Below are 71343 nucleotides of genomic sequence, written 5' to 3' on the forward strand. Positions count from 1 at the left end.
CCTTCTCTGTCTTTCCAACCTGGGACCAGAATACGCCACCCTGCAATCCATCAACATCCTAGACTGGATAGTTAGAAAGAACCCTCTCTTTACCCTTTCTGTCTGCAATGGAGTTCCAGTGATAGACGAACCCATGCTTCCCCCGCCCCCCCCCCCCTAAAGCTTAACCAGGCTCCATGTGAGGGTTTGCTTCTCTCCATGCACTCGCCCTGCAACACAGGCTTTGGTGCACCTACAGTGCAATCCTAACAGAGTTGTTCCAGTCTAAGTCCATCGATTTCAATAGACTTACGCTGGAGTAACTCTTCTTAGGATTGCACTGTTAACCTGCTAACAGTCCTTAATTCCTAAGCGGAATTATCATGGGAGATCTATGATCAGAACTTCCCAACATTATAATGTAGTATGCGTGATTCCGTAAGTGGATTTATTTGCTTGTTTGTTTCATTTATACCCCACCTTTCTCCACAAAGGGGACTTAAAGCAGCTTACCTCATTCTCCTCTCCTCGATTTTATCCTCACAAGAACTTTGTGAGGTAGATTTGGCTGGGAGTGTGGGCCTGGCCCAAGGTCGCCCCATGAGCTTCCATGGCAGAATGGGGATTCGAACCTGGATCCCCCATATTCTAGTCTAATGCTGTTAACTGCTATACTACGCTGCCTGTCAGGCGTATGCATCCTTGTATCCCAAAACTGCTCCTGTTGCCATCAGGGAGGCAGCTGTCCCTCATCCTGCACCTCCAAGGAAGAAGCTGAACTCTGGCTGTTGATGGGGCAGGTCTAGGTGATGACAGAGCCCCATTGCCTCTCCCTCCATGCAACCCAGATGTGCCTGGAGTGATAAAACATCTTAAGCTGTCCATGATGGCTGATTCAGCAAACTTGTGTCAATATCAGACTGCAAAAAAGGGTCAGATGACTTCTAATTAAAAAAAAAAACCTCCCTACAATTAGAAAACTATATGCTAGTGTAGCCGCCTCCCAGACAGGTTAGATTTCTACATGCAAGGCCTTTTTATTATTTAGTATGTGGGAACATTTAATAATCTGTCCCATGGGCAGAGTGGAATAGTCCTGATTTACCACCTTAGTCAGAATTAGATCTCAGATCCAATGCCAGACTTCCCATTTGCCCACCAGAGTCCAACAAACCTCAGCCCTGATTCCTTGCTCTCAAGAAATTGAGGAATGGGAGAAAAAATGGCTGGAAAAAACAGGCCCTGTAGTGATGCTATAGGAATTTCCCCAAGTCTCTATTGTCTTTACCATAGAGATTAGGGGAAATCCTCAGAGCACCACCTTCGAGTGCCATCACATCCACTTCCTCCCCTCCGCCCTCCAAATCTTTTGGCTTTTGCTGGGACAGTGTTGGTGGTGAGCCCAAACAGGCTAGGCCTGCACCACAACCCAGACTACCTCCCAGAATCCATGGATTCCATGGAAGGGGTTCAGAGGTCCTTTGGTAGACATAACGGTGCAATCCTAAGAAGAGTTATTCCAGTCGAAGCTTGTTGAAATCAGTGGGCTTAGACTGGAGTAACCCTTCTTAGGACTGCACTGAAAATGATGGGGAAAGCAATGCTGGAAAGTAGAAAGTTTGAAAATCACTACCGTAGACAATGCAACATTACAGATTGAAAACCTGCCTCGGTTCTCTGTGGTTATGAAACTTCTTTCCATCGATATTAGAAAGAAAAAGCAAGCGAGAGGACAGGGTGCTGACAGAATACCCCGTGATCTAATTCCAGAGCTTCAATTAGCTATTTCATCAAATGTCAGCATCTCAGTTTTAGCAGAAGGTTTGTATTCCTTGTTCAGAGTTATGGAAATATTATTCATGTAACATTCTACACTCTTATCCTTCTGTTATTCTTGCTTTTATTTACATCTCATTATAATTCCCTCTTAGACTAAAATTAGATTTTTTAAAAAACATCTTATTTCAACTCTGAATACCATCGTTTAGTGCAGGGGTCCCTCGTTTTGTTGAGCTTTTCATGATTTTTGAGGATGGGGAGATGCCATGGGACAAAATGGATGCATGGGACAAAATGGATGCCATGGGACACTGGGACCCATCGCATGGTGTTCAGTGGCACCTCCTGCTCCAATCAGATAGCAGGAAGCCAGGCGTGGCTCTTTGGTTTGGGGAAAGATGCTTTGGAGAAGAAACAAGTGGGTAGAAGGAAACCCACAGATGCTGCGCTCATTTAGAGTAATAAATGTCTAGGGTTTTTTTTAGATCTCACATTTCTTTATGGTTCAGTTCTCTGACAAATTGTCTTGTGGCCCCCTAGAGATTAACGCATATGCTGTGTTTCTTAGAAGGAAAGGAAGGAAGGAAGGAAGGAAGGAAGGAAGGAAGGAAGGAAGGAAGGAAGGAAGGAAGGAAGGAAGGAAGGAAGGAAGGAAGGAAGGAAGGAAGGAAAGAAGAGTAGCAGGGGTATCTATTCAGAACAGAAAAGATCCAGTCAATGGAAGATGTGAACACCGATCAGAAGGAATGAACAAAACTGACCCAAACGCAGAGCTTGACTGACGCCAGTGCTCAAAATGGGTGGGGAGACAGCATGCTTTCCCAGGTGGACCAAACATAATCTTACTTCTTTTTCAATGGATGAATCCTGGAGATGCAGAAGGATCACTTCTAGGTGTTGTTTCTGTCTTCAGTTGTAGCGGCACTATTCCTGGTGACGACTGATGATTTCTAAGCCTGCACAACTAATACGAGCCTATTAGAAAACGGTTTAAGCAGTCGTTCGGTACCTAATGATGGTGAACGAATCACAGGCTAAACTGAGTCTGGCCCTGTTTAAAAGGAAACCAACCCTCTACTTTCCCTTTCAGCGCTCACACATACATACACACGCTCCAGTATGAGGTAATCCTATGCTACAGCGAGCAGGCCTCTCTTTTCAACATGTTGGTTTCCAGGAATACAAAGCAATTGGGCCAATTCACAGGCGACAGAATATTTTACTTGGTTCCCCAGAACAGCCGCAACAGTGTGCGCTACCTGTGTGACAGCTATGCAGTGGGTTTGTCAGTGAACTCAACCATTCAAGGGTCTGTATCGATCAGGTTGCCTGCCTCGTTGCCCATCCAACAGAAATCGTTTCTGATTTAGAAAAGGCCGCCTCCTTTGAGAGCAAGTCAGAGCCTTCATTTACGAAGTCCTTAAATGGTTTCATGGAGCCTCGGCGTTCTGCCTTAGACAAAGATCCTGGCCTTCTCGGCCAGCCAAAGGCATCACTTGAGGCAATTAGACCTTCAGGTGGATTGATTTGTCTAAAAAAATATATATCTTAGGGCTCACTGCTCACTTTCTTGCTTGCTCGGGTGAGAATCAGATGCATTCTAGAAGCAGTCAGAGAAGGAAGCCGCTACTTCCTAACATAGGGCCAAGCTACAAGTGACGAATGACACTTGAACGGCAAGTGAATTTCTCTCTGTTCACTTGCCTTCCACTCAATCCACTTGCCGTTCAAGTGTCATTCGTCACTTGTAGCTTGGCCCATAGATGCTCTTATCATGGCATGGAATATTCTGGCCTAGCATTTCAGATTGAAAGCCATTCTAATTATTTTATTTGGAAAATTGCTATGCCGCCGCTCCAAGGGCCTGCCTGAGGCAGCTTACAAAATAAAACACCATAAAAACATAAAAACATCATAAAAGGTATTAAAACCCAACATTCAAATACGCAGTAGGAGAATCAAACACGGAGAAGCTTAAAATGAATCTTAATAACAACAACATTCGATTTATATACCACCCTTCAGGATGACTTAAGACCTAGTCAGTGCAGTTTACAAAGTATGTCATTATTATCCCCACAACAATAATCACCCTGTGAGGTGGGTGGGGCTGAGAGAGCTCCAGAGAGCTGTGACTGACCCAGGGTCACCCAGCTGGCTTCAAGCAGAGGAGTGAGGAATCATTTCTCAGGCCAAAACAGATGATCAGTGTGGCCCTATACGGAGTTACTCCAGTCTACACTCATTGGTTTCAATGGGTTTAGACTGGAATAACTCTGCTTAAGGTTCTCTGTGAGACTGGAGTAACTCTACATAGAATTGCACTGTATAATTCTTTATATTCCATGCGTATTGACGCTTTCTTGTGCTCTTTTAGGTGATACACCAGTAATATGGCCATTATTAGACACACACTGGCTGTGTGATCTACAGAAATGCCACAGCCCCCCAAATAAATTATTCTTAAGCGCTGGAAGTCTACTGTACATGAGATTAGCGGCTGCAGGGTGGTGACTAACAGTGCCATCTTAAACACTGGTTAGGATTTCACTGTTTTTCTTCCACATCTGCCAGTGGAAAACTCTTTCATTTGCATGAGGGAAGACAATAACAAGCCCGGCCTTAGGATGGCTCCTTCTACTTTCTGAAAAGCCCAGTGAGTGTCAAGGGAATTACTGCAAAGCCTACAGGCACCACATTGGGGCACCCTGCTGTAGGTAGTAGGCCTCCACTCGGGGCTCAGTGCCCACCTTATTGTCTTTGGGGGACCAGGCTCAAGCTTTTCTTAACCCAGATTTGAATATGAAGGCTTCTGTTGTCGTTCTTTTGGTTTTATGGTACTGGTGGGCTGCCTTGAACAATCCTACGGAGAGGTGGCATATAAAGCTTCTAAATAAATGGTAAATCAATTGTATAAAGTGGCAGTTCCTTGACTGTTTTGGGGATGCAATGCAGGCATATTTGGCCTTTAAAAAAAAAGTAGTTGCAAGTGTCTATAATTTTCCCATTTAAATCACAGTACGGCTTGTTGCACACTGCAAAGTATGAAGGCTTAAGCAGAATTATGCCTAGAACTTTACCTCCAGACAAGGAAGGAAACTCCAAGAAAGCAACTTTTTGGTAGGGGTGTGCAAGCCAAAAATTTTCGGCTATAGCCGAAAGTAGAAAGCCGAAAGAAGATTCTCTATCGTTAAAGCCGAAAGCCGAAACAAGAATCTCTTTCGGCTTTCGACTTTCGGGATTCTTTCGGCATTATTTCGGCATTCTTTCGGCTTTTTTCTATGGGAAAATGCCTCCGTCTTCCAGGACGCCTGGAGGAGGCATTTTCCCACCAAATAAGCCCAAAATTGGTGGGGACCTTCCTCTAACCCTTCTCTAACAACCACCCAAGTTTCAGACAGATTGGACTTTGGGGGGCCATGTTATGGCCCCCCAAAGCAGGTCCCCCATCCTCCCATAAGAAAGCGAAGGAGCAGCATATTGTTAGCATGCTGCTGCTGATCTTTCTTCATTATTGCCTATGGGGAAAAAATGAAGAGGCAGGCTTCCTTTGCCAGGGGTGGCATTTTGCATGCAAAATGCCCCCCAGCCCTCAGGGGCCCTTCTCCCACCCCTCCTCCCACCCCCCACCAAGGCTCAGCCTGCTCCCACTTGGGGAGGGCATTTCATGGCCTCCCCAAGTAGGTGCTCTAATCTCTACCACTGACAGCTGGGGGAGGCTTGTGTTGCCAGGGGTGGCATTTTGCATGCAAAATGCCCCCCAACCCTCTGGGGCCCTTCTCCCACCCCTCCTCCCACCCCCCACCAAGGCTCAGCCTGCTCCCACTTGGGGGGGCATTTCATGGCCTCCCCAAGTAGGTGCTCTGCTCTCATCTCTACCACTGACAGCTGGGGGAGGCTTGTGTTGCCAGGGGTGGCATTTTGCATGCAAAATGCCCCCCAGCCCTCTGGGGCCCTTCTCCCACCCCTCCTCCCACGCCCCACCAAGGCTCAGCCTGCTCCCACTTGGGGGGGCATTTCATGGCCTCCCCAAGTAGGTGCTCTGCTCTCATCTCTACCACTGACAGCTGGGGGAGGCTTGTGTTGCCAGGGGTGGCATTTTGCATGCAAAATGCCCCCCAGCCCTCTGGGGCCCTTCTCCCACCCTTCCTCCCACCCCCCACCCAGGCTCAGACTGCTCCCACTTGGGGGGGCCATTTCATGGCATCCCCAAGTAGGTGCTCTGCTCTCATCTCTACCACTGACAGCTGGGGAAGGCTTGTCTTGCCAGGGGTGGCATTTTGCATGCAAAATGCCCCCCAGCCCTCTGGGGCCCTTCTTCCACCCTTCCTCCCACCCCCCACCAAGGCTCAGCCTGCTCCCACTTGGGGGGGGCATTTCATGGCCTCCCCAAGTAGGTCCACTCAGCCCCTAAAGTCCACCCCTTACAGCCCCACACAAACCCAATTCCCCCCCAGCTGCCACACACAGACCCAAATCCCCACATTAGCCCCTCACAGACCCAAATCCACCCCCAGCAGCCCCACACCCATAACCCCAGGAACAGGCTGGCAAAGGCCAGCCCTCTCCCTTTGTTCCCTATGCTGGGAACTTCTAAACTCTCTTTCCCTGGGCAATTCTGCACAGCCCAGGGGTGCCACAATGGTGGGCACACTTCTGAGTGCCAGCTGGTCCCTGTGAAAGAGCACCTGAACCACAGACACCCTCCCTCAAATTCCCCCACCACCTACAGAGATGGCTGGCCAGCCAGCCCCATTGTTCCCTATGATGGGAACCAACTGCACAACAAAGAATAAAACAAGAACAACACAAAATAAAGTTTTTAAAAAATTATTTTCTCCCTTCCAAAGTACAAGTAGGCAAAGCATTATGACACATTACACCAGCAGTCCCCCACACAGAAAAATTAAAACAAAACTCACTTAACATCAGAGAATCACAAAGCATGATTCCTGTCAAAAACACTTTATTTCTTGAACAGCTTTAGGTTACACAGCAGGGGGGAACACCAAAGGGCATGGCAGCACTATCTTACACAAAAATAACACAACTCACTTAACATCAGAGAATCACAAAGCATGATTCCTGTCAAAAACACTTTATTTCTTGAACAGCTTTAGGTTACACAGCAGGGGGGAACACCAAAGGGCATGGCAGCACTATCTTACACAAAAATAACACAACTCACTTAACATCAGAGAATCACAAAACACAATTCCTGTCAAAAACACTTTATTTCTTGAACAGCTTTAGGTTACACAGCAGGGGGGAACACCAAAGGGCATGGCAGCACTATCTTACACAAAAATAACACAACTCACTTAACATCAGAGAATCACAAAAACACAATTCCTGGCAAAAACACTTTATTTCTTGAACAGCTTTAGGTTACACAGTAGGAGGGCACAACAGGGCATGATAGCAATGTACTACAAAAAATAATACAACCCACTTCACCGTTTTTGACAGCAATTGTGTTTGTGTGATTCTCTGATGTGAAGTGAGTTGTGTTATTTTTGCGTAGTACACTGCTTTCCTGCTCTGTGGTGCCTTCCTACTGTGTAACCTAAAGCAGTTACAGAAATAAAGTGCTTTTGACAGCTATTTTTGGGGTGATTCTTTAATGTGAAGTGAGTTGTGTTATTTTTGTGTAAGATACTGCTTCCATGCCCTTTGGTGTCCCCCCCCCTGCTGTGTAGCCTAAAGCTGTTCAAGAAATAAAGTGTTTTTGACAGGAATTGTGCTTTTGTGATTCTCTGATGTTAAGTGAGTTGTGTTATTTTTGTGTAAGATAGTGCTGCCATGCCCTTTGGTGTCCCCCCCTGCTGTGTAACCTAAAGCTGTTCAAGAAATAAAGTGTTTTTGACAGGAATTGTGTTTTTGTGATTCTCTGATGTTAAGTGAGTTGTGTTATTTTTGTGTAAGATAGTGCTGCCATGCCCTTTGGTGTTCCCCCCTGCTGTGTAACCTAAAGCTGTTCAAGAAATAAAGTGTTTTTGACAGGAATCATGCTTTGTGATTCTCTGATGTTAAGTGAGTTGTGTTATTTTTGTGTAAGATAGTGCTGCCATGCCCTTTGGTGTTCCCCCCTGCTGTGTAACCTAAAGCTGTTCAAGAAATAAAGTGTTTTTGACAGGTATCATGCTTTGTGATTCTCTGATATTAAGTGAGTTGTGTTATTTTTCTGTGTGGGGGACTGCTGGTGTAATGTGTCATAATGCTTTGCCTACTTGTACTTTGGAAGGGAGAAAAAAAAATTTAAAACTTTATTTTGTGTTGTTCTTGTTTTATTCTTTGTTGTGCAGTTGGTTCCCATCATAGGGAACAATGGGGCTGGCTGGCCAGCCATCTCTGTAGGTGGTGGGGGAATTTGAGGGAGGGTGTCTGTGGTTCAGGTGCTCTTTCACAGGGACCAGCTGGCACTCAGAAGTGTGCCCACCATTGTGGCACCCCTGGGCTGTGCAGAATTGCCTAGGGAAAGAGAGTTTAGAAGTTCCCAGCATAGGGAACAAAGGGAGAGGGCTGGCCTTTGCCAGCCTGTTCCTGGGGTTATGGGTGTGGGGCAGGTGGGGGTGGATTTGGGTCTGTGAGGGGCTAATGTGGGGATTTGGGTCTGTGTGTGGCAGCTGGGGGGGAATTGGGTTTGTGTGGGGCTGTAAGGGGTGGACTTTAGGGGCTGAGAGGACCTACTTGGGGATGCCATGAAATGGCCCCCCCAAGTGGGAGCAGTCTGAGCCTTGGTGGGGGGTGGGAGGAAGGGTGGTAGAAGGGCCCCAGAGGGCTGGGGGGCATTTTGCATGCAAAATGCCACCCCTGGCAACACAAGCCTCCCCCAGCTGTCAGTGGTAGAGATGAGAGCAGAGCACCTACTTGGGGAGGCCCTGAAATGCCCCCCCAAGTGGGAGCAGGCTGAGCCTTGGTGGGGGGTGGGAGGAGGGGTGGGAGAAGGGCCCCAGAGGGTTGGGGGGCATTTTGCATGCAAAATGCCACCCCTGGCAACACAAGCCTCCCCCAGCTGTCAGTGGTAGAGATTAGAGCACCTACTTGGGGAGGCCATGAAATGGCCCCCCCCAAGTGGGAGCAGGCTGAGCCTTGGTGGGGGGTGGGAGGAGGGGTGGGAGAAGGGCCCCTGAGGGCTGGGGGGCATTTTGCATGCAAAATGCCACCCCTGGCAAAGGAAGCCTGCCTCTTCATTTTTTCCCCATAGGAAATAATGAAGAAAGATCAGCAGCAGCATGCTAACAATATGCTGCTCCTTCGCTTTCTTATGGGAGGATGGGGGGACCTGCTTTGGGGGGCCATAACATGGCCCCCCAAAGTCCAATCTGTCTGAAACTTGGGTGGTTGTTAGAGAACGGTTAGAGGAAGGTCCCCACCAATTTTGGGCTTATTCGGTGGGAAAATGCCTCCTCCAGGCGTCCTGGAAGACGGAGGCATTTTCCCATAGAAAAGCCGAAAGAAAGCCGAAAGAATCCCGAAACGTTTCGGCTTTTTTCTTTCGGCTACCCGAAACGTTTCGGCATTCCCCGAAACGTTTCGGCATTCCCCGAAAGAAGCCGAAACACTTTTGTTTCGGCATTCTTTCGGCATTCTGAATGCCGAAACGCACATCCCTACTTTTTGGTGTCCTCTTCTGCCACCTGCTGACAAGTAAACGAATCAGTCCGATAATTACAATAGGAATGGCTCCTTCTTTAGGTGTCTTTTCAAGGTTAGGGCCCCTGTTCCCCTTACCCATTTGACCATGTTCATATTACTTTTTGAACATTATTTCAGTATTTTGGTGAGAAAGCCCAGCAGGTTAAGTCTTGAGAGGTATTGACTTTCCTATGATCACCTTATTCTTTGTTTTCTAACGTGAAACCCATTTTCTTCACCAAAGGAAAGAGTTAGACCAGTCTTTGTACCTCTTGAGTGATTCGGAAGAGCTCAGGAGGCAGCACCTTTTGGTCTGCACACATGCACAAAGGCACAAAGCTGCCTTACACTGAATCAGTTCATTGGTGCAACAAGGTCAGCATTGTCTACTCTGACCTGGCAGCAGTTCCCCGTGGTCTCACGGACAGGTCTAGCTGGAGATACTGAGGATTGAACCTGGGGTCTTCTGAAAGCAAAGCACATACTCTACTGCTAGGGTTGCCACGTGCCTGCTGAGGAAAGGAAATATCTTGGTCCCAGTGGGCCTTGCCCACCAGTACTCAAGCAAGCAACTGAAGAATATTTTTTAAAAAAATTATATCACACCTCTCTAGGAATCAGCATAAACTCTATGGTAAAACCTATGGCAATTCCTAAAAAGAACTGATTGAACTTCCAAGGAAAACCTGGTTTTACTATAGAGCGTATGGTCATTCCTAGAGAGGTGTGACATAATTTCCGGGTTATCATCCTCCATCACAGGATGATACTTGGCTTGGAAACTCCTGACATGTTGAGATTGATCCTTAACCCTTCTGGCAGATACTTTGAGTTGGAGCCCCACTGCCTGTCCAATAATACCCACTGACTTAACTAGACCGGGGCAGGACCATGAATTGATCAGCTCATGGTGAGGGGAGATTAGAGCCAGGAGTGTCTGGTTGATAGCTCCCATTGGGCCATCAAGCTCAGTTTTATCTATTCTGATTGGTTACAGCTCTGGGTTCTCAGTCAAAGAAAGTTCTTTCCTGTGATCCTTTAACTGGCCTCACCAGGGACCAAGCCTGAGCCCTTCTGCAGCCAAAGCTTGTGATCGACCGTAATGAGTATCAGGATCTTAGGCACCCCGTTCCTTTCCTTTGCATGCCAATCTAATCTTGTGAACTTGGAACAGGCAAGGGGGTGGGGGAGTGCATGGTTTTAGCACTGGCAATTCAGAAGGCTACGCAGTAAAAGCGCACCAATAATCTGTAATAATGATCTCATTTTGATTTTATATTTGCAATGGTTGTTCGGCATATGACCCAGCAGTGCCATCTGCTGGTACATGAAGGAATTGTTTAGAGAAAAGAAACAGATGTTGACAGCTGTGGTCAAGGACTTTTTTTTCCTGAATGGGAGCATTCATGCATCAGAAGAATTGCCATAGGGAGGCCTTGCAGTTCCCAAACCAAAGGCTCCAGGTTCAAGCCCCGTCATCTCCATTTAAAGGATCTCAGGTACTGAGAAAGAAGTTTCTCTGCCAGAGTCAGTGAAGAGCTACTGACCGTCAGAGTAGGCAATTTGGTACTGAATCAGTGGACAAACGGTTGGACTCAGTGAATGGCAGCATCATGTGCTCCAAGTGGACCAGTCAGTAAGCCATCCTGCCATGATGCTGCCACAACAAGCAGGGTAGGAGGGCTCTTGGTGGTTTTTGTGGGTGGCAGAGGGAAACGACCCTAGGGAACCAATAGGCCTGTCAAATTCCTATAGTCAGACTGGAGAGGCAGTGTGGTATAGCAGTTATGGTGTTGGATTAGGAATTAGGAGACGTAGGTTCAAATATCCAGTTTTCCATGATGCTTACTAGATTACTTTTGGGATGCTCTGGGATACTCTCATCCTACCTTACAGGGTTGTTGTTAAACAGAAATGTGTAAAAGGGAACAGTTATGCCACCCTGAGCACCCAGGAGGAACAGCAGGATAAAATTGTGATTGCTGGAGAGGGCAGGCATCCAATTTACCTGCACAGAGCAAGGAATTACCAGCCCCCAGCCCCTATTTCAAGGCTCCTGAGAAAATGGCAGTAAAGACCATAGAAACCTTGCAAGTTGCCTGGAAATGACATCATATCTTCCCCAAACTCCACCCTCCCCAAGCACTGCCCTCCAAATTTTCCAACATCGGCCAAGGCAGTGCTAGGAATCCTAAAGAGGCCTGTATGACTTGTGACCAAATGCTGCCTAAGGACCGTGCTCAGTAATCCTGCCCGGTGTTTAGGACAACCTTTAGCCTGCAACAACTACAGGAGCCATCGTACTTGGCTAAAATGTGGCTGGATAGGTGGCTAGGTACACAGTCCTGGCCTTATCTTCCCTTCAAAAGCTATGTAAGATATCAGTGCAGGCAGAAATAAATGTACAGATGCAAAATTGAGTGTGTTTGCTGAATAGAACAGAAACATGATCCTTGTTTGTTTTTAGGTCCAGAATTCCATTCTATTGAAAGCTCATTGGCTTTTGGCTGGGTTTTTACTGAGCTCCCAGTTCTACACTTACAGAAATGTAATAGTCTATAAAAGGCTGAACGTTTTTGCCCCTTCTCTCCCCTTTCATAGCGATATCTTAGCCATGTAAATATCATTAAAGAAGATGGCAGCAGCCCACAACATCCATACTCATTCCATAAAGCCTTTTTGGCTTTTAAACTATTAAACTCCTGCTTTTTCACCCAAGATTAAAAAAAAATAGTGGGCAGGTCACAAATGCAACTTATAGCGGGAGCTTCTACCATGGATGCCTGTGGAGAAACCTCAGGGCACGAGTACAAATCTTCTGAGCAAATAATCTCAAAATCTACAGCGGCAACTAGGAACACAAGAAGTAACCAGGCCGCTGACCCATCCAGTTCAGTGTGGTCTATTCTGACCAACAGCAGAACTTGAGGGCCTCTGGTACAGAGGGGTAGTCCCCACCAGCTGCTACCTGAAAAACCTTTAGCTAGAGATGGTAGCGACTGAACCTGTAGCCAGTTTGGTGTAATGGTTAAGATCAGCAGGACTCTAATCTGGAGAGCCGGGTTTGATTCCCCACTCCTCCGCTTGAAGCCAGCTAGGTGACCTTGGGTCATCCACAGCTCTTTCAGAGCTCGCTCAGCCTCTATGGTAAAGACCATAGAGACTTGGGTGATTGTCATGAGGATAATAATAACACACCTTGTAAACTGCTCTGAGTGAGTGTTAAGTTGTCATGATGAGCAGTATATAGATGGAATCTTATTATTAATGTTATTATTACAATTATTACTCCTTCTCCCCAACTACATCCCCCGTGGGCAGATCTAGCTTTGGAGCTCCAGTGTTGAACCCATAAAGCTGTCGTATATCGAGTCAGATCTTTGGTCTATCAAGGTCAGCACTGTTTACAGTGACTACGGTTCTCCAGGATCTCACGTGGAGGTCTTTCACATTACCGCCAACTTGATCCTTTAAACTGGAGATGATGGAGATCGAACCAGGGACCTTCTACCTGCAAAGCAGGTGCTCAACCCCTGACCACGGCTCCTCCTCAATGCTATCTTGCCTCTTCTGCTCCATTCCCAATCCAAAGACAATACAAAAATATCAATTAAAAATGTTAGCTGGTCATTTTAGAGGTTGTTTACTGAATTGCTGGCCAACCTTCCTTGATTCGCCTCTCCAAATAGCCCCATGGGGGAAAAAGAGTTGCTGGCCGGAGACCTGCTGTTTGAAACCAACATACCAGATCGATGTTTTAGTGTGAATCACTCTACAAATAAATGTGTCATGTCCTTTGAAGTCAGGTATACACACTCTTCAATGTCACCAGGAACATTGTAAGTGGCAGTCATTCCATTTATCAGCTTGTCAAAGGCGTTCAGAGAGCCACCAGCTGAGTCACAAAGGACAGTAAAATCGGGGTTAACGAGCAATCATTCTTCCAAGGAGGGCATCTTTAACATCCTCATGAAGACGGAGACATCTAATGGGCTTTAACCGATCAAAATGTTCCTTAGATGGGGACTAATAACTCATATTACAATGAAAGAAACTGCCCAGCTGATATTGCCTAAAGCCACAAGGAATGCATATAGAGACTCTATAACCCCCACGGATTCTGAAACCTCACCTGCATTATAACGCACAGGAAGACTGAAATGCTATTGCAAGTCAAACTTTCTGCATGTTTGTCGGTGCAGAATCCAGATCCAAGGGCACTGAAAAGAAGGCATGAATGCACCTTTTTAATTTCTTTTTAAAAATATTTTCCTTTGGCCTTGCAGTTTCCCGTCCCCTCCCCCCTTGTTTGCTGACGTTCCTGATTTGTTTCCCTCTTTTTACCTGACACAAAAGCAAGCACCCATTGTAATGGGAATGTATCAGGGTTGCTCTATGGTTTCCTGCAAAGTAATTTTTTTCCTTACATAAAACTATTCAGAATTTAAAATCTATTGTATTTTTATCCCATCCTTCCTCCAAGGGAGCCCAGAATAGTGTACAGGAATCTCTTTTCCTGTTTTAGGCTCACAGCAATCCTGTGTTAGGGTTACTAACTCTAGGTAGGAAATTCCTGGAGATTTTGTAGGTGGAGCCTAGGAAAGGTATATTTGGGGGAGGGCAGGGAGATCAGTGGAGCATAATGTCATCGAGTCCATACTCCAAAGTAGAAATGGGCACAAACCTGAAAAAAAAAACCAAACCGTGCGGTTCGTGGTTTGTTGCATTTCACGAACCATGAACCACGAACTTTCACAAACCTGCCCCAGTTCATGAACCGATTCGTTTGGTTTGTGAAAACGTCACATCCAGGTCAGCAAATTGCCACTTCCAGGTCAGCAGAAAGTCACTTCTGGGCCAGCAGAAGTTCACTTCCAGGTCAGCAGAAGGTCTGCAGGAAGTCCATCCCCTGTTGCCTAGGAAACTGATTGATCGGCACCAGGCTGTCTGCAGTGATGAACCCCCAAAAAACCCCAAACCAAACGAACCAGCCTAAAGTTTGTGGCGGTTAGTCAGAAATGGGCTCTGACAAACCGCTGGTTCGCGAACCACGAACCAGCCTGGTTCGTCACAAACTTTGGTTCATATTTTGGTTCGTGCCCATCTCTACTCCAAAGCAGCCATTTTCTCTGTTGTTTGGAGATCAGTTGGAATTCCAAGAAATCTCCAGGCCCCATCTGGAGGTTGCAAGTATTAAGGAGAATCACAGAACCTTACAGGCTGATTGAACCTATTGTTTAAAAATATTTTTCTTGTATACACATGGCTTACCTTCAGTCACACAGTGGATATTCTTGTGCTGTAGCGACAGCCAATTAGATCTCCAGTGGCCAATCAGAAGTCCTGTTGGGTGAAAGTCCTGAGAAATGTTGCTAACCCAAGGGCCAAAAAAGGCATGAAAGATGCAGAGTTGTTTCCCCCAATGGGGCAAGTAACAGTATTGGAGCGTTCAGATGGTTTATGACGGGGACAGAGTAAAGAAGCCCCTTTCCCTCGCTGCTGCGGGCCCCTGTGCTATCCGTGCCCTTCGTGGATGCTTTTGAAAGAGATTTCCGACCAGCGGATTTTAAGCCCTTTCCAAACAATAAAGAAGAAAGATGTAGGGATGAGAGATCCAATCGCACCTATTAGGTGCACGTGTATTCTTAGGAGAGCACTGCTGCCACCTACTGGGAGATGGTGAACATTGGCACTCTCGTGCTTAAAACAAGCCGTTCTCAGAAGTGCAGCTCAAGACCCAGATGTGAGCTGTGACTTTCTTGCAGGCAGGAGCGGTCTTAGCCAGTGGGAAACAGAGGCAGCTTCAATGGGCCCCATGCTGGTGGGGGTGTGGCCGCCAATGGGCCCGCCTTCCAGCAGAGATGTGGGAAGGGACGGGCTGTGGCTGCCCCCTTCTCCCCAGCCTGTTTGGTGTTCAGGTTACCCTCTAACAGTGACAGCCACTTACAACTGCTCCATCTGGGCTTCTGGTAATGGCGCACACCTGCCTAGGAATTTCAACACTGACTTGGTAAATGCTGGGAGATTTCAGGAGCGGTGCCTGGAGAGGGTGGAGATTAGCCAAGGCTGTGATGTCATTTCTGGGTAATGCACTAGGCTTCCTCCCCTAGTCTCTATGGTCTTTACCATAGAGGCGAGGGGAAATTCCCAAAGCTTCATTATGTGGAGGTGATTTTTTTCCTCCTAATTCTCATTTTCTCTAGGGTGGGTAATTGGGGCTGGGGGTGGGTGCCCTGGACAGGTATACGGGAGGCCTACATCTCTCCTAAGATCTGGGGAGACCTCGGTCCACATCCCTTCTCAAGCATGAAACTCACAGGGTTACTGTTATGTACTGGGCTGAGTCAGGGCTTCGCAAGGCCCCTAACGTCTGTTCGTTCGTTGAGTGTTTGCACTGTGTAGAGCTTCAGTCTAGGCTCCTAAAGCTCTCATTGCTATTGGCTGTTTTTCTGCTGGCTGCATCCAATCCGATATGTACAATAAAGTCCAATCACAGTTCTGCAAATATGTTACTTTGTATATAGTTCAAGCAAAACACGGATTCTAATTTCAAGTGCCTATTGGTTGTAGGGTATTATCGGGGCAGGGTTTGTGTGTGTATACATTTGGCTCACGTTGAGCTTGTGTAGTCTGTCCATCTGTTCTGGCCTTCAATAAACACGTTGTTCTGAGCTGAACTCATTACTAGCTGAAATCACTATGAGCAAAAAGCTCAATACCTAATAGTTACCTTAAGCTAGGGTTGGCAGGTCTCCCTGGAAACCTGTGGGAAGGGGTGAATTCTCAGCGGTGCGTGATGACATCACTTCTGGAAGTGATGTCATTGTGCTCCCGTTTGTCTCATAGGGCCAATTGTGGCCCCAAACAAGCCGATTTGTAAAGAATTGGACCTGTGCAAAGCTCGAGATTAATCCCATGGCCAGCAGGACGATGTCACTTCCAGAAGTTATGTCATTGCACACCAGCTGGGAGCACGTGCACTACCTGTTTGCCCAGGTTGCCTGCTGGTGGTGGGCAATCACTGGGTGGCTTGCCACTTCCCGCCGATTGCCGGCTACTTGGACATGCTAGTTGTCAGAGAAGCTTGTTATTTCTAAGCATGTTCATTTCTGATCTTCTCCCTGGGGGTCTCCTGAGTAGCTTCCAAAGAACAACAGGGTTTCTCGGATCACAGTTTGAAATCTGCTGTTCTAAATTTGTCGCTGGTGTGTTCAGCTTTGCAAAACTGGGGCAAAGCTTTTGACAGGAAAGCATTTGCACTGACCCAAGAGCTGGCGCACAGCATGTTTGATTCCACCAAGACTTTTGCGAGCTAATTATGCCGCGGCTATTGTCTTGCTGACAATGCATCGTCCTGAGCATGAAATAATATCTGGGAGCAGCTGCGTCTTGGTGGTAGAGCATCTGCTTGGCACACGAAGGCCCCAACTTCATTCCCTGGCATCTCCAATTAAAAGATCTAGCAGAAGGAGATATAAAAAGAAACCCCTCTACCTGAGATCCTGGAGAGTCACTCCCAGTCTGCACAGAAAATACTGATCTTGTACTCATGTGTGCAATTTAACAAATTCATCAGTAACAACAACACCAAAAGGAGATGTTTACATTTCCAAGCAAAGGAATGTTTTGATTGCCTCCACGCTAATTGCATTCTGTCTCTTTGTGATATATGTCCCCTTCTTTCCTCTCTCTCTCTCTTCTCCCCTCCTCTTCTGTATCTGCCCAGTTTTGATCAGGCATCTGATGAAGATAACTTGATTCTCGAAAGCTTATGCTACAATAAAATTGGTTAGTCTTAAAGGTGTTACTGGACTCTTTTTGATTTAACAACAACAAAAACTCCTTTCACAGCCCTGAGCCCCCTACCCCTGGGGAAGGAGAGGTGGAGCAGGGGTGCAGCCCAGGAAAAGACAGCAGTTCCGTCGCAGAGCCAAGGAGAGAGCTAGTCAGGGTGGCAAGGGCGAGCGAGGAGCAGGCAGGAGGAAGGCCAGCCAGTCCTAGCTCCCTCCTCAAGAGAAAGAGCCTGTTCAGAATTAGAAGCAAGGAAGCAAGAACTGGGTGAGGCTGGGAATAGGATTCCAAGTTGCTTGCTGATGGCAGGCAATCTCCCGGTGGTTTGCCCATTTGGGGCCAAAATTGACCTCCGTGAAGCGTGAGAGCATGCCTGTGGCTGGCACGACAATGTCACTTCAGGAAGTGACACTGTCACACCCCACCAGTAGAGCACCTGAGGCGCACTTTCCGGGGCTGCCTGCTGGTGGAGGGCGATCTCCAGGGGACTTTCCACCTCCTGCCAATTGCCAACGATCGGCAGACACCCCCCCCCCCCCAGATTGGTGAGAAGCCTAAGCTTAACTGCTACAGCTGGCACTGTAAACGTGCAAAGTATTTAGGTATTTAAAGTGCAATGGTTGCAGTTCTGGCGTATTGCCTTGTCTTTGTGTACCATAGGAAGAAGATGCCATCTTTACAAAAGGATGTGGCTCCTGACCCTGGGGGCATCACACACACACACACACACACACACACACACACACACACACACACACACACACACAAGGAAAAGCAAGGAAGCTTTGGACTGTTCATGTGTTCATTGCTTGTTCTCAATTTTTATTTTTAAAAATCAGGAGACTAACACGTAAATACGTGTGCTTGTGTGGGGGTGTTTAAAACTAAAACAAGATCCCTAAATCACACCTGCACTATAAAGGGCCAGGCAGGAAGACTGGGTTGTGATTATAAATCAACCTGCCTGAATGACTCGTGAATGGATTCAGGAACCAGATTATGAGGGGTACTTGTGTTTTTCATACTCCATATCCCAATACATCAGAACTGCCCTTCTGGGTTAGGAGTGGAAAAGTGCATTAAGATGCAGGTACATATTTTCTGTTCCAGTTTGGTACCAAATATATCCTCTGAAGAGCCTGCACAGGGCTTTCCCCCTTGCTTTGAAAAATTAGCTGTATAACAGCACATCGTGTGAGCTTATTCTTTTCTGTCGAATTCCAGGAGGCTTCCCCCCACCACCCCGATTATGCACTCATTATATAGATCTGTATTTTCTACTCATGATGGAGGCATTTTCTTCAGGCATTAAAACTGAAAGCACCACTTTACTCTTATGCTTCATAGGAAGTGTAAAATACCAGTATCGACCAGCTTTTTGAGATTGCTCCTGCTTTGTACTACGCTCAGAGCTAGGTGTCACTGATTTCCATGCGCAGCGGGAAGTTGGGAAATTGCTGGAAATGTGGGGGGCTGGAGCCTGGACAGGGCTGGATTTGGGGTGGAATGCGATCTCAGTCGGATATAATGCCAGAGAGTCCATCCTCCAAGGCAGCCATATTCTCCAGGGGAATTGATCTCTACATGGCCTGGAGAGCAATTGTAATTCCTGGAGAGCTCCAGGAAGGTTGGTAAGCCCACCTCTAACCGTGCAGCCTTTCGCTGCGTACAGTCAGAAATAAATTCCATACCTCTCATTACGACTCGTTCCCAAAAAAGAGCGCGTGCCCCACTGCAACTCCTACCAACGCAACCCTATACCGGGAAGGCGCAATTTTCAGCGCAACCGCAGTCTGGGAATCCTGGCAGCAAACCTGTCTAAGCTGCATCACGCGGCCCCTTTAAATCCTTCCCATCTCCCCTTTGCGCTTGCTTCGCTTCGTAACTCTAGAGTGCGCATGTGCCGGACTTCTTCCGGGGGGGAGGGGGTCTCTTTCCTCCCTTTCGATCGGCTCCAGAGCGCCTGCGCGTTGGGCTTCCCTCCCGGGCGCGAAGTTTCGCGAATGTTCCCGAAGGCCCCTCTCGCTTCGGCCTTTTCCGGAGGGGGGCGGGGGCGGAGCGGAGACGGTTTCCGCGCTTCCTTCCCGTCGAGAAGCGGCTCCTCGGCCGGCTCGCCTCGCTCTTCCTCCGGCTCCCTCGGCGTGCGGCCGGCCTCGGACTGCTTCTCTTCGGCCATGGCCCTGCTCTGTTACAACCGGGGGTGCGGGCAGCGCTTCGACCCCGAGAGCAACACGGACGGTGAGGCTGAGGGGAGGCGAATGGGGGAGGGGCGCTGAGGAGAGGAGCTGGTGGGGGAGGGGCGTGTCCGTTGAGGGGGGGGAGGGTGTAGCTCAGCGGCGATGGGGGGAGGAGGGTCCAGGCGCATCTTTACATAACTATCAGCACCAACATCATCATCATTATTACTTTTTACTATTATTGCTATTGCTATTATTATGTAGCTATTATTTTTATTATTATCATCATTGTTACCATTTTCCACAGGCCACCAGATAGTTGGGCTGGAATAAGAATAATATTAGGGGGGGAGGGTCCAGGCGCATCTTTATGTAACTATCAGCACCAACATCATTATTTTTACTACTATTGCTATTATGTAGCTATTATTATTATCATCATTATCATATTTTCCACAGGCCGCCAGACATTTGGGCTGGAATAAGAATAATATTAGTAATACTTTCTATTTTCCATAGGCCACCAGTTGTTTGGGCTGGAATAATAATAATAATAACTTTATTTTCCACAGCCCTTCAGATGTTGGGGTTGGAATTAGTAGTACTAGTATGATCATCATCCCTTATTTTCCACAGACTGCTAGATGTTTGGGCTAGAACAATAATAATAGTTATAATAATAATAGTTATAATAATTATTGTAATCTCTATTTTCCACAGTTCACCAGATGTTTGGGCTGGAATTATTATTGCTGTTCTTATTAGTATTATAGTCTCTATCTTCCACAGCCCACCAGATGTTGGGTCTGTAATGATTATGATGATAATTCTATTTTCCACAGTCCTGATGTTTGGGCTGGAACTATTATTAACATTTAATAATGACAATATTTTCTTCTCCTAAAAAAACCCATTCTAATAATCTCTTTTTTGGAAAATGATTCTCCTTTCAGAGCATTTATTAAACTTTGGTTTAGGGGGACTTAGGTTGTCTCACCATATCTTTTGAGCCCTGTGATTGGTGTTTAGGTTGTGATTATATAAACTACCTGGGAAAACACATTTTTTTTAAAAAAAATGTTGTACTTAAAACAACTGTAGCACATGAGTTGTATGCAGTGGTGATTGTTGTGGCAGGTGCATTAATAATATGTAGTTATTAATGGAAGCATGATTCCTGTCTTAATGGTAATAGACAGTGATTATAATGCTGGCAGGGGTTGTAATGCGCTCTTGTCAGTGATACAATAAGTATGGCAGGCTGTCCATAAATTAAATGGTTGTTATGAAACTTCCTATAATAATAGCGACAAATGCATATTATTAATTGCCCAGTGTTTAGCTTCTGACCCAGCAGGAATTCCAGTGATGGGGGAGGGAGGGAACAGCAGAATGCCCTTATTCTATGCACCTACATATACACATGGCATTTTAATTTGTAGTGTTATATTTACAGCTTTCTCTCTTCCTCATTCCGCCTCACTACTTTCTAGATTAGGAGCAGGTGACAGCTTTAAATCCCACAAAAGCTCATATTGGAATAAATGTTGTTAGTTTTTACGGTACCATTGGACTTGTGCCTTGTTACAGATCCCTCCCATCTGTTCTGAATCTGACCGTGGATACTGATAGTGGGGTAGAAAAGCTGTCTATACAAGGACTAATTTTTTTGAATTTTAAAAACCAGTGCTGATTTTCAGTCTAACCATCAGTCAAGGCTGCTTACCTTTCCCAAATGAACCGCTCGCCAGCCACCTACCCTTTCATTCCTTGTTGGCAAAGGGGGCAACTTTTGTATCCATTTTCTAAGTTGTAGCTCTCCTGAGAATGGTGGGGGAACACTTCCTCTCCCCCCCCCATCAGCCCTTAAATTTGTTTTTATCAGCCTCTCATGACTCTTATCTTTTTGATTCCGTTTCCTGGGACTTTGTCTGTTTGTAAATAATGATGGAGAAAACTCTGTATAGATACTTGATTCTCCTCATGACCCCGATAACGTTGCGGGCTTGTTTTGGCAACTTTGTTGTCCTCCATCAAGGTAACTGTGGTTTTGAGTTACAAACAGCTTTAAGCTATCTTTGGAGATGAGCTTTAGCACCACTTGTGATGCTCAGACAGATTTTTGTTGGTAGATGACATTTTCTAACACTTCAGTGGGCTGTTGATGTAACTGTTGCTTTACCAAAGAGAATTCCAGTGCGGTTATTTTCTCTCAGTGTTGTTCCTGTACATTGTCATTGATATCAATAGGATTATAATGTGGCATCATAGCAAATAAACCAGAACACAGCCCATTGTCCTGACAAGTGTAAAATGTAAATTTAGATTAGTGAAGGGAGGGGATAGCTGGGTGGGAGAGCATCTGCGTAGCACACATAAGGTTCCTGGTTCAGTCCCTGGTATTTCCATTTAAAAGGTCAGGTAAGGTGATGGTGTGAAAGACCTGCATCTGAGACACTGGTGAGCTGCTGGTGGTTTGATTAGACTGTGCAGACCTTAATAGACCAATAGTCTGCCTCAGGGTAATCCAGGTTCACATGACAAGCGAAGGAAGAGGACGGCAGAAGCACGGATAGAATGAGTGGAAATCCTGCTATATGTTAGGCTTCGTTTCAGTTGAGAACGAAAGAGTCAAGTGGGAAGACCTCATGGAGTAGGTAGCTTTGAAAGGGAAGAGAGGTGGCACCATACAGGTGCCCCTTCAGGTAGGGTTTGCTAGATAGCATGAGGAGCTGCTGTTCAAGAAACGTGAGCACAGAGCTCCCTTTAGCATTCAGAACTAGTTCCTTCATTGAATCCCAGCCTTGGTTTTTTTTTTTTTCTGGAGAGAACTTGTGACGCAAGCAAGGTTGTAGTGAGTAGATGGGCGGAGCTGAGCATAGTTGATGGCAATCATGCTGTCTACCGAGATAAAAGTAAAAGGAGTGAATTCCTGCCTTTGTTTGTTTGAAGACCGTCTTTCCAAGCGACCTTGGGGGAAAGTAGCTAATGAAATTGAACTTGTTTCTCTTTTGACTTCTCAAAAACATTTACTTTTGAGCTGTTAAATCCAGGGATGTCAAGGCTGAAACCTTACTTCAAAAGATGTTTAGAGAGTAACTTTTCTTTGATTATCTTCACCACAGTTCTGGTGTGGTATTATGGACAGGCTTTTCTAGTGTACTGTTCCTACTATTACCACTTTAATGGGGTTTTTGGTGAGGCAGCGTATACATTAAAAACGTTCTTTTACATTAAAGATTCTAGTGTGTAGCTGGATATTTCTGGCTTTGTAAAAGACTTGCCAATATTTGAGCACAGTCAAATAAGAATAAATGAGTAAAAAAATCTGAGTAAATGGCTAATCTGAATATAGATTATAAAGCACGGATGTTGTCCACTGAGATTTTCAATTAATCCTTTTTTCCCCCCTTTCCCTTTTTAGAGTCATGCACATATCATCCAGGAGTGCCCGTCTTTCATGATGCTCTTAAAGTAGGTGTGCAAGCACAATTATCTGAAGCCTTTCCATCAGAATTAGTTGCAAGTTTGTAATGTTCCTTGTTGCTTGCATATTACAGGGCTGGTCATGTTGTAAGAGGAGAACCACAGACTTTTCTGATTTCTTGAGCATTGCGGTATGTATGAATGACTTTGTAGTTATTACAACATTAACCTGATCCCTGTGAGCCAGTCCTGATCTCCGTGCTAAGATGACCTGATGCAGATCCTGTGTCTTCTCATGGTTGTCAGCAGATGCAGTTTTTCTTCTGCTTGCATCATAAGTGCATTGTTAAGATTTTCAGCTGTGGGAAACCCTGCTTGCGTCCAAGAACACTATTCTAACACTGAGAACTGGGGTAATTTTGACTTTGAGTATTGAGTGAAATGCACGTTTTGGGTATAGTGTAGGCGAAACTCTAAGGATGAGCGTGCAGTCTCTAAGGGTGAGCATGCAGTTACTCCATGACAACTTCTCCTTTTCCTACAGACATGATTCTTGAGTTATTCACCTTCAATTCTTGTGTTATTCACCTTTAAAATCAATCATATCTTTAAAAAGTGATTCAGAACATTTATCTAAAATAGTTCTATATCAGCCTTTCCCCCCAAGAACCACAGGACTCAAGGAGGGGTCTATCCATGCAAGAAGTGCCTTTGTAAATAGGCCAAACTGTAAGAAAACTGTACTAGAATCAACATCCTTCACAAAGGAAAATATAAACCTTATTTTCACTCAGCATGCTGTGGTTAAAAAAATCTTACATTGATTTATTAACTTTAAAAATGTCTACATTTAGCAACAGTTCAGTTAAAGTATCTCTTGAGACCCAGAGTTGCTTGTCTGATATCCACTATATCATGTTCCTTTCCCATTCTTTCTGGAACAGGCTTTCTTACAAGGTTAAAAGGCATGTCTTTTTTTGGAAAGTTTTTAGAAAGAGATGTAAGCCTGTACTTACATTTGTGAGAGTATTTAGTAGGACTTGAGCTGCAAAGGGGAAGACAAGATATAAATGTTTTAATAAATCAAAGTTATTTACAGCCCAATAAATAAAAGCTACTACCCCTAGTTAGGAGAAGAGACATGTTTTAATTTTATTTCAGCAAATAACAAGTAAAAGGAACCAACTGCCCCTTTAATCAATACAGCTTTTAAAAGCTGAAGGCCAATGAGGCTGAAAATTAAACTACCTATTAACTTTTCCTCCCTCAAAAGATAGCAGTCCTTTTTCTTAGAAACATATCAGAGGAAAATTATCCCCTTTTTGCCCAGATGCAACAGCAGCCAGGATTTAGGTACATGCATTTGCACATAATCTGACCCTTTGACATTGTGAAACTTCTGAGGATTGTTTACTGATTTTAACAGCCTTTCGGACAATTTATTTATTTTAAGAGGCGGTTATATTACTTCCAGATATTTTCATTATATGACGGGCTGTGATCCTTCCCACCACAGCATGGAGGGCTCTTTCCCAAGTGCATTGAAATGTTGAAAGGCATGTGTGTCTGGATGCTTGTGTATGAGAAATGGATGTGGAAGGAGTCAGTTTAAATTTACTGCTAGCCACGGTATTTGCTGACAGAGATGAAACACCAGGATTACTTAAAAAAAAATACATTGCTGAAGCTGAATAGCACAATAGCTGATGGTTCAAGCATGTGTTTCCTACAACAGGGTTGTACGAAGGGCTTCCATAACAGCGAGAAGCCACCTCAGCCAGTCAAGCCCGAAGTTAAAACTACTTCTGAGCGAAAAGAGCTAGCTGACCTGAAACCTAAATTTCAAGAACACATCATTCAGGCCCCAAAGCCGGTGGAAGCAATTCAGAGGCCCAGGTAATGTCCTGAAACTGTGCATTAGTGACAAATATCCTTCCAGTGATCAAATATCCATTGTTTTTCTCTCAGTCATGTGCGTTTGAAGGCTGATTTAATAGTTATGTAGTCATAATGTTAAAATTAGTGATGAGAAGCAACCATCCAAACTATCAGAAACTATCATCTAACCATTTACAAGCTTTCACACTGTCTTGATGTTCGCCTGGGATAGCACCATTATACTGATAAAGGGGCTTTTTAAAAATCTCATTCTGCCAATAACTAGTCCAAAAAGAAAAACAAAACCATCCCACTTATTTTTGGAATCTCAAAAGATTTTTAGTTCATAGTATCATTATATGGGAGCAAAATATCCCACAACCTTCCCTAGGATTCTTTATCCAATCCATTTGAAAGCTATCTCCATTCATTGTATCATCACAGAAAACTTCCTCAAGTTGGCAGAAATCTCAATCCTTGGGAATGCTGTATTGTGACGCTTTGATACTGCTTAGGTTTTTAACAACTCAAGGAAGATGAAAATGAGAGGCCACATCTTGGAGATAAAACACATGCTTGGCTAGCTAAAGGATCTCCGATTACATTATTGGGAGAACTTGTCTGAGCCTTTGGAGATGTATTGCCAGTCAGAGTACATAGGATTGGAGTAGATCATTCATCTTCACCTTTTTCAGGTCTGGGGCTCCTCTTTAATTGTGGGACACACTTTTTATAATATATATCCCTTGTCCCTTCCATCTTTCACCTTAGAAAATCCCCCAGGAAGCAAGTAGTGTTTCCACTGATGTCTTGCAGATCAAGGTGTGACTCGCTTGTAGGTTCCTATGTATCATTTGAAAACTAGTTTCCTGGATATATTAGTGATCTAACAGGCTATGTTTGTATGTTCACATGAAAGAACTTGGGCTGTTATAGAAGCATATTAAAGCTATTTAGTTTTAGTAAGAAGAGCTTTTTGTCTTTCTTTTAGCCCAGATGAGCCAATGACTTACTTGCCACTGAAGGTATCAGCTTCCTTGAAGCAAGCATTAGACAAGCTAAAACTGTCATCGGAGAATGAAATTAAAAAAGGTAGGCAGTTTGGCATGAGAGAGTGTGTTGTGTGTGTGGGCCTGCTTCACTGAACTTAGTACCACCATTGGTATTATGTAGGTGAAGGCCCTATGCATGGGGCTGTCTCATTCTAATTGTTTCTCTTGCTGTTAAGACAAAAAACATGCTGGGGTAGATCCATATTTTCCATCGGTAAAGGGGAACTTTGCTGCCTCTCTCCTCCCATTGATATCCGCAAAACGCTGAGCCTGGGGGAGAGGGGGCCCTGAGGAATGACGTGAGGGGAGGGGGAATGGAGAGTTGGTGGAAATTGCCAGTTCAGCCTGTCTGTTTTGCACCCGTCATGAGTGTTTGTTTAACTTCTGAAAATGAATCCTCCTTCCATGTTCTTCTCTTGCAGAAGAGGATAGTGAAGAGATAAAGATTGGGACATCTTGTAAAAATGGGGGCTGTACAAAGGCAAGTATTTTGGTTTTGTACACACGTTATGTCAGACGTCTTCAGCTTGCTGCCTTCTTTTTTCTGCAGTTCACAGGCCCCACTCAAAAGTGTCGTGACTCCTTATTCATAGCTTATTAACAGCTGTAACGTTTGGTTCTGCTTATTACACATGACCCTCTTTATGGGTGGATGTTGCAGAGTGATGTGAGAATGCCTGTCAAAAGTACTTTTCTTCCATCGATCCGTGATTGCTTGGAGCTGTTGGCAGATGCTGTCGTCCAGTTCAATAGCTATCAAATTATTGGTTTTGGTCTTAATGTTTCCTACAGACCTTTGAAGGACCAGACAGCATGGAAGAAGAATGCACATACCACGCAGGTGTGCCTATATTTCACGAAGGGTCAGTATCAAGTACCAGCAACATGGATTCCTTAAATTCTGTATAAATCTTAGGTTTTTCTAAAACGATTAGCTTGATATTAGCGGAACAATGGAAGTTGGGACAAGGGCTGCTATGGACATATAATTTCTTTACATTTCATTACACAGGATGAAGTACTGGAGTTGTTGCAAGAGGAAAACATCAGACTTCAATACTTTCTTGTCTCAAGAAGGCTGTACAACAGGAACACATCTATGGATTAAGAAGGATGCTGTAAGTAGTCTGACCAATGTTACAGGCCCTTGGCTATGTTATTAGGATTTGCATTGAAAATATAAACTTGCTAGGGTATACACCTAAGTTTTACTGGTATTAGTTCATTAATATTCTGTTTCTATTGGCTTCAGTGGGACACGCCTCTCTGACTGTATCTCTTTTAGGCTTCCACCTAATTGGAATGGAATCCTGAGACGTTGTACCTTTTGCCCAAAGAATCATGCCCTCTGTACTTTGTTTAGATAGAGAAAGGGTCTTCATTTTAGAAGCAGTTAACATTTTACAGAGCAGGCACAGGAAGGCATTTGAATACTCCAGGTAAGGAAAGTGCTAAGTTGTGCACTTGCGCACAGTTAAGCAAAATTAGCGCAGAGAGAAATGTAGTCTTTCAGAGAAAGTACTTGGGAAAGTCAGAGAAATGGAAGTGCTTTCCTCATCCCCAAAAGCATTTCCCAGTGTTGCAATGATTAGGGGATTCTTCTTTGGCAAAGTAAGTTACAGTCTTCTGGGTCATCAAGTGTGCCTCTCCATCGCTTTATATTGTCTACTGACTTACTCTCTCCCCATATTTCATCAAACTGAAACAGCCACAGTTCAGAGGATTCTTGTTATTAGGTGTAATTAAAGTCTCAATTCAGATTACAGTTACTTATTAAAAAGTAGGGAGCATTTGGCTTTTTTCCTGATTCCTGTGTGGCTGAATGGATAGCCCCTCATACTTGGTTAGATTGACTTGTGGGGATAACAGTTGTTTCAGATACTGCTGCTACTAGACTTGTATCTTATCTGTCAGTGTTAATACTGAATTGTGTCCACAATGAACCTTTGTTCACACAGATGAACCTTTCCCTGTCTTCCTTTTCTCCTGCACCCCCTGGGAATCCTCTTCTGAGGCTCTGGGATTCTTGTAAATAAAATACAGTATGGCATGGGGAGATGGGAGTGTGGAGCAAAGTGAAGCAAATTGATGAAATCACCTTCCTCCTTTTTGTGCAAGCAGACTGTAGGGTACGATCCACAGAGTTATTCAAAGGAGGGAGGGAGTGTGTACCGATTTAAAGTATCAAGTTCAGAGAGTTCATTTATGCTGAGAAGCAGTCAGAATTTGGGTGTGTGCGCGCGCTCGTGTGTTTAAAATCTATTAAACAGCTTGATTCTACAAAATGTCAGTTTGGGGCTCTTCTAGGATTCTTCTTTAGCCTGCTGTCTTATTGCAAAGTACAATTGTAGGAAATGGTATGGGGGGTGGTTTCCTTATTCAGCCTATTAAAGTGGAGTGGGGAACCCCTAAAGATTCTTTAATAAGAACTAGGCTGAAGGATGCTGGTCCAGAATTTGTAGCCCTTGGGTTGAGTCACGTGGCCATTCCTTCCTGCAGATTCCCCAGGCCTGTATCTGAAGTATGTCTGTCTCAAAAACCTTTTAAGTCCACTCCTCCCCTTTTAACTTGTCACTTCAGTACAGAATCCAGCCTCTGTTGTAACTGTACCTGCTTATTACATGCAAGGAATAACTTTGGCCAAGAATCTCTTCTGTCTTGGGGGAGCAGAGACAGGAATGGACCAATCTTGCATCTGTCAGCTCATTGTATTCCATATGTTACCACGTATGGCAGCTTTATGGTAATGGAACTCCAGCAGTCCTCCTCTTCTGAAAAATGTAGGCAGTGTTTATAAATAGGTCACAGCCAAGTTGTATGTTTCTTCCCAACTCCATCTGTAGGGAAAAAAGATGGTTCCATGCAGACATGATTGGCATCAGACAGGAGGTGAAGTGACCATTTCAATATATGCTAAGAACTCGGTTCCTGAACTCAGCCGCGTAGAAGCAAATAGCACACTGGTGAGTTACTACTGTTGCGTCTTTCCTGTTTTTCTCTATTTCTAAAGATTCTTATCGTCTAAAACTAATGACTGATCTAATTATGAAGAAAGAGTGGGGTACCACTTTATAATGCAGAGAAAATTAGTTTTTAAATATGGCTCACCAGTAAAAAAAAAATACTTCCTGCTTGTGGAAATCTAGCATAGGGAAGAGGTCTAGCTACCAAGGCTCTTAAACCTGTCGTGCTATCGGGTTTTTTTGTAGCATTTAGTGCAGCTCTGCCCACTGGTTTCTACATGTATTAGAACACAGTGTGCCACAAGCCGGAAACAGAAGTTACAGAAGGAACTTGCTGAGCATTTAGTTCCAAATGACTTCAACAAGTGATCCCAGCCACACCCAAGAGGGAAAGAGAAGGTTGCCTGCTTAATCAGATTTACAGAAGTTCTTTCCTGTCCCTAGGTTAGTCGAATATTGTTAGAGCAAACCCCTTCTGAAGGTCTCTCTAACACAGGTTCCCCCACTATCCTCTCCTCTCTCTGTTTATGGTAGTTTGCTTGGGGGGGGGGCGGATCCACAGCTTCTTGCTCCTACTGGTCTCAGGTGTACTGGACTTACAGTGGGTCATGTAAAACTATCTAGCTTGATGATGCTCGACCATTCAATAATCTTGGTAAAATGAGATCATAAACATACTGAGAATTTTAGTCTCAGCAATTCTTTTGGTTCATTTATGGTTGAGGTTTTAATGCTGCATCTGAATAGAAGTGCTACACCCATGTGTGCTTTAGAATTGCAGACGTCTGTCAGAATGAAGCTTGAGCCTAAGGATATTTGCTTTTAAGGAGGTTCAGGTGAATGCAGTGAGGCTTATTTCCTAGTGAGCATGCTTGAGATTGCAGCCTTAATTGAATAGAGAAGCACATACTGGAGTTAGAAGTACTGCGTGTTTAGTTGTTGTTGCATAAATCTTTCCTTTTTTGCAGTTAAATATCCATATTGTCTTTGAAGGTGATAAGGAGTTTAATCAGAATCTGAATTTATGGGGCGTAAGTATATGTGCAGTTTTCATTCGAGAAAATTTCAGACAATTTTGTAACTTGTCTAGATAGCACCCCATCCCCCTTTTTAATGGTTTTGAGAGCTTGACATTCATGACTTCCAAAGTGACAGGATTGAGGGCATCAGGAAATTTCTGATGCCAAAGGGCAGATGACATTTGCATGTAACTGGTATATCTGTATTTATGTCATGACACGATTGTGTAAAGATGCTGCTATGTGCCTCTGTCGCCCTGTTTTGATACGCAGTTTAATACACAGCATAATATCAGCGCTTTCCATTCTTCTTGTGTGAATTCCAATTTATTGCAAGCCTGAGGCGTTGGGAGAATAGTCATCTGGGTGTATAAAGCATTTTCTTGGCCTTAGGCATTTGAGCAGGGTGTGGGGTATTAAATATGCTGCTTTTCTGTCTGCGTATCTCACTTGCCTTCATTTCGAAAGCATAATTTTCTGCTTTCCTTTTTGAGGGCATTAGTAAGGAGTTGATGATCTCTAACCCTTGAACAATTTGATCTCTTGAAAGTGTGTATGAGATGGGCGGGGTGTGTATGAGATGGGCGGGGGGACAGCGTGTAGTCTGAACTGGGCTGCTCTGTGGCACGTTCCCCACTTCGGTAGAGCTTGCTTGGAGAAGTAGATAGGCCTCCCCAGCCCTGTCCTTGTGCATAACAGCTGTGTTGGTCTGCGGGAGAACAGCAGGATTTGAGTCCTGTTCCACCTTAGAGACCAACAAGATTTTCTGGATGTAATCTTTTGAGAATTAAAGCTCTCTTCTTCAGATGCAGGGAGGAGTAGAGATCCTTGAGCCTTTGTATCCCAGTCAGGAGGTGGGTGGGGTGAAGCAAGGAAGGGAGTCTGGATGTAAAGGTACAATGTGCCTCCTGATTGTGGTCGAAAGGCTTGGAGATCTCCACTCCTCCCTGTATCTGAAGAAGGGGAGCTTTTACTCTTAAAAACTTACTCAAAATCCTGTTGGTTTCTAAGGTGCCACTGGACTCAGATCCATGATAATTATGGTTTATGTAGCTTACCTTTACAAAACTTTTGTTTGGAACAGTTTGTTAAGAATTCCATTTTCGTGGTGCTTGTCAGACACACAGACAACAGCTTAGTACGTAAACTGAGATGTTCATGTTCTCTTCCAGGTGATTGACGTGAAAAGGAGCTACGTAACTATGACTGCTACAAAGATTGAGCTCATTATGAGGAAAGCTGAGCCCATGTTATGGGCAGGCTTAGAACTCCCAGCATCTAAACTACAACCAAAAAACCAGCAAGATATAGCGGAACAAGCCTGAAGTCTGACAGAGGCCCTCGATTACCCATAGTGGAGTGGTGACTTGCTGTTGTAACAGGATTTTATACACAACCGTTTTTTAAAAAAGAAAACCATCACAAACCTTGCATTCCATCTCAGGCACAATGCTTAGGTTTTTCAAGAAATTGCAGTTTTATTTCCCTGTCTTGAACTTCATCTATACAGCTGAGGTTGGTGCTGAGGGCAATCTTGTAAATATGTTTGTTGCAAGGTTTGGGGCGCCCTTGAAAGTAGTTATTGTGAGAGATCCTGTAGAGGTGGTTTGAACAGCAGCTCACTCCTGCTTTGAGCTTGTTTTTTTTCCCCTTATGTCTCATATTCCCCCAAATCTTTACTACAAAAGGACTAGTTCCTGTTTAGGTAGAAAATGTCTTGTCTGGGCTGTACCACTTCAGACTGTAGATGGGGCTCCCCCATTCCCCTTTTCTCCATATAGAACATACGATGTTAGGGAGAAGGTATGCTAGCTTTCCATGTAGAAAAGATCTCTCTATCTCTCTCCCCCCGCCCCCCCCCCCATGGCAAAACATTCAGTCATGCGAGTTCAAAGCTTCTGCTGTGAAGCTGTGGGTGACTGCATTCCTAAATGCACTCATTCCTGTCCAATTTTTACTTGGATGCATTTTAATATTAAATTTGTGAATCTGAGTTTGTATTTGACAGAGAAGGCATTTGTGAAGCTAAGAACTAGAACTGGGTGCAAGAGCTTGAAAACAGGCAAGAGCTTAACAAGTGGGAAGGTAGCGCAGGGAGTGGACCAAATATGCGGTTGTTTGATGTGGTAAAAGGCTCTTCCTATTCGTCCTTGCTTACCCAATTGTAAATACAGGGAAGGAATAAAATTCTGCCCACCGGGATGGACGCTGCAAACAGTTGGCTGCCCTGCCCCTTTTAGCTTTTTGCTCATTGCAGGGCCGGTCTACATTTTTTACTAGCCTAAGCAAATACTGACTTTTTCTTGTGATTTGTACTGGGCAGCATAACAGCTTGTGGTAAAATAATATCTTGATCATTCCTTTATAATTTAATAATCTGCTACCACTTTCCTTTCTTCCTTCCCTTAATAATTGTCTGTGCTCTGGGCAGCCAGTGGAGATAAGATGGCTCTTGGTTGTATTTCCTGAAATGCAGGATATTACTTCGCCAATGCTCTGCTGATTCATTGAGGCCACATGCATTTGCTGCAGATGTTTACATGTTCTCAAACGCACTGTTGGGGCAAGGATCTTAAGCTGCTTCCTAGTTTGGCTTTGTGTTTAGGCCAGTTGGTTTTTAGTGATAAGTTACTGCCCTGTGAAAGTTACTCAGTCTGATTCATTGCCCAAGTACCACTCAGCACTGAATATTAAAGGGTAGTCTTTTGGGCGTGTAGAGACTATGCTTTGCATTGCAACCTGTTCTTTCTGTATTCACATTGTTTGTGCTGTCGGTTTCTTACCTGTACTGTTCTATTTGTAGCTGAACCACTTCTTGCTGGAACTTTATTTGCAGGGAAAGAGGATATGAACTGATGGTTTGAGTACTGTATAATAGAAATTAACACATTTCGGTGCAGAGCTCATTTGGTTTGGGGGCATGTTTTGGGGGCACATTTAGTTTGGGAGAAGGTAGGGTTGTCTAGCAAATTTAAGTAGCACATGTCTCCCAGCAGCAACTCCAGAGCAGCCTAAGTCATTATTTTATCCTGGGTTGTTCTTGTTCAGACTTGCTCATGTGTCATGAGCACTCAGTTAATTCTCTTTCTGCAGTGCAAATGGCACATCAAAGGATAGTCTAATATGGTCACAGTCTCCTTGAAGCACCTTTACCAATTTTTCTTCAAGTGGCAAAGGATCAGACAGGAGCACTGTAACTTGTAGGGCTGTTCAGGAGCAGTTCCACGAGTTGCAAATAGCGCTCCACTTGATTTCAGAGCAGGCACTACCCGTTCAATAACAACGTGAGCATTACCTTTCTGACATAATCGTTACTTAACCTGTGCCTGGAAATGAAATTTTTTGTATAGCAGTATGACAGACTCTGAAATCAAAGTAAAACAAAGAAGGGAGAAACTAGTACATAAGCCAACAAAAATGGGATTAAAGATAACTTCCATTTCTTGAGACTAAGGGCTTTGGAGACCATAAACTTTTTACTTGGGTGTCTTCTGTGACTGAACTCTCTGTTCTTATCAGTGTACATACTATGGCTCTTGGCTTTTAGTGTTTATAGGGACAGAGTCCCTTCAGGCTGATCTCTGTCCTTGGGAGGCATATTTTCAGGCATTGTCTACACAAGTCCAAGTTTCTAGAATTTTCAGGTGGCAGAATGGACTGTTCAGTGCTCCTCCATGTGAAAATTCCTTGTCCAGAAGCACAAGCGTGTTCTATTCTAGTCCTTTGCATGGTGTGCTGGTTTCCCACGGGTAGAAAATTATTAATGTAGAACTCTGAAAAATGTAATTCCTTCCTTGTAAATTGAATAATACAATCCAGCCTTCTATCTCTGTCACTTGGTTACTCATTCTGCTTTAATGTGCCGAGCAGATCTCAGTTCATGTGCAGAAGCCTGGTTGAGTTACTGCCTCTCAACAGCTCCTGGTTGCTGTGCCCTTAAGTTGAAGCAGGAATGAACCAATCCCATTTTGCTTCTCTTTCTCTGATGTGGCATTGGTCAGAGGGCCTGTAATTAGTGTTATTTAGGCAAGGTTCTATGCAAAAGTTGCTAGTCTTATTCCTTCAGAAGCTTGGAAAGGTCCACTTCCACCCAAAATGTGGTTATGGATGTGATGGAAATGCCCCGTCGCTTAGGAAAGCATTTTAGTTTGCTTGTTTTGTTGTAAATTAATGGACATTCCCTTCAGAGAGTTAGCAGATACTGCACATATGGTGCTTCCCCCTAATTCTAGCTCAACACTGATGAAATAATTCCAGATTCTGCTCATTCCTTGCTTGTGTTTAAGCCATTACTTCAGTAGAAATCTGCAGTTGGGTCCATCCAGATTTTCTTGCATTGTTTCTTACAAAAGGCTTTCCTAGAACTGCTTTTGGTTCTCTCTGGAATTTTAGGCATGTGTGTGACTTATTACAAAGTACGAAAGAAGGTGGCAAGCCGCCTGTTCCGAAAACAGTAGATGTTTTTGATATTAATTGTGAGGGGAAACATCAACTTCTTCAGGCTTGTAAGACTGAAACAGACGTCATCACGGTTTCTTTCTCTGTTTTATTAGCTGCTTTTTAGTAGAATCAGCTGCTGCTGCAACAACACCAAATTCTATTTGTCTGTTTCAAAAAGAGAACAGAACTCACCCAGAACACTGAAATGGGTCTGAAAATGGCTGGCGGCTCCCTCTTCTTTGCTGAGTTCCCTTATACTGATGCAAGCTTAGTCAAGGGAAGCTTCTGTTCGTTTTAATGAGTCGCAGAGATGTGAGATTGTGCATAAAGGGCACTGAAAAAAGGAACTGATTCCTTTTGGAAATATTTTATATTAAATTGTAATGAATTTGTAAATAGTTCTCTCTACACTTCCTAAGAAGCCACCATAACTGCAACATTTAAAATCGTCGTCCTGTTAATATTCTGCATTTCCCCAGCTGCCTCAGCACTGGCATGTTTTTGTTACCATATTACTTAGATACAGTTCTCAGTAGGCTGTGAATCAGCAACCCAGTAGTCAAAGGCCTCTGAGTGATGGAGCTAGCTACAGTCAGAACTGATAGCTGCAAGAGCTTGCAGTCGTCTTAGGACTGCTACCGACTTGCACATTCCCTCACCCTTGGCAGTGTCTGGCTTTTAATAGCAGAAGGGACCAATGACAGCATTGGAACTTTTCTTCCTCTCTGTTATTGGAAATCAGCTGCTGTTACAAGGGTGAGTGGCCTGTCGCAGCAGCCAAAGGGAGAGTAGGGGATTTCCATGTGCTCTTTGTCATTCACCTTGTGGACTTGATTTGGCTTGTAAGATCACATGTATTGAGAAGCTGTCCGAGTCTTGAAGGTCTCGGGTTTTTGTAGCCCCGGTCAAGCAGCCAAACGTTGAGCCCCTGATGGCCTGCGGTCTGCAGCTGGTATTCTGTGTTTGGCTTGGTGGGTCTCAAGCTGTGCAAGTTTGTTGCAGGTTTCAGTTCTCAACAGCAGTGAGAGTCATTCTGAGTTCTGTGGCCATGTTGGTTCACAGGCTGTTCTGGTCTAAGGCTTTAATTTTTTTTTAAAAAAAAAAACTACAGTGAATGTACATAACTTGCGTTTGCATGATTCCCCCCCCCCCAGCTCTAATGATCTGTTCCAGCCCACTAAGGCAAAATATGCACGTGCACTCTGGTTCATGGGGGGGGGGGGTGGCCCAGCCTCTGTGCAGACCTGCTCATTTTGTTTTGAAAGGTTTATACAACCAAGTCACCACTTCAGCAGTCAATACTGTTATATTCGTTGTTTTGCCTTGGGAAAAAAATTGAATTTTATTCTGTGTAATTCTTTGCTTTAAAACATAGCATGTAAATTTTTTTTAAAAAAAATTACAACAATGGTTATGTTGCGTTTTTCCATACTGCAACCAGGAACTTCATTTGTATATGGTAATTAAAACAAATAGGTGTCTGGAACACTAGAGGTTTTTAATTAACTGTTGGGTTTTTTTAGCGTGTGTGTTTTTCCATGCATGGACATCAATTTCTGTTGATACAGGATGTTTATTAAAGGTCTCATGCCTTCAGACCTTTTTCTAAATTTATGGAATAAACAGTTAACTGTACCCTGGTTTCATTCAGTTTCTGATGTCTGCAGTATTTGAAATGGGGAAGCAAGGAAAAAGAAATAAGGGTTTTGCTGTGTTTTGTGCAGTGGAGGAAAAAGCGTTTTTATGCTAATGAAAATCTTAATTACATAAAACCTGTAAAGACTGGTTTCTGTCTGCCTTTCTGCTATCTAATGCACAAGTACCAGTCAGACATTCTTGCTTGGAGATTTTTTCCCCTAAACTACTTTGTGGATTCCTTTTTTTTTTTTTTTTTTTAAATTTTTTATTGGGTTAGAACATTAATATTTTTACATTCCATTACATTCAATTTTCCCCTAAATTTTTCGTTTCTAACCCCCTCCCTTTCCCCCCCTTTTGTTGACTTCCAACAGCTTTCCCACCCTCTGTCCCTTTTCCCTTACTTCTATTAACTTCCTCTTTCTAAAACAAATATATATTCTCCATTATATTAAGCAGTACATCTTTAACTCTTTTACTTATTATACATCCAAACTATACTTCTTTAGATAAACAATTTATCCCATTTTCCAGTTTTGAGTATTTCTATATATCATAAACCATAAAAGTTTCCCACATTTAAATCAAACAATTTGATTTGTTCTCTATATATTAATCATTTCTTCTTTTTATAGTATTTCTATATAACTCATCCCATAATCAGTCGTTTTAACTCTTCTATGCATTCAGTTTGGTGCATATAAGTCTTATCAAGTAAAAAAAAAAATATATTGTTAATTACTCAATCCTCATGTTTAAACCGTTAATTATTCTCTATCAATATTCTATCAATTAACCTTTACATATCTATATATATCTCAATCAATTAATTAATCTAACTGCTTATAAATTCACATTTCTCTTCCTCCCCCGGTAAAGTCACCCCTCTCTTTTATACTTTTATTATACTTCAGTAGTTCTCAAACTGCCACAGTTTTCCTCCCACCTCCCACTTTTTCTCCAGATATTGTTTCAGCTTCTCCCAGTCTGTGTTAAACTGCCCTGAGTCCAGATCTCTCAGTTTTCTTGTCATCTTATCCATTTCAGCCATATACAGCAATTTGTAGATCCAATCTTCAATAGTTGGCACTTCTTGTACTTTCCATTTCTGCGCATACAAAAGTCTAGCTGCTGCAGTCATATAAAATATCAACGTCCTATGATGGGCTGGAATTCCCTCCATTCCCAAGTTTAGCAGCAGGAGTTCTGGGTTCTTATTTATTTGAAACTGTAAAATTTCACTCATTTCTCTTATTATTTCCCCCCAGAACTGCCTAGCTACCTCACACGACCACCACATATGATAGAGGGAGCCCTCATGCTTCCTACATTTCCAGCATTTATTAGAAGTGTTCAAGTTCCCTAGCGCAATCTTCTTTGGTGTCATGTACCAACGATAAATCATTTTGAAAATGTTCTCTTTAATATTAATACATGTCGTTGTCTTCATTGTAGTTTTCCACAAGTATTCCCATGCCTCCATTGTTATTTCTTTATTAAAGTTTATAGCCCATTTCACCATTTGTGTTTTAACTATCTCATCCACGGTATACCATTTCAACAGTACTTGGTATACCTTGGATATTCTTTTCTTGTCTTCTTTAAGAAGGGTCTGCTCTAGTTCCGAGTTCTCTGTTCGTATGCCCCCTTTTGCAGAGTCCGAATTGTATAAGTCTCTAATCTGTCTGTACTGGAACCAATCATAGTTAGGTGATAGTTCCTCTTGCGTCTTTATTCTAAGTTTAGATGCTTCAGTTTTGGTTATTTCTTTGTACGTTAAACATTGTTGTTCATTATCAACAGCTCTCGGATCTATCACCTCGTATGGAACCACCCACCAGGGGGTTCCTTCTTGTAGGTAAATTCTGTACTTCTTCCAGATTGTATATAAACTTCTCCTTACAAAATGATGCAGGAACATCGAGTTGACCTTTACTTTGTCATGCCATAAGTATGCGTGCCATCCAAAAATTTTTTTATATCCCTCTAGGGCTAATAGTTTCTTATTCTTTAATGTCATCCACTCTTTTAACCAAACTAGGCAGATTGCATCATGATAAAGTCTCAGGTTGGGCAGTTGCATTCCGCCTCTTTCCTTTGCATCTTGTAAAACTTTTACTTTCACTCGAGGCTTCTTGCCTGCCCAAACAAAATCTGATATTTTCCTCTGCCATTTTTCAAATTGTTTAGAGTCTCTGATGATTGGTATTGTCTGTAGCAAAAACATTACTCTTGGTAACACATTCATCTTAACTGCTGCAATCCTGCCCAGCCATGACAAATTCAGTCTATTCCATTTGATCAAGTCTCTCTCTATCTGAGTCCATAATTTTTCATAATTGTTCTTGAACAAATCTATATTTTTTGCAGTCAGCTCAACTCCCAAATATTTCACCTTACTAGTTACTTCACAGTCCGTTATTTCCATTAACAATTGTTGTTTCTGCTTAGTCATGTTTTTGCATAATATCTTTGACTTCTTTTTGTTAATGAAGAAACCTGCCAAGTCACCAAACTCCTTGATCTTATCTATCACTTTTGGCATGTTCTCCAATGGATCTTCTACAATTAACATTATGTCATCTGCAAATGCTCTAACCTTGTATGAATAGTCCTTTATTTTTATTCCTCGTATTTCCTCATCTTGTCGTATTTGTATCATCAGAATCTCCAATACTAAAATGAACAACAATGGAGATAACGGGCAACCTTGTCTTGTTCCTTTACTAATCGTCAATTTCTTGGTCAGTTCATCATTCACTACAATTGCTGCAGTCTGGTCTCTATAAATTTCTTTAATTGCTCTGATGAATCTTTCTCCCAGTTGTAGCTTTTCCATAGTGGCAAACAAAAAATCCCAGTTTAAATTGTCAAACGCTTTTTCAGCGTCTACAAAGAAGAAACCAACCTCTTTATCACAACGCTTATCATAGTATTCAATAGCATTGATCACTGTCCTTAAATTGTCTCTTATTTGTCTGTCCGGCAAAAAGCCTGCTTGTTCTTCCTCTATGACTTCCGAGAGCCACCCCTTCAGTCTCTCCGCCAATATCTTCGCAAAAATTTTATAATCATTGTTAAGTAATGATATAGGCCTGTAATTTTTCACGTTAGTCAGATCTTGGCCCTCTTTTGGGATCAATGATATATTCGCTTCGCTCCAAGTGTCTGGAATTCTTTGATCCCTGAAAACTCCGTTCATCACCTCTTTTAGGAATGGTGCCAGTTCGTTGGCCATTGTCTTATAAAATTTGGCCGTAAGTCCATCTGGCCCTGGCGCCTTTCCTAGATTTGCGGATTGTATTGCCTTACTTATTTCCTCATCAGTTACTTCACTGTTCAACTTATTTCTCCAAGCTTCCGAAATCTCTGGGAGTTTGGTTTTCTCCAAATATGATGCTATTGATTCTTTGGTTACTTCTTTTTTATTATACAACTTAGCATAGAATTTATAAAAGGCTCTACTAATGGTAGTCTGCTCCAGGTACGTTTTATTTTCTTCACAGATTTTATTTATTATTTTCTTTTCCCTTTTCTTCTTCAATTGCCATGCCAAATATTTCCCAGGTTTATTAGCACCCTCAAAAGCTTTTTGATTCAGTCTTTTAAGGTTCCACTCCAATTCTTTATTACTCATTGCTGTTAACTGTTCTTGAAGAATTTTGATTTCCTGATGTATTTTCTTTTTCCCTGGTCTCTTTTTTAACTGTGCTTCTTTGGCCTTTATTTTCTCCTCAATCTCTTGTCTTTTCTCCTCTTTCTTTTTCCTTGCTCTGCCATTTAAGTCCATTAGTATGCCCCTTACAACCGCCTTGTACGCGTCCCAAACTTTACTGGTTGGTACTTCTTTATTCACGTTGTATTGTATAAAAAACTTTGTCTCTCTTCTCAGTATTTCCATATTCTCACTTTCCTGTAACAAGTCCTCATTTATTCTCCAGGCTTTCCTTTTTCTCCTTTTTCCAAATTTCCACATAATTGGATTGTGATCTGAGCCTACCATCGGCATTATTTCTACCTCCTTAGTCCATAACGCTAAGTCCTTTGAGGCCCAGATCATATCAATTCTTGATAATGTAAGATGCCTTGCAGAATAAAAAGTAAACTGTTTGGTTTTAGGATATTCTCTCCTCCATACGTCTTCGAGAGTCTCTTGTTGAATCAACTCAAAAAAAAGCTTTGGCAATAGTCCTCTTTTCTTTTGTGCTGTTGTAGTCTTTTTGTCTAGTTCCAAATCTGTCACTCCATTGAAGTCTCCAGCAAGAATTATCTGGTCATATCCAAGATCGTCTAAGTGCTTCCTTAAATCCTCAAAGAAGCTTTCCTTTGCACCGTTAGGTGCATAAAGTCCGACTACCAACACTCTCTTTAAGTTCCAATTACATTCCACTGCTACAAATCTAGCTTCAACATCTCTCATAACAAATTTTGGCTGCAGCTCCTCTTTTATGTACAACACCACTCCTCTTTTTTTCGTGTTTGAGGCCGCTACAAATTCTTTGCCCAATTTTCCAGATTTTAAATATTTTACATCCTGTTTTCTAATATGGGTCTCCTGCAAACAAACAATATCACATTTTTGTTTTAGTAGCCAATGAAAAATATTTTTCCTCTTATTCGGTGAGTTTAGTCCATTTACATTCCAAGATAATACTTTACACTCCATATTCATGGTTTTGTTGGTAAGTCTTTTTCATTGTCCTTGATAAATCTCTCCATCTCCCGCTCAGATCTGATGCGTTTTTTTGCCCCTCCAAACTCAAAGGACACTCCTTCCGGTAACTCCCATCTGTATCTAATATTCATGTCCTTCAAAGTCTGAATTAGCACTCTATATTTTTTCCTGTCCAGTAACACTGATCTGGGCAGTTCCTTCATTATGATAATCGTCTTGCCATCAATCTCCAATGGATCTTGAAATTGTTTTGTCACAATCCTCTCTTTCATGTTTCTAGTTGTAAACTGCACAATCACATCCCTTGGCAGTTTCCTCTGGGTTGCAATTCTCGAGTTCACACGGTACGCCACATCTAGGATAGCCACAATTTCCTCCTCCTCCTTCCCCAGGTAATCAGCCAACACCTCAGTCATCTGTTCTTGCGCTGACTTCCCTTCCACCTCTGGCAGACCACGAAAACGAAGCTGCACTACTTTGTGGATTCCTATAGAGACACCAAACAATGCAAAAGTCACCCTGTTGGCTGATTCACTTTACATTGTAGATGTATACTTTAAACACACTGGTAACAAACTTTTTGACAAACATATCAAGTGCTAGAAATGTCGACACTTTTCAATGGTAAACTTACTCTTTAAAAAAAAAATAGCCCGTTCCTGTTTGTTGGTGACATTCATACTCTGTTGTCGATGAAATTTCTTTATATCAGCTGAAGGAAGTGGTATCTCATTGTGTTGTGGGATTTATTCTAGGACACAGATAGTGCGGGAGATTGGGCAAGCTTATTGAACCGAGCGAACATGACGTTGGGGGGATGTTCAGGAGGTATCCAGGGTTTCCTTTGGGAAAGCCCATCAGTGGTAGAGGACCTGCCAAGGTGATGGATGGGCCATCGGGGAACGGAAGAGTGAAAGGATTGCAAAACAAAGACAATTATTCAACTCTGTTTTAAAACCATAACCCAGAGCTCTGTTTTCAAGGAGAATTTCTTGAAACTAGGTCAACGACAAGTAATGAGAGATGACATTATAGGGCTAATTAACAAAAACTAGCAAGTCAGCAGGTCTGGGTGGCATATGCCTGAAGAAACTCAAATGTGAAAACGTTGATAGAAAATGTCTCTCTAAAATTAGCCCTCCTACAGGAAGATTGGAAAGTACTATACGTAATACTATTTGTTTTTAAAGGTGGGATGTTCCCAAGAAGTCCAGGCCATTACATCTGTTCTGGGAGAAATGGGTTGAAACTTGCTATTAAAGATAGAATTAAGTATATACAGAGAAAGTATCGATGTAGTTTCTGTGGAAGTTGTGTCTAACCTTTTGGAGCTCTTTGAGAACGTTTAAGAAGGTTGTAGTGGGGTTAGCCAGTCAGACATACACTTTTGACAAGTCACCCACCCAAATCAACTCTAACAGCCATGCTATAAGAAGATGGGTCTACTCACAAATTAGTAACTTATTGGCAGAAAAGGGTAGTGACAGATCTCAGAATGAGGGGTAAATAAGCAGTGGATTCCACCAGAATGAGGGGAAATTATACCAGTGGTATTTAGCTTGTCAAGCATACTCGGATTGATGGTGAGCAGTGAAGTGTCCAAGTTTGTAGATGACTCCCAGTTACTCAAGATAGCGGTTGTGCATTGAGGAGAGTCCCAAGAGGCTGTCTTCAAATCGGATGAATGGACAGTGTGGCAAACGAGGTTCAATGTAAAGTGACACACACTGGGCAAAACATACCAAAGAATCCTAAGTTTGCCTTTACTTTGATGGGGATAGAACTGGTGGTGACAGTCCAGGAAAGAAATACTTCAGTACGTGAAAGGAATCATATTGAAGATCCTGACTTGGTATGCATCTGCAGTAAACAAGGGCAAATTCCATGCTAGAGGTTATTAGCTAAGGAATTGAAAATAAAACTGCTGGTAATGTAATCCCCTTAATATGACTCTATTTATACTGTATATCTCTCAAAATGGTTATTTTAGTGCCAGAAAAATTGCAGGAGAAGGCAATGAAAATAATCAGGTGATTAAAATACCCTTCCTGTGAGAAGAGTCTAAAGAATCTAGGACTTTAGCAAAAAGTGACAGAGGAACACGGAGATGAAAAACAATTAAAGAAAGCTGGTATAGAGAACTTCCACTCCTTGAAATACTAGAATACCAAAAATGATATTAATGGGAAGTAGACAAGCAAACAAAAGAACGTTGTGCAATGAGTAATTAAATTGTGAAATTCACTATTGAGATGTAGAGATGGCCACTAGCTTAGATGGCTTTAAAAGGCGATTAGACACATTCAGAGAGGGGAGATGTGGACCATTGGCTATTAGCTACGATGATGAAATGGAACAACCACAGGGACTAATGTCTTTTTGAGTGTTTGGGCGTGCTGCCCCCAATTTGCAGTCAAATCGCAATTTGACCGCAGCAGTTTCCCTCTCTGGTTTCAATGCCATTTTGCTTTGACATCTTACATGCAGGTGTAGCCACTCTGCTCTGGAAGAAGAAAAATCAGTCACAGTTCTTGGGAATTTATTCTATAATAGCCTAGCTGTGTGAGTTGATTTAGTTACTATGAAATATCCAATCTATAGGGCTGCCAGCAGGTGTTCTAGATTAGAGGTGAATGCTATGACCTTTGAAGGGAGAGGAAAGATGAAAACCTAGCAAAGGCATACAAGCAGGAACAAATTTATGCCCAGCAGGGCTTCTGAGTAAAGGACTGTTCTGAGGAAGGTTAAACCATCATTGGGGGAACCCTGCCGAGAACAAATATGCTGTGTCCATTTAAACTGCTGACAGCTGCACATTTGGATCAATATGTGTTAAAACTTCGTCTGTGCTGTAAATCAGTTTCAGGCCTGGCTCACAGCCCGCAAGGGGCCGTGACTGCACGCCTAAATTGCTACAAGTAGCCATTTCTGGTCGAAAGTAATGGTTTCTGGAGTCTGCTGAAGATGTATGGAGTTAAATGGGGACAAAGGCACCTGTTCTGTTAGCAAGAGCGGCTTTGAAATAGGAGACCTGGCAACTTGGGGGGAGAGGCAGCATGCACATTCGTGGCTATATTCATAGGGACAGGCTTAGCTTTTTTGTTTCAAGTCTTACTGGGGGGGACAAACAGGACACTAGCTTTTTAAAGTGGGAAGTAACGTTCTTTAGGCTGTGTAAATAAATGAAAAGGCCCAAGGGGATTTTCTCATACCTGATACTTATTTTTTGTGTGTACTTTTGAATCCCCTTCTTTGGAAGAAATGGGCGGTGGGGGGGAGGGTTTAAAGATCACTACAGAGAGCGTGCTTTGCAAACAGGGTTGCTGACTCCCTGGAGACAAAAACATTTGCACACTGTAACATTTAAAGGGATGTTATTTATTCCGCCCCCCCCTCCATGCTATTAAAAGTTTCTACTGCCCATTTTGACATATCAAGTCTCTAATAAAGGGATAGGCCATCTTCCCCTCCAATGCTGCTGGATACCCTATTTGCAAGTTGATACGGTAAAGCCATGATGGGACTGAACGTGTATGAGTAAGATTGTTTCAAATTTAGCCTCAGGAGAGGACCTTGCGAAACCGAAACACATTGTTTCCGGTGGGTGTAGCCATTTTAGTCTGTAGAAGCAGGACAATTTGAGTCAATTAGTATCGTAAAGACCCACAAAATTTTCTGGGGTATAAGCTTTTGTGAGAACTTACTTCATCAAATGCTACCATACTCAAATTTAATCCTAAATAGAGATATGCACGAAATGGGGAAAAAATGAAACGAGCATTTCGTGCTTCATCCCATCCCACAAATCACGAACTTTCATGAAATTGTCCCGTTTGGCGAAACGATTTATTAGTTTCATGATTCATCAGAATCCAGGGCACTTCAATGGCTCCCTTCATACCTGGAGATGCCATACTCGCAGGGAGACTTCAGCAGACTCTTCCACCCACCCTCACCTAACAAGCCAGCAAGAACAAATGCTCTAAATAAGAATATAAGCAAAGAAAATTTAAGGGGAAAAAGGTAGGCCTCAGTCAAGCTGAGAGGGAAAGCTGCCTAATCAAGGTTATGTGGGTTAAGATTGGGGTTTCCAATGGCAACAAAAGGTCTGCAGACATTCCGGGCCTATGTTGCCAAGGGAATCAATGGATCAGCGCCAGCCTGTCTGGCATCCCGAATCATTCATGAATCGAATGAATCAGCCCCAACAGTCGTGAATTTCATGAAAACCCGTGGTCCCATGAAACGCATTTCGTGAAACACAAATCGGCCCGATTAGTCACAAAATTCGATTCGTATTTCAATTCGTGCTCATGTCTAATCCTAAACAATGTAATGCCCTTCTAAGATCACTTCAGCGGACTTAGAAGAGAGAACAAATACTGGACAGCTGTACACAGCTGCTGTAAGGATTTCTGAGATAAGTTAGGAGAGGTGTTCTGGACACTCAATTCCTGATGGCTTCAGTGGGAGGAAATCAGGTAGCAAGATCTGAACTCTGTTCTCCCTCTGCTTCAACTGACACATTAACTCTGCTACGCTGACTCCATGGTATAAGGAATAATGTGGTAGAAATTTAAAATGACACTTCTTTCTTAAAATTGCAAACAATGTCAAACAAAAATGATACCACAACTTAAAAGGGTCATAAATGTATATACGCTTACATAAATGGCATGGAGCCTCCTTGCCAAATGGCTCAGCAATCAAGTACATTGTCTGGAAGACATTGCATGAGATTAATGGTAGCAGGACAGAAATGAAGAGACAGTCCTAGTGGACAGATCCTGCAATTGCATTATGGGGCTTAAAAGAATGAGGACTGGAATACGAAGGGCCATTGCACTATTGCTCTAATCTGGAGAACTAGGTTCGATTCCCCACTCCTCCACTTGAAACCAGCTGGGTGACCTCGGGTCAGTCACAGCTTCTAGGAGCTCTCTCAGGCCCCACCTATCTCACAGGGTGATTATTGTTGTGGGGATAATAATAACATACTTTGTAAAATCGCTCTGAGTGGGTGTTAAGTTGTCCTGAAGGGGGGTATATAAATTGAATGATGATGTTGTAAAAGGTGTATGTGTGTGCGCATGTGCGTGTATGCGTGTGTGCGCCTTGCTCTGTCACAACAAGCCTTGATGGAAGAGGCTGTATCTGAAGGTGGCTTCTTATGCTGGAGCACAGTATGGATCCATTGCATCCAACCCATAATTACTACAAGTACAATGCAACATTCTTCTACTGATTTATGCCGGGTTTCTGCAAATAGGGAAAAATATGAAACAAAACTTTCACTGCATGAAGTAAGCTGCTGGGATGCCCAAGAGAACTGTCCTAGGGGGTCAAAGCATAAAGCAGAAGGTTTCCTTAATGATGCAAGTATTAGCTATGAACCTCATCCAGGGCTTTTTTTCTGGGGAAAGAGGTGGTGGAACTCCGTGGGTTGCCCTTGGAGAAAATGGTCACATGACTGGTGGCCCCGCCCCCCCTGATCTCCAGACAGGGGGGAGTTTAGATTGCCCTCCACGCCAGCGATGTGGAGGGCAATCTAAACTCCCCTCTGTCTGGAGATCAGGGGGCGGGGCCACCAGCCAAGTGACCATTTTCAAGAGGTTCTGGAACTCCGTTCCCCCACGTTCCCCCTGAAAAAAAGCCCTGAACCCCACCTCTTGCACGTTAATGTGATTGTCAGCAAGCAACTACATTCAGGCTCAGATCCTAAAAGATGCACATAAGATTCCTGCACTGGATGTCTTTGAGACTTCCTGCCCTCTCTCAACTGTAGAGCAGCTAACCATGCTGAAATTTAACCAGGTGGGCCCTGGTCGGTGCCTCGAGGATAACGTTCTTGGGAATCCCATGTAAAGTTAGTAAATGAAAAAGGTGGGAAATCAATGCAATAAATGAACAGCAACCCTTGAAACTCAAGCAGTCGCTGACACAGACTACCCATGGACTGAACAGCTGGAAAACGTGCACATCTGGAAGGGTCTTTAGTGTTTTTAGCTCTATGCCTTTTATAGCTTCGACAGATTGCTTCCTCCTGCCCTGACCCTTCGCCGATCTTAAAGTGGAGGAATTTCTCATTTCCATTGGAATGCAGTTGTAGCACCCAGGCTCAGCAGGATCCTGCCTGTATAAGCACACATCTAATCTACGTGAGAGAAGGGGGCACGTGTGCATTCAAACCCTCTTCTGATCTTATGGAGCACTGAGGTTTATAGAGGGAGAAGTACGTATCAGATCAGACTCGTGACTGCAGCATCCCTTATCAGAGCAGGCAAGCTAACGACAAGCATCACTTATCACGGGCTCCTTAGGTGGTGCGGTGGACTGACCAGACAATGGAGGAAGCCTGAACTCGTGTGTTAGTGCTCTAACATGGCGTACACCCAAGCTGGGGCTTTGATCCTACTTAGCAGTGCCACCGAGGAGAACTTTTCGATTCCCTGTTCCTCTTCTTTATTACAGCCTCAAGAAATTGGGGACTGATCAACCCTTAGGAACAGTACAGGAGGCCAAGCAGGAGTCTGTTGAAGGGATCTGTGAAAAGCTTCTTCCATCAACAGAAGTGCCTTCTGCCGGTGCAAAAAGAGCGAGGATCCAGGCTTGCATCTTTGCATATAAAGTTGAGTTCTTATTGTTGCACGTCCAAAGCAAGACTCCAAGACAGAGCTATTCAGAGAGGAACCGATTTGGCTTTTAACAGCTTGGACCGCAATGGTAAGGAGCTATGAAAATCCTGGCAGCCGTGTCCATAAAGTCCATCCCAAATGCAACATGTGATAGAACAGAGAAAGGAGACGTGTTGTTTTCTTTCAGGACTTGGGCTCAGTTCAAGGTTACAAGGCCAGGGTTGGAATGGGCAGGTCTGAATTTTGCCCCTTGCATTGTCCAGGTCAGTGGCCTTAAGTAAGGACAGAAAAGCGTGGGGATGGGAACTAGGGAATGCATCGGATCTTCTCATCCTGGACTTGCCTGCCACATGTTTCTAACTTCCTGCAAATACCAAGGAAACAGCGTTGTTATGATGCAGCTGCTGCATCTGTGGAGACGGTGAGCTTCCCTGGCGTCAGTCGGCTGTGCCAAAAGCACCTCTTGTGATCAACCCTGTGGAAAAGACTGCCTTATGCTGCAACTCTTAGTGTCTCTGCGGCAGCCTGCAGTGTGAAGGCTGCGATGGAGATTTGCCTCTTGACTTCCTGCCATGCTTTCCGCTGATCCCTCCTGCTCGCGATGTCGAACATGGCATCGTAGATCCCAGGGAAGGCGATTCCGGCATACTTGTTATGACTGCTTGGTGCAAAAATAACATGCCTGTGAAAAAGACCAAAACGAAGGCAGAAGTCTTAACAGGAGGTTATGCTGAACAAGCGGTGTCTGCATTTGTGGTATGACTCTGTACAGGATGTAGATTTAAGCTTCCAAGGAATCGCAAATTTCTGGCTAATAAAAGCTTTGCAAGTTTCTAGTCCTTATGGCTCCAAATGGCAGACAACAATGCTGGCATTTCCAAAGGTTATATTAGACGGGGGATCAGGCTGTTCTCCCTGATTCGGAAGACCAGGACAAATTATACCAAAGAATCCAGCATGCAAGGCAGTGTTCTAGTGCACTGTGAAAACACCATCTGCTTGTCAGACCAAAATCTCACAGCATATACAGCAAGGTCTCGCACATTCCCAGGCTACTAAGCCTCCTGTGGCTCTTGACTTGGCATCAGGGGTCATTTCGTCGAAAAAGAGCTGGCGGAACTCATTCGCATAACTCATTCGCATAACTCATTAGCATATGCCACGCCTCTTACCATTGCTGGAAGTGTGTCATTAGTATAAATGATTTGCATATGCCACACCCCCTGACATCACCTATTCTGGCTGGTTTGGACCCAATCCTGGCCATTCAGGGCCAAAATCGGGCCCAAAATGGCAAAAAGGGGCTGAAAATGGCTGAATAGGGGCCCAAAATGGTCAGGATCGGGCTGCTGATGAGCGGGAGAGTGATCCGCCACCCGTCAGAGGCCTGATCCGGGCCGTTTCAGCCCCAGTCCAGGCCGAAATAGGCCTAAAATGGCCGAGAGTCGGGTGGGCAGGGCCACCTGACATGTGACCTCTTTGGGGAACTGTGTTCCTGTGCATTCCTCCTCGAAATGAGCCCTGCTTGGCATGCACAATGTCCATAGAGGAAGGGCCCCCATTCCATTGTGGTAGACTGCTTTTTCATGCAGGAGCTTCATGCCCTGGCATCTCCAGTTCACAAAAGAATCATGGAGAGCTCCTGCCTAGCCTGCATGTGACGCTGGGGGATCTGATCACTGGTCATTCCTCCCACTATGCATTTTTACTTCCAAAGCCAAGCACAGCAGCAGAGATTTCCTGAGCACCTTGCATCAGGCGAACGCTCCTTCTAATGGAGGAAAGCACCTGGTCTAGCAGAACAGGTCTGCAGGATCCAATCCTGTTTTTTTTTTTCTCCCCACTTTATTGCAGACTTCCTGGAATGCTGCTGAAGGATCAGGGCAAGATATTAATCTGATAAACCGAAATAAATAAATAAATCTCTTTTGGCAAGTGAGATGGGTGGCACCTTGGTGCTGGAGGCAGAAGAATATTTTTAGAATCTGACCCTGCTACAGGTTCTCACCACCATCCAACTTATGTTAGTGACTTCCAAATTCTGCTGCATGGGGATTTCCCCCTGCCCCTCCCCAGCCCATTTAAATCTGAAGCTCCGTGCTGAAAGGAAGAGTTGAGAAAACAACTTTGTTGGAGTTTTTACCTGTAAAACTGCCTGCCTGGCAAGCCCAGCGGGTCCGTGAAAGCTCTCTCTAGCAGCATCAGCTGATCATTCGTGCTCCGCACGGCCATGGGGCTGCAGGAGGAGGAGGTAACAGGCACGGGTAAGACTCTCGGACAGCTTCCTCTGGGTCTCTACTGAAGACCGGGGTCGTTTCCTTCCAACCAGCTTGAAGTATTTTTTGCCACCTGACTGCTTGGGAAATCCTCGCTGTTCTAATCTGTCCTCGCTTTTGGGTTCGCCCTCTAACTGCCTTCCTTTTCCATCTGTGAGCAACAGAGCTGCATATTGGAACTAATTGCGCTGAAGCCGTCTTTGCGATTAGCTGAAGAGTCGGCTGCCGTCAAGGCATCCTCTGTTACAGCAGCACCAAGACGGAACGGTTAAAAGGTCTGGCAAAGATGTCATTATCAGTTCCTGGCAACTAAGACCGGCAAATCAGGAGCCAGCCTTAGGAAGAGACATTCTACTTCCCAAAGGATTCAAAGTTCTGTACCTTGTTCTCCTCTCCTTCATTTTATCTTCCCCACAACCCTGTGAGGTAGGTTGGGTTGAGAATGTGACCCTGGCCTCAGGTCACCCAGCCAGCTTCCACGGCAGAGTGGGGATTTGAACCTGGGTCTCCCAGATCCTAGTCAGACACTCTAGCCACTACCCCATGCTGATTAGCATTATCCATGGCTATAATCAGTGTTGATGAATACAATGTCACCATTACTGCCGCTATGCTGTAGTCAGAGTACCGGACTGAGGAGCCAAGTTCAAGTCCCTGCTTTCCATGAACCTCGCCGGGTGGCCAGTCGTTCACTCTCAGCCTAGCATGCCTTGCAGGGTTGTTGTGAAGATAAAAACATAGAGGGATACAGAACTATGCATACAGTGCTGAGCCCCTTGGAGGAAAGGCAGGGGAACAGCGGGACAGATAACTACATAATGCTGGAAGGGAAAAGTGCGGATTCGTTCAGAGAGAAAAAAATGTGGAGTGGACTCCTCTGACTTTTGCTTAAGAAGCATCCTGCATCCCATCCACACTGGACTTCAGTAGGAAAGAAGTTGGAGGGGGGGGGGAAGGGCTCACTGACTATTGTTTGGGGGTGGGTCAGGTATTGGGCAACCGCTCTGTTAGGGAAATTAAACTGGAGTTCATTAGCACCTTAAAGACCAGAAAAGGTTTTTTAGTATTCAAGGTGCTGCCAGAACCCAGTTTAACTCTGCTACAACAGCCAGAGGAGAGGCTGCAGAGCAGACGACGAACATCTGCTCTGCATGCAGAAAGTCTCCGGTTCAATCCCCGGCAGCCAGAATTGAAAGCATCAGGTAATAGGTGATTTGAAAGGCCTCTCTGCCTGAGACCCTGGAGATCCACTGCCAGTCGGGGTAGACAGTATTGACTTATATGGGCCAGCGCTCTGACTGAGTATAAAGCAGCTTCATACGCTCATGTGAGTTACCCCTCTAGAATTGTTCTACTTATGTGGTTTGATGCCTTGCGATTTTGTCCTAAACAAATTCTGAGCAAGCAGAGATGCATTTTGGAGAAGATTCCTGCCCCCCCTCCCCCCCCACACACTTTTACTTACTTCTTCTTATCAAGCTGTGACAGCCTTTGGTGAAAATCTGCTGCAGCGGCTGTGAAATTAGCCACGGAGGAAAAGAGGGGATCTGGAAATACAGAATGAGTCTTGCAATTATATTAGTTCATGGAAGGGGGAGAGAAACCGTTTCTCTTTGGGGGAGGGTGTTTCTTGTTTTTTCTTTCACATCGATCAGTAAGAACCTCCATAGGCTGTAAGACGACCAGCCCCACTGCTTTAGGGGATGAAGCTGTCAGTGAACCTGCTGAATATGCATTCCAAAATGTGCACAGTCTTGGCGTATGATACCAGGACTGTATTTGCTGGCCCCCCTCCCACTTCATATACGTAACAAAATGCACGGCACAGAATTTCTAGCAGTGCTATAATCAGCATTCCTGCAAGAGGTTGGATTCTCCGTTGTGTCCAAGGCAGCTGTGCATGGGCACTCCAAGCTCTTTGCTACAACAGCCAGAGGAGAGGCTGCAGAGCAGACGATGAACATCTGCTCTGCATGCAGAAAGTCTCCGGTTCAATCCCCGGCAGCCAGAATTGAAAGCATCAGGTAATAGGTGATTTGCACTGGAGGTGGAAATGGGGCCGGCGCATGTGAACGGACAGGGTCCCACTGCTACTCTGCTTTGTGCATAGACCGTACATCCTTGGCAACATATATTCAGACCTAAAATCATAGCCCACGTGGTTCTCCAAAAGCTTCCTCTACAAGGGAGCTTAAGAAATGCTTTCAAATGTTCTCTGTTCCTTTTGAGGTTTGCACTGCTTGAAAGTGGAATTCAAACCACTTCTCAGAAGCCAGTGAAAACATTTTGTTTGGGGCATGTAACAAAGGAACTGCACAATCTTTGCGACCAGCCTTCCAAAGGCATAGATATTTTCCACAGAGAACTTTGTATGCCCTTTTAAAAGAAAGGACGGGGGATCAGGGGAAAAGGATTGCTCAGTGGGAAGTGAAACCCAAAGTGGGGGGAAAGATAGCTCTATGATGCACAGGAACTAGGACACAGGTGTATTCTGGAATAAAACACAGGCAGTCAAAATAGGGAACAGCCTTCGTTTCTTGGTGCAGCCATGACTCTCAATTTATCCCCAGGCATGCAAAGATATAAAATACATAAATGTTAGAGCCAGTTTGGTATAGTGGTTAAGAGTGGCAGGACTCTAATCTGGAGAATTGGGTTGATTCCCCACTTCTCTACTTGAAGCCAGCTGGGTGATCTTGGGTCAGTCACAGCTCTCTCAGAGCTCTCTCAGTCCCACTCACCTCACAGGGTGATAGCTGTGCAGATAACAATAAAACACTTTGTAAACCACTCTGAGTGAGTGTTAAGTTGTCCTGAAGGGTGGTCCTGAAGGGTGGTATATAAATCGAATATTATTATTATTACTGCACACACAAAGCTGCCTTATACAGAATCGGACACTTGGTCTGCCAAGGTATTGCCTACTTTGACTGGCAATGGGTTCTCTACAGTCTCAGATGGAGGTCTTCTACATCACCTACTGTCTGATCCTTTTAAGTGGAGAGCTGATGTGGCACAGTGGTTAAGTAGTTTGGCTGTGAATCAGCACTCTACTGGTTCGAATCCCACTACTGCCATGAGCTCAGTAGGTGGCCTTAGGTAAGCCACTCCTCTCAGGCCCAGCTCCCCAGCTGTTTTGTGGGGATAATAATAACACTAACTTGTTCACCGCTCTGGATGAGGCACTAATCTGTCTAGAAGAGCGGTATATAAATGCAGTTGTTATGATGATGATGATGATGATGATGATGATGATTATATGCCTGAGAATAATGCTTTTAGTAGAAAATGTTTCTCAGTTTTGAAAAAGAGAAAACCCGAACATGCGCCTTGACTTTGTTATTCTTTTGTACTTCATATGACTTTGATGGGGACGGGGATTGGGATTGGAACTGATCATCCCCTGCCCAAATGGAAAAAAAGAAAAAAAATAAGAAAGTTAAAAAAAATGAAATTAAAAAAAAAAAGGAATTGATCATTTCCATCCACTGAGTAAAGAATTTAGACACATGTTTACCATCTCCCTGATGGAGAAATGAGAGGTGCAACTGCAAAAAAAAAAGCAAAGTTAGATTAAATACTGCCCAAGTAATACTCACCGAAGGAGACTTCATACATTTCAAGTTCTGTCTTGTGTTTCAGGGCCAGATCGTAGATCTCCTGGCTGTAGGATCTCAAAGCATTGCCATAATCTTGGCAATTAAAAGGAATAACTTGGGAGTTGGCGAGTTCGTACACCAGCCCTCCTCGCAGCCAGGCAACAGCAAGCTGCTTCCTGAAAGTGGGGTCGTAAAACCGCTCGACCAGTTCAAAGGTCTCATAGATGGTGTGGTAAACAGGATAGCTACTGAATTTGTCCAGGTTCTGCAGAAGCATAAATCAAAAGCAACTTGAAGGTACATAGCATGCACATATAGGCATACAAAACTCCCTAAAAGTTAAAAAAAATATCCCTAGCACACCAGGTGATAATTTCTGGCTCAGTCTGATGTGCTCCATTCACCATCATAAACTTGCAATATGATTTCTTGTGGTGGTAGAGGAAAGTGCCATCAAGTCGTAACTGATTTGTGGCAATCCTTGTTGGGGCTTTCAAGGCAAGAGACGAACAGAGGTGGTTGGCCATTGCCTGCCTCTGCAACCCTGGTCTTCACTGGAGGTCTCCCATCCACTTACTAACCAAGTCCAAGACTGATCTGGCAAGATCAGTCTTGCCTGGACTATCCAAGTCAGAGACAATTTCTAGTGCCTCTCCCTTTTCTGAATCCAGCTTCAACATCTGGCATTTCCCCAATATATATGGTAACCATCTTTGTTGTAGAATTATGAGCATCACTTTGCTTGCATGAGGAATTAATGCGGTGCTCAAATCATTGCTGCAATCAGTGGAATCTCCTTTTTTCAGAACTGGAACGTCGCTTGAGCATTTCTAGTCTGTAGGCCATTGCTCTGTTTCCCCATATTTGTTGATATATTCTTGTTAAGATTTTGATGGACTCAGTTTCTAGTTCCATTCCCACCTGTGTTTGATTTCTGGTATGAGGAAAATTCAAAACTCTGATTCCCCGACCTGTAAGTCTGAAAAGGTACGATTATTCACCACTTCGGGACTCCTCCATTTTAGTCTAACCTCATTCTGCTGCTCATGTGGGCTAAAGCCTAGGATTGCATCAAATTTCAAGCAGGTATGTGATGTACAGTGTTAAATTTTGGACCAGGCAGAACTATATTCAAATCCACTCAGTCATCAAGCTCAATGGATAGCCTTGAGTCAATCACCTTTCAGTCTAATTTTTCCCATGTAACAGCTGAAAGGGGGAAAGAGTAAGAGAGTACCATCTATGCTCCTTGGAGGAAAGACTGGGTGGGAGGCAAGGAGACAAATAAAGAGATACACCTATCTTTTCAGCCATTAGGAGGAGGAGGAGGAGGAGGAGGAAGAGCTTACAATCACTTCCCCTTCCTCTCCCCACACCAGACACCCTGTGAGGTAGGTGGGGCTGAGAGAGCTCTAAAAGAGCTGCGACTGACCCAAGGTGACCCAGCTGGCTTCAAGTGGAGGAGTGGGGAATCAAACCTGGTTCTCCAGATTCGAGTCCTGCCGCTCTTAACCACTACACCATACCGACTAGTAGCTGAGTTTCTCAGGATGCTAAATTTTACATCCAATTCCACACTGGCATGCTGTGAATGTAGAAAGCATTCTGTAGGACTGACGGTGTATTAAATGTTATAAAACTAATTTTCATTAAAATGTTCTACAAAGTTGTACAATACTGAGTGCCAAAGAACTGTGCAGCGTTATCTACTGAGAAGGCTCAGTTGGAACTTCTGCAAACACTGGGTCAATTCTTTGCCTTTTTCTCTCTTTAAAAGGACACAGAAGAAAGGAAAGAAAGACATTTCAATAGCTCCAAAAATAAACCCCCTGGAGGCGGTGTCAACTTTCGGACAAGCTGGTCGGCTTACCCTATTCTTAGTGTAACGGGCTCTGCCGGATGTGATCCCCAGCCGTTGAAAGTATGCTTCAAAATCACTGCCCGATCCCAACTTGTTTATTCTGCCCAGAAAACAGAGACATTCTGTTAAGACCTTGTGTGAGGCCTTAAGAAACTCACTGATCCAATCCCAAAGTCACAAAGATCACTTTGATTAAGACTGAAATGAGATACCTTACGAGAGAAAAATGGGAGACATTTCAGGGAGAAAGGAAGCTCTGGAACCAGATTCATGCGTGGATCAAACCCCAGGCCTCCAGTCAGCCATCCCCGACCCCACCCCAAGAGGTTTTGTGTAGCTATGGTGTTGGAACTCGCCCACCCCCCAGATCTTTTTCCTTTGTATCTAAAATGGATATGTTTGTGCCACATGTTGCCATGAAGCTTACTGCAGGGGTCTCCAACCTTTTTAAGCCTGCGGGCACATTTGGAATTCTGACATAGTGTGGTGGGCTCAGCCACAAAATGGCTACTGCATGAGGCGGAGCCAGCCACAAAATGGCTGCTACAGCTTACATTCAGTCACACAGGGAGGATCCTTTTGCTGTGGAAGCAGCTTCTGCCAAAGCATTTTAAAAAATCTGCACAGCCAATCAGATCTCTGATGGCCAATCAGAAGCCATGTTTGGCAAAAGCCTCACCTGGCTCCACTCACTTTCTAAAAATATTTGATGAGCACTACAAAAGGTGTCAGTGGGCACAATGGGGACCCCTTGGGACCCCTGGCTTATTGGATAAGTGGATGAGCCATCCAGGGAGAAAGCCCCAAATCAATTAAGTTTGGCTGAACACAATATTCTTGGCCAATGAGCAGGGACAAATTTAAAATGGCTCACAACACTTCTGGATTGGTGCCTGGAAGCCCACCTGACATTAGGAGAGGCAATGGCCCCCTCCCAACCCCCAGTTTCCTGCTGGAATGAAGCCAATGGCATAATTAAGCACGAGAATTCAAGTCTATAAAAGGAGCCACTTGTGCAATGGCACTCACGCCAGAGGAGAGAGGAGAACGGCTACGCCCCTGGGTTTATATCCCTGACTACAATGCAGTTAGATTCTGCTATGGAATGTTTAACTAGTCTGATGCACTTATATTTCTCTCTCTATATTTTGCTGATATCCCAGTTAGGACACAACATGCTCCCAATTCCCTCTGCGCTTCTTTAGGCTGATCAGCCTAGGCTGATGCTTTAGGCTGATCCTGCACTGGGCAGGGGGTTGGACTAGATGGTCTGTATGGCCCCTTCCAACTCTATGATTCTATGATTCTTCTTTTTATATATCAAAAACCCCCTTTGGTTTGGAATAAGTTGTTGCAATGTTTCAGAAAGCGCTGGCTTAGCACCACTATGTCAGGAAAGGAAGGGAAAGGCTAACTTATTCCAGAGGTTCTTTTCTTGCAATCCCTTGTGTGTGTGTGTGTGTTATGTGCCATTAAGTCGCCTCCGACGTATGGCGACCCTATGAATGAAAGACCTCCAAAACGTCCTATCCTTTTGCAATCCCTTACACTTAGCATAATAAGGTAGGCAGTCTCCAGGTGATGGCCAGAGAGCACCTGGAATTACAACTGAACTCCAGGCTGCACAGATCAGGGCCCTTTTCACACTACTTACATGCTTCCGGAACATTGCGAAATGTAGCGCAAAAAATGCAGAAGATAGCTTCTTTTCGTGAGAGTTCTGCGCAATGTTGTGAGAGTTCTGCACGATGTCACGCAAAACTCTTGCAAGAAGATGCTATCTTCTGCGTTTTTTGCGCTACATTTCGCGATGTTCCGGAAGCAAGTAAGTAGTGTGAAAAGGGCCCAGTTCCCCTGGAGGAAAAGCCAGCTTTATTTGATTTTATTAAACTTATAGCCCATTCTCCCCACAAACAGACTCAGAGCGGGTAATAACACCAATTAATACATATAAGGATAAAACAACAGCAACAACGAGTAAGATCTACCAGCACTATAAATACAATAAAATTGCTTCTCAACAGCGTCTAAGAGGGTGGACTCCACTGAGTTCCGTCTCCTCCCCAAACCCCACTCTCCCCAGGCTTGATCCCCAAATCTCCACGAATTTTCCAAGCTAGGGCTGGCAACCCTATCTGCAGCACCTTTCTCAAGCACCTGCTGGTGGGTGTGGTGAAAGTCTCCCCCAAAACTTTTGCCTATTTTTAGGACATGCTCCTTAAGTCACCACAGAGGCCATATTGCTGGGCAGTGCTGGTGGTGAAGGAACTCCGGCAGCCACTGGTTGACATGCCTGTCTGTTACAGACAAGCTGGCCAGTCAGGAGACACGTTGGGGGTAACTGGCGTACCTGCCAGACTGTCAAGGACTGTTGAAAAGGTCAGTGATTAATGTCAGAGTGGCTCAGCCAAGGCAGACAAGAAGATGCAAGGTATAAGCATAACAGGAATCTAGAAGAGCAAGCTTGGAAGTGAGAGTTCTCCAAAAAAAGGAGAGGAAGGGAGGTCAGTAGGCAGGGATCTGAACAGGAATGAAAACAGAAAAGAAAGTGGACAAAGAGGAGTTAATGACTGAGAGATGAAGTTCAAATACTGAGTGGAAACAGCCAACCAATTCCTTGGCAGCTGGCCCGCAATCTCTGGCTGCCTTCACACAACACAAGAAACTAGTTAGTTAAGACATCCCGAATGCAGACAGTCCTCCAAACCAGGATTGCAAACTACTGTTTCTAGCTGGTTTATTCATTGGTACTAATCGCAGGTGGTTTGTGGCATTAAAATAAAGAAAAGCCTCGTGTATCTACAAGAAGACTTCTCACGCTGGACTGGCCCCAGTGCATTTGAAGAGCTGTGAGATTGTGCGCAAGTTTTATTTGCAATACAGAGCTTTGGTGGCTTATTCACATGTGCGCATCATCCCGTTAGGAACTCGCATGTGTGAATCAAACTAGATGCTCTCTTACCTGGGAAGATGTGGGCTTTCTGGGGAAGGATCCTTTTCGAGCCAACTCTCGTAGAGAGATTTGCTCTCATACCCTTCATCGGGGCTTGAGATCTAGAGAGGAAAAAGAACAAGCTTACAGTAATGATTGCTATTGTTGCCACTAATTAAACCTCTTCTTTTTATAAAAAGATGTTACATGGACCCAGAAGGTGCCAAAAACAGACAGACGCCCTTCCACAAAGTATAGCAAGAAATTGGTCACAAATGGAGGAAGAGAAAGTTAACACATTCCAGTGGAACTTGGAGGGATTTACTTCCAAGTAACGAGTGCAGCATAGTGGCTAAGAACACGTGCTTGCAAGCCTCAAGGTTGAGATCTCCCCTTTGCTACCAACTGACTAGCTTTAGGGCAAGCGATACCCTCCCATCTGAACTATGAGGATAATGGCCTTCCGTGTAGGCTTGCGGTAAAGATTTCAAAATACTAGTTTGCATCCAGTAATCATTTTCCGGTTGTTGGGCACTTCTACCAATGGAGGAAAGCAATTTTTACTACCTTTCCCACTTCCACTGCAGGCCTCTACACTGTTCCTGGGGTGCTGTGGACTGTAGTGGGGTGGAGGGAGGGAAGTTCCATTCTGCAGACAGACACCTGCCCTCAGTTATCTGCGTACAACCCCAAAGAACAACCCATCTGGTGCACTAGAAGAACTCTAAAACTACTAAGAATTAGACTGTCTTTAAGATCAGGTTCCTTGATCTCTGAGCACATACAGTGGCACACAGGAGTGTCTTATGCTCACACCTATTTTTGTGATCCTAAGGGCTAGGCGAGTTCTGCACCCCAGTTACAATATTCTGTGCTTTTTCTGCACTCGCATGGAATTGCCAATGACACCTGTGGGCCAAGCTACAAGTGATGCCTGACACAGGTTGGATACTTGTCAGCTTCCCTCAAGTTTTGATGGGAAATGTAGGCATCCTGGTCTTGCAGCTTGGCTCTCCAACTGCTGTCCAATGGACTTTTCAATTGTCACTTGTCCAACATTCCGCCAAGCTGCCTACATTTCCCATCAAAACTTGAGGGAAGCTGACAAGTGTCAGGCATCACTTGTAGTTTGGCCCGCAGTCTGTTTTCATCACCTAGCCCAGCTATGCTGAGACTACAGTTGCCAAATTCCTGGTAGGGCCTGGAGATCTCGCACAATTACAACTGCTTTCCAAGCTGCTTTGGAAGGTGGACTATGTAGCATTATACCCTACTGAGGTCCCATCCCTCCCCAAACCCCACTCCAAAGTCTCCAGAAATCTCCCACCCCAGAGTTGGAAAGCCTAGCTGGGATTGAGAGACTGGCAAGAGGAGAAAGTGAAGCCAGAAAGCCTAGACAGTTTTGTACCTCTTTGGTCAGACGGTATACCAGCTGGTTAAGAAGGGGAGAACAGTCAACTCTTAATGTGTAGTTGCCTGAAAATCAACACGCAGACAGAAGTTTCTCTAGTGAATTGCAAACGGGCCTTAGAAATCTAACTTCGAATAAAAAAATATAGCCCTTATAAGCTGCTTGTTTCCCCTCAAATACATAAAACCTTCTGCACGTCTTTTTAAAAGCTGCTTTTCTCTTTACTCTGCAATTTGGTTTAAGAGCTAATAATTTACAGGAAACCAAAAATTAACAACGACCCCTCACATCTAAAGTGGAAGACAACAGTCCACCCATCATCTCCCGTTGGTGGAGTCTTCCCTAGTGCTGAGCTATGCTTGTAAAGTGAGATACCAGAGACTGAATCTGGGACCTTTTGCATGCAAGACACATGCTCCACCACTGAGCCACAGCCCTACCCATAAAAGTTGTATGTGCCACCAACTGTCCCTATTTAGCCAGGACTGGTTTTCTGCACCAGCCTCCTCCAGAGGTGGATGATTCATTTCTGTCGCCGCTTCGATCTTATTGTGCCTACTACACAGAAGTGATAGAATTATCCACTCTCAAGTGAGGCAGATTGAGACGAGGCGGCCAGCACAGGGACTCATCCAGAGATGCAGCGTCCGGCCTCCTGTGTGGATTTAGGCTCACAGAAACCATGAGCATGCTCTCTCGTGGCATGCCAACCATTCTCTCGTGGCATTCCTGTGAGCTCTGTCACAGAGTTTGGCATGGCTGTCCTCTCCACAATGTCACATGCTCTGTCAAGATAAAAAGTCTGTCTAGACTGTAGACCAGGCCAGCAACAAAATATAACCCACGACCCATCTAGCTGAGTAAACAGATGCTAGCCCTCTCCAGAGATGACTGGGGTAAACAGTACCAGTCACTGACTTGCTCAGTTCTCTTGCCTTTCCCAATTTTTTGCCTCAGTGCTTTCAGAGCAAGTAAGTAGCCATATAACCTGAAGGACTAGACGATCACCTCTTCCCATTATCTCTGCGGGCGCGTTACAGTCCTGGTTGCCACCTTCTGTACGTTCCCCAACTTTAAGGTTGCTCGCTTGTCATCTTTTGAACAGCAGCTTCCACCTTGTGGAAGTCTTCAGGAGTCTCTGTGATGCCGTTTTATCTGCAAGGGCTTTTCAGGGGGCTTAAACTGCAGGCGTTTTCTTGGGGAAAGGGGGTACATGGGGTTTTACTGCAGTGTATGTGGTTTTAATTTGGAGTTGTAAGCTGCCTTGAGTTGCAAGATCAAAAACAGTCCAGCAGCACCTTTAAGACTAACCAACTTTATTGTGGCATAAGCTTTCGATAATCACAGTTCTCTTTGTCAGATGCATGGAGGGCAAGAAGAAACTGGTCAGATATATAGGTGGAGAGGGGAGGGAGGAGTAGATGCAAACAATAGCTTCTGATATGAAGATCAGTTTGCTTCTGTTAAGGAAGTCAGTTACTTCTGATAATGAGATAACCACTCATAGTCTCTATTCAATCCCAGCTTGAGTTGCAAGGGAAGGGTGGGGTAAAAATATTAGATAAAACAAAATAATGCCAAAATAAATGTAAGCCAAAATAATTTGGCATTAATGGACTCTAGATGGCCCTCCAAAGACACACTGATTTCAACTGAATATTGGGAGAAGCTTCCTAGCAGCTGGAGCTGTTTGAAAAATAGAACCAATTGCCTGGAGGGGCACAGAGTTTGGGCAGCCATCCGTGTGGGATGCTCTAGTTTGAATTTCCAGCACTGATCAGGAGGTTGGATTGGATGACCTCTAAGACCCCTTCTGGCTCCAAGATTCAATGGCAGGACTGAGTATAACCTCTCTCTACAACAGCACACCATGTGCACACATACATTTCTCTTACAGCTTGTTCTCTTTTTAGCTCTGCGTGAAGGCTAACTGCAGGAACTGGTCTAATCTCCTCCTAGATTAGAAGTTCGACTTTGGCTTCCCTCTCCCATTGTTTCATAATGGTGGAGAACTTGTGGAATGTCTTGATACAGGTGACATTTTTAACAGCTTCGTTCTCTCACCAGGAAGATAGGGCAATGTAAAAAAAAAAAATCCTTCCCTGGCTTTGTCAGATTATGCAAATGCGCCCCCACATGGTGAAACTGGAAATTGCACACATTACTGGTGGAATGATTCATAATGAGTTTAAAATAAAGGAAATAGGAATCTTTAAAAGATTAATGGTTCGCATGTATAGCCCTAATTCAGGTCAGAGCTACACAGAATGGGGGTGGGTGGGTTTAACCCTTCAAACCCTACTTGATTTTGCTGATTGAAAATGAACATTCTCTGTCTTTCGTTGCAATTTGAAAGAGAGGTAAAAGGATAGGTTTTTAGAGGAAATGCCTCCCCCCTCCTTTTAAAACTGTTAATAGCAGCATAGGAAGCTCAGTTTCGTTGAGCAAAGCTAGAAACGGCTTGAAGGAGTCAAATCCTTTCCCCCACTTCCCTTGCAAATGAAGGATGCTTGCACAATTTCTCAGTTTGCACAACTTATTTGGTATGGTGTATTCTTCAAACTGTATAGAAAAATTCCATCATCACCATCATCGCTCTGGTCTTTTTATTAAGAGCAACAAAAATATCACAAAACAACAAACAAGTTTTTAAATGCTGTTGCGCTCTTCATGAGGCAAGATGGTCAATGCAAACAAACAAAAACGGGCGGGGATAGAAAAAGACACAAGTTTGAGAAATGGGGGTGGGGCAATCTGGTGGTTACAATAAGAAAGATGGAGATTAACTTCAGCTGTTCCACAACAAAAGATTATCAAGAGAGAGTAGCCATTCCATCAGTTCTATCTATCCATTATTTCTGGGTCGATGGTAGAGCATCTGCTTTGCATGCAGGTCCCAGGTTCAGTTCCTGGCATCTCCAGGTAAAAGGATCGAGCTGAAGGTGATGGGGAAGACCTCTACTTTCAGGTGTTCATGGACTGAATTGCTACTGCCCATATCTGGACTTTTTCCTGTGCTTCTACAGGCCACAAGGCACACCCCGTTCAAGTAGCTGTTAGGAAGCTACAGAAAGTAGAATTATTCAACAGGACTTTTGAAAAGGGTCATCGGCCATTTATGGCAGCTTTGCGCCATGATTTCAGCCATGAATTGATACTATTATTCTTGGTTTTAAATGATCTGCACGACAGCTTTAGCAGCCTGTTGTTATAAGCTGCCGAGGGCCCCGTTTGGTCCAGAGATAGGTGTTTTATAGCCATTTTGAATAAATAAAATATAGGCAACCTTTTTTCTTTCCTTCAAAGGGGTTAAACTAGCTTGGGGGTGATGTTCACCCATAGCGGGAATCAAGGATTTAAAGGCCCCCGTTCCCCAATCTTATCAGATCTCAGAAGCTAAGCAGGGTTGGCTGTGGTTAGTACTTAGATGGGAGACCATCAAGGAAGATCAGGGTCATTACGCAAAGCCAGGGCATGGCAAATCACCTCTGTTAGTCTCTTGCCTAGAAAACCCCAGCAGGGGTTGCCATAAGTCAGCTGCAAATTGACAGCACTTTCCATCCCCCTTCCAAAAGGCAGGCCCCGGCAGCTGCACTCGAAGAACGTATTTGAAAGACATCATGGAGACAAATGCTCCTCCTTAAGAGACAGGACTTGGGGGGCTTGCTCAGGTGTAACCATCTTACAGAACTGAACCCAAATCCCAGCTTCCAGAGCACTCACCCTCTATAGAAGAATCCGTGTTGATGTAAGCGACAGCCCGGGCCTGCAGAATTTTGGCATTCTCCTGCAATCGTGAGATTATTTTTTAAAAAGTTCTTTTGTCTTCTCCAGCAACATCATTCAAAAGGTGATATAAGCACAAGCCAACAAACATTCAAGCAGATAGGGCAATGGCAGCTCAAGAGAGAGACATCAGCCCTATTTGCGTGCACTCTGAATGCACACAGAGCCGACAGCAACTGTGCCAAGTGCCCGATGCCCTTGACTTTAGCCCAGTTCCTGCACTGAGCTCGTGTATAAGCACACAGGTGCTCCCATGGCAGCAGGGCTCCGCTTTCTGCAATATCCCTGATCATGAGAAAAGGTGGGGCACATCCACCTATCAGAGCTCTCTGCAGATGTCTAGCAGGATGCTCGGCTGTTGGGTGGCCTGTGCATGATTCCACTCCCTTAGTGATTTCACTAGCGACTGTGCATGCAAATGCCTGAAGAGAGTTGTTGATAGACAAGGACCACTAGCTGGGGTGCACAGGGAAAATTCCTTCGAACCTCTCCTTTTCCATGGATCTTTCCCTAAACCCTGATGTCCAAATCCCTTGCTGAAACTAGCTGTCGGTTCTAGGGATGGCAGTCCATGGCAGACAGATCCCCAAACCCCTCACAGCAAGTACTCCAGGGTCTTGGATGAAAAGGTTTTATTATAGAGATCCAGTAAGTTCACAGGTACATCCAAAGATGAATAGGTTGGCAGGAATGAGAATACAAGCACATGCACTTTGATATAAGGAGTAGTATTCCCCCTCCCCTGGGGCAGTTAGCAATAAGGCGCGAAAACCCTAATTCTCATGAGAAACTTTGTCTGGCCAGAGAAAGCCAGAAGATTACAAGGAATTCAACTCCCTCTGTCTCTTGCTAAGAGTTACAGTATAGTACAAGGTCAGCAAGCAGGATCCAGAGATAACACGCTCAGCATTAGTACTTTCGTTTTCAGGCAAGCCAGAAATGGCATGAATATAACGGTTACAGGACACGAGCATAATATGAGAGCATACAGGTGCACAGTGTGATCAAATCAATACAAAGAGCAGAGAAGATATGAATGGCATGGATGACTGGTAGGCAGCCATGACACTTGCCTCTGTCGTCCAATTCTCCTCTCCCTCTGATGCCTCCCCTTTTGCTAAATCTTAATTATTTAGTTCTCCTTCTAAGAAGGATCAGCATAATGCACAGAGACAATAATAACTTTGCCCAAACATAGTTTTGCGCCAGCCAGAGCACACGGCAAGGCTTAGTCCTTGACACCTCTGCTGCGGCCCATGTGAAACAACAAGAGTGCCTTTGAACATGTGCACAACTGCATGCTCATCTGTAGGCCCCATCTCAAAGTGAGGGAGCGCTGCATGATGGACTTGGTGCACAGCTAGGGCACATTTCTGGACGATGCTGTGCCCCGTTTGTTCTATTTCCAATGTGTGCCCCCCCCCCCAAAGTGGTAGTTCTGGAGTCCAGAAATGCTTCTGTCCTGATTAGCACCTGGGAGATCTGTGGCTCTGTCGAAAAGCCTCTGCTTGGCGTGCAGAAGGTGTTGAGTTTAATCCTGGGCATCACCAGTTAAAAGGACCAGGTAGAAGGTAGAGAGCTGTTGCCAGTCAAAGCGGCTTGATAGTCCAACTCAGTTGAAGGCAGCTACAGGGAAGGGAAGGGCTCAGTGGTAGAACATCTGCTTTGCCTGCAGAAGGCCCCATGGCCATGTATGGATTCTTGACTAGGTTTTGACTGTGCACAGCACAGATTTTCTCTACACGAGACACCTTGTGTGTAAAAATGGCGCAATGTTAGCCAGGAAATGTAGTTTTAAAAGACAGAGCTGGCAGGGAAATAGCTCCTCAGATGGTTTGTGAATTTCATCTTCGCCTCCCCAAAGGCCCTGTCAGTTTCACTTCTCCAGTCTAAACCTGGGACAGCAACAAGAGGGCAGTGAGGAATGGAAATGGGCTGCAGCTGCCTTCCAGAGTTGAGCTTGGACCTGGAGAGGTTATAATGGGCTGAAGTTTCCCTTCTGGCATTTCACAGCCCCTTCACACAGCTCCAGTGTATAGCAAAGCCTTTGCCCTGCCACTGGTTCTGTCTTTTTAAACTACCCTTCCCAGATAACATTGCATCTCTTGTGTAGTCCCTCTCATGTAGACACACTCTTAGCCTTCTGGTTAGTCCTAGTTAACTACACTTATTGTTTATCATCTTCACTGTTGGATGGTGAGATTTAAGCTGGTGTATAACAACAACAACAACAACAACAACAACAACAACAAATTTATATACTGCCCTTCAGGACAACTTAACGCCCACTCAGAGCGGTTTACAAAGTACATTATTATTATCCCCACAAAAAAACACCCTGTGAGGTGGGTGGGGCTGAGAGAGCTGTGACTGACCCAAGGTCACCCAGCTGGCTTCAACTGGAGGAGTGGGGAATCAAACCTAGTTCTCCAGATTAGAGTCCTGCTGCTCTTAACCACTACACCAAACTGGCTCCACCACTAAAATAACCAGGACACATAACCCTGCCCTTCATTTGAGTCAGACAGCTGATCCATCAAGGTCAGTATTGTTCAGTTCATACTGGCAGCAGCTCTCCAGGGTCTCAGGCAGAGGTCTTTCCCATCACCTGACCCTTTGGGCTGTAGATACACCGGGGATTGAACCAGGGACCTTTTGCATGCAAAGCAGATGCTCTGCTCACAGACCTCTTCCATTAACTCTCAATGAAATCCCCCCCGTTTCATCTCCTGAGATGTTTTCAGCTGGGACCAAGCCATGATGCACCTTAACTCACGAAGGGTAGTGGGACAGGCACTTCTTGAAGTGGTTCCGCATCATATCTCAGTCCGAGGTCAGCCGCTTACCTCTGCCCACTCGGTAGATCCTAATAATCCAAATTCTTCTGCATCCCAACTGGCAAAAATGATCGTTCTTCTAGGCCTCCAACCTGCATTTGCAGAGTTCAAGTTACATGAAAAAGGATATATTTTCACTGCAGATTATGGAGTTCTTTTAAAAGAGTGGAGTGACACTTTATAACATTACCTGCCCCATTTTAATACTCTCTGCAGGGGTTCTAGCAGCCTGAATAGCCCAGATTAGCCAGAGCTCAGAAGCTAAGCAGGGAGAACGGAAGAGCACAAAGGAAGACTGGGGTTGCTGTGCAGAGAAAGGCAATGGCAAAACTACCTCTGTTTACCTCTTGTCTCGAAAATCTTATGAGGGCCAACATACGTCTGTTGCTACTTGATGGTACTTAATCGTCATTCTGGCTGCATTGTAATCAGAGCATCAATTTATTTAATTTACTACATCAGTCTATAAAATGCATCACATTTTACATACTTAGAAGTTGAACATGTGCATTACTGCATATCAGCACCTCCGTCTCCATGTCATGAACCTAATGCACTCCATCTCCCCTGAACGCATCAGGAATAGCCAGCCCTGCAATATGCCGCTGAGAAGCACTCCCCCTGGGCAGCGAAGGGTTTCTAGAAGGCACAATGACTCCGCCCACCCAGCAGGGCATTGGCTCTCCATGACATGGAAGGACAAAAAGGGTTTCCTGGTCAGGTTGGGCTACTGCTGCTCTGCCTTCTGACCTCCAGCGGCCATGTGGTGATGGCCTAAGGCCCTCCATCAACGGGGCATTTGTATTTCCCAGCCTATGTCGATCATTACCTTTTGTTACCATCTTGCCAAAACTCCGAGCGACCTCTTGAAGAACGGCTGACCCCGTGGTTGGGTCAATCCCGCCAAAAACCCAAGAATCCCTGTGGCCTCCGAAGATGATATATCTATCTGGAGGAAGAGAGGGAAAGAAATACACAAAGGAGCTGGATCTCCCCCCCCCCCCCCACTTTTCCCACCAGATTCAGATCAAGTGCATGAAGCAGCAAAGGAAGAACTATAGAAGTTTTCACACAAGACAAAAAAATATATATTCTTCACCGTTCTGAGACACAGTGCTATAAATAGCATTCTTTTGAAATGAAAAATATATATATAGAGAGAAAGATGGTTTCAGGACTTCCAGTTCTTGCCAAGAAATATAAAGAAGAGTTACCAGGTACTTCTAGGTACCTGCACAGTTTTTCCTTTCTATCATGACAAAATATTTCCATTTCTTCATGCATTTTGACCACCACCCCCTTGAATTTTGGGCTGTTCGCTTCCAGCTGCTGGACTCAGCAAAAGACCTCCTGTCCATCACACCACCCCTATGAATCTTCTCACATTCCTTCATCTTCCTGTGATTGACCTCTTCCATCCAGCCATCATCAAGCAAGTCTCACCTGGTTCCACCGCTCCTTTGATGGTCCCAATCACATTGTAGATGCGTGTTAATTTATTGATGGTGTGAACATGCATTCTGACTTTTCTGAAGGGGGAAGAAAAAGGAGGCGAGGTGAAGGCGCTCTTCTGGGAAGGAAGAGCAACACCAACAAAATGGGGGTGAATCCAATGAACGCAACTGACACACTGAGGTAAAATTCGGAGAAAAATGGAGAAACGCAGCCACGATCCTGTAAGTTACTGCACCAGGACACAAGAGAAGCTATCCTGGATCAAAGGAACAGGGGCTGTGGCTCAGTGACTGCTTCACATACAGAAGGTCCTTGGTTCAATTCCTGGCATCTCCAATGAAAAGATCAGGTAGTGGGTAATATGAAATACTTTCCCTAAGACCCCAGAGAGTTGACAACAATGCTGACCTTGATAGACCGAAGACCTTTCTAAGGTAGCCTCACTCTTCTACTGAATCAGACCCTTGGTCCACAAAAGTCAGTATCATCTACTCAGGCTGGCAGCAGCTCTGCAGGATCTCAGGAAGAGGTCTTTCGCATCACCTACTATCTGATCCTTTTAGCAGGAGATGCCGAGGACTGAACCTGGGACCTTCTGCATGCCAAGCAGAGGCGCTTCCACTGAGCCACAGACTTTTCTCAAGTGTTCGCCTTCAGGGGTGGGCCAGTGGCTCATGGTGGAGCATCTGCTTGGCACACAGAAGGCCCCACACTCAACATCTCCAGTTAAAAGGATCAGGCAGTACGTGATGTCCAAGACTTCGCCCCCTTGAGATTCTTGAATGCTGCTGCCAGTCTGGGTAGACACTACTGACTTTGACGGACCAAGGCTGCTAGGACGCCCTCCCTTTTTTGACTTAAGCAACTTAAATGGCACTAGAGGCATTTGGAGATTCAAAAATAATAAAATATTTTTATTTAACATAGAGGGGAAAGGTCAGGTGAAATCATGGCTGAAAATTTCTGAGGTAACTCAAAACATAACTCTGGGGTAAAATCAGTACATGTACTGACCTTAGTTCTCAGGTTTCAGACTAATGAGTTTCTTAAGCTCTTCACAGTTATTTAAATCTTTGTGTTGAGAGGCTTTTGTTCCAGTGTTTTCCCACACTCTAGTACACTTTCTTTGAGTATTCTCTTACTCTTTCTGGTTTCCAGAAAGCTGGTACCCTCCTTCCAGTACCCAAACTCCTTCTCTTGAAACACCAGTACCTGTCTTGAGTTTTTAACTGACTCTTAAGATCTCTAAAGGCAGTTTCCAACTACACCAGACCAGGAATCTTTTCTCTTTCCAGTCTCTCTCCCCAACAACCAGCTAAGAAGTCTCTCTCTGTTCAGCTCTTGCTACTCAATCAGGTTCCTTGGAGTGGCCTGTCACTCTTAACCCTTCACAGTCCTTCACAGTCCTTCAACCATCAGTACAGCACTTCTAAGCTTTTAAAAAGTGTAGTCCATCACAGTTACAATCCTACAGGGTTTTTTTTTTTTGGGGGGGGCGGGTTGAGCAATCCCTTTGGGGAAAAAATGAGATTTATTTTCTAAGTAGACCTGCCCAGGATTGCTCCCCAAAGGTCTGACTCTATAGCTTCAGGTACATGTTTCCTGCCTCCTCTTCCTGCTAAGTACTAAATGACCCATATAAGATAGAAGCATGCTCTCTCTCTTCCTGTCTAACAACAAGCTCCTTTCCCAGCGGGAAGCAGCCATGGAGGTTCTATAGAAACAGATTCCAACGTGTACTCCACAGACACATGCTCACTAAAGAGAGAGCTCAAAGTACCCCTCTGGCTCCTTTATAATGGACGTACATCTTCAGACAAGGCCAGAGATTCGACCCAGGTGCTTCTTGATTCACTACACATTAAAGGCACAGTGATGGCAACCATCACTGTTTATCGATTCGGTTTGGGTGTGAGTGGCAGAAGAAAGGCAATAAAGGTTCAGACTGACCTTGTGGAGTGATCACCTGAAAATCCCGGTCCAATATTGTAGGAAACATTGAGATTTCCCTTCCACGTCTTGTCTGGGGCTGCAGCACCTCCCATGAAACTATAGCAGGAACATCAAGACAAACAATCACTGGGAGATAGCAAAAAAACAGTTGTCTCTTAGCAGCTTCTAGAGTAGGAGGTAGTGGCTACTGCTAGAGGGCAAGGCAAACCAGCAGGAAAAGAAGTGCACTGTGGACAACCTCAGGACTTCTCCCTTCCTCACTCATGTCCCTGCAGCTGCTGCTATCTGTGCCTCCTCTTCTATGTGGTTTAGCAGCAGGGCATCTGCTCTGGGAGCCAGTTTCATGTAAAAGTTAAGAGCGTAGGACTCTAATCTGGAGAACCATGTTTGATTCCCCACTCCTCCGCCTGAAGCCAGCTGGGTGACCTTGGGCCACTCACAGCTCTCCAAGAGCTCTCTCAGCCCCCCTCCCCCACCTCACAGGGTGATTGTCATGAGGATAACAACACACTTTGTAAACCACTCTGAGTGGGCGTTAAGTTGTTCTGAAGGTTGGTATATAAATCAAATGTTGTTGTTATATGCAAAAAGATCTAGGTTCAGTTCCTGGCATTCACATTAATTGAAACTACAAGCTTTTTTTTGCTGCTCTGTGCAACCATCTCTGTATGCAGGAGACTGAAAACAAACAGCATCCTGAACAAATGGCGTTCTTTGTATTTGCACGTCACAACAAAGCCCAGTAGCTGTAATCACACTTAACAAGTTGGGCACAAACTGTGGTTTGGAATCCCCATCCAGCACTCACCTCAGTTGGTCGGGCAGCCTAAACTCAGACATCTCAATAAACCACAAATTAATTATTCTGTGATTTATAAATTGTGGCTTATTGTGCCATCTGCATGCAGCCCAAATCTATAACACAACTAGAGAAAAACATTGCCCCCATTCTCAGCTTGCGAGAATCCCAAGGGTGTCTGGCTGCAGAAACCGAATGCTAGACTAGACGCAGCCTGGTCTGTTTCAAGGAAACTATTCTTATGTGTTTTAAATTAAATGCTGTCAAGCCCCCTAATCTCATTATTTGTTTTCCAGACCACTGCCTGAATTTGTTTTCCCTTGCTGCTATAAATCAGGGCAAAGCAATGAAATAATCATGTTAAGCAGAACTTTTTTCCCCTTCCTTGCACACACAGACACTGAAGACAATTAAATCTACGTACCGTAATAGTATTTCCGCATCGTGGTAGCCAATGGGATGAACTGGGATTCTGGGAATCCCGACACCATCCTCAACCTCATACCTGAAGGTGTATTCTGAGAAATCAAAAACAGCTTGAGATAACCGGGATGCTTAGAAATCAAGATGCAGACACAATTGCACAGCATGGGACCAATCAGGAGAAGGAGTCTCAAAATTACAAAATTGTGTATCGACAATCATCATGATTAAAAAGCAGTAGGAGGATGGGTATTCCCCAGTCTTTCACCGCATGCTTACGGATGTCGGGGCTGCAGCTCAATCCAGATTCAAAGAGTGCCCTTTCTGGTTCAAAACAGTAAAGAGTCCAGTAGCACTTTTAAGACTAACCAACTATATTGTAGCATAAGCTTTCGAGAACCACAGCTCTCTTCGTCAGATGCATGGAGGGTATAAAGAAACTGGCCAGAAATATATAGGTGGTGAGGGGAGGGGGTAGATAAAAATCAGTTGCAAAAGTCATGAAAGAGGTGGCGTGCACAATCCAGGCTGGGTGTGACCCCTCCCCTCACCACCAGCTGCATCTGAATGGAATGCCTGAAAGGCAGTTACTTCTGATGAGATAACCATCCAGGGTCTCTATTCAATCCAAGTCTGATTGAGTCAAAATCTGGTTCCAAATCTCCAAATGTTGTGAGCTGAAAAACAGCATGCTGAGGATATTGGTATTTTGGTCAATTTATGACGATGATCTTAGCCTCTATTTATTCTTCAACTCAACATACCAAAAACATTTCGTGTTTTAAGTGTGATTGTTTGTCCCTGTGTCGCCTGCTGGCTGAGGTTGGGTTTGGGGGAACCAGCATGGAGCAAGCGACAATGCCATGATCAATTGAGTGTGGGGTAGAGTGGTAGAAAAAGAACAGGCCAGGCAAGGGGAAG

General features: G+C 44.3%; 2 protein-coding genes across 2 annotated transcripts in view; one reads left to right on the forward strand and one right to left on the reverse strand.

Moving 5' to 3' along the window:
* Positions 1-19219: 19219 nt before the first annotated feature.
* On the forward strand, positions 19220-35777 carry CHORDC1 (cysteine and histidine rich domain containing 1). Its single transcript, XM_054973807.1, has 11 exons — positions 19220-19425; positions 22789-22838; positions 22925-22981; positions 24526-24686; positions 25660-25760; positions 26143-26201; positions 26513-26583; positions 26733-26838; positions 28564-28683; positions 29652-29714; positions 30875-35777. Exons 1-11 carry the CDS (start codon positions 19362-19364, stop codon positions 31025-31027), a joined length of 1005 nt encoding a protein of 334 aa, XP_054829782.1. The 5' UTR covers positions 19220-19361; the 3' UTR covers positions 31028-35777.
* Positions 35778-45980: 10203 nt separating this feature from the next.
* The window catches only part of LOC129326150 (N-acetylated-alpha-linked acidic dipeptidase 2-like), a 38340-nt gene continuing 12977 nt past the window's right edge, over positions 45981-71343 (reverse strand). Inside the window, exons 7-19 of the mRNA XM_054974306.1 lie at positions 70424-70517; positions 69198-69296; positions 67236-67321; positions 66622-66741; positions 65802-65884; positions 62893-62956; positions 59167-59234; positions 57789-57880; positions 54836-54926; positions 52966-53230; positions 50832-50913; positions 49234-49326; positions 45981-47772 (exon numbers count right to left, since the gene is read on the reverse strand). Coding sequence (XP_054830281.1) covers positions 47583-47772; positions 49234-49326; positions 50832-50913; positions 52966-53230; positions 54836-54926; positions 57789-57880; positions 59167-59234; positions 62893-62956; positions 65802-65884; positions 66622-66741; positions 67236-67321; positions 69198-69296; positions 70424-70517 — 1427 coding nt within the window. The 3' untranslated portion in view covers positions 45981-47582. The remainder of the gene's footprint in view (positions 47773-49233; positions 49327-50831; positions 50914-52965; positions 53231-54835; positions 54927-57788; positions 57881-59166; positions 59235-62892; positions 62957-65801; positions 65885-66621; positions 66742-67235; positions 67322-69197; positions 69297-70423; positions 70518-71343) is intronic.

This window comes from Eublepharis macularius, chromosome 3 (assembly GCF_028583425.1).
Source record: "Eublepharis macularius isolate TG4126 chromosome 3, MPM_Emac_v1.0, whole genome shotgun sequence".
NCBI classification, from domain to species: Eukaryota; Metazoa; Chordata; class Lepidosauria; order Squamata; family Eublepharidae; genus Eublepharis; species Eublepharis macularius.

Coding starts and splice junctions, on each gene's coding strand:
- CHORDC1 (XM_054973807.1), top strand. CDS start 19,362: ATGGCCCTGCTCTGTTACAACCGGGGGTGCGGGCAGCGCTTCGACCCC. Junction 22,839..22,924: donor TCTTTCATGATGCTCTTAAA/GTAGGTGTGCAA, acceptor TGCATATTACAG/GGCTGGTCATGTTGTAAGAG. Junction 25,761..26,142: donor GGAGAATGAAATTAAAAAAG/GTAGGCAGTTTG, acceptor CTTCTCTTGCAG/AAGAGGATAGTGAAGAGATA.